Source organism: Nicotiana tabacum, chromosome 16 (assembly GCF_000715075.1).
Source record: "Nicotiana tabacum cultivar K326 chromosome 16, ASM71507v2, whole genome shotgun sequence".
Lineage (NCBI taxonomy): Eukaryota > Viridiplantae > Streptophyta > Magnoliopsida > Solanales > Solanaceae > Nicotiana > Nicotiana tabacum.
In genome coordinates this window covers 143,455,708-143,527,796 of record NC_134095.1, presented here as the reverse complement: position 1 = coordinate 143,527,796, position 72,089 = coordinate 143,455,708, and the positions used below count along the sequence as shown (strand labels likewise).

The 72,089-nt window shown below is 39.0% G+C and overlaps 2 protein-coding genes across 5 annotated transcripts; both read right to left on the bottom strand.

The window, feature by feature from the left end:
• Positions 1-24,763: 24,763 nt before the first annotated feature.
• Positions 24,764-41,136, bottom strand: LOC107822373 (D-galacturonate reductase-like). 2 transcript variants are annotated; one of them, XM_075233421.1, is made up of 5 exons: positions 40,787-40,921; positions 36,252-36,389; positions 36,045-36,176; positions 35,237-35,966; positions 34,148-35,150 (listed from the first exon to the last, which is right to left on the bottom strand). In XM_075233421.1, coding segments are annotated over exons 1-4 (561 nt in total). In that variant the 5' UTR covers positions 40,788-40,921; the 3' UTR covers positions 34,148-35,150; positions 35,237-35,676. The 2 variants fall into 2 exon arrangements, with proteins under 2 accessions (XP_016504393.2, XP_075089522.1); XM_016648907.2 differs by lacking the exons at positions 34,148-35,150; positions 35,237-35,966; positions 36,045-36,176; positions 36,252-36,389 and adding exons at positions 24,764-25,128; positions 26,676-26,855 and having other exon boundaries at positions 40,787-41,136.
• Positions 41,137-45,394: 4,258 nt separating this feature from the next.
• LOC142170779 (uncharacterized) lies at positions 45,395-50,297 on the bottom strand. Of its 3 annotated transcripts, none has more exons than XM_075233419.1 (3): positions 48,836-50,297; positions 48,371-48,515; positions 45,395-47,961 (listed from the first exon to the last, which is right to left on the bottom strand). In XM_075233419.1, exon 1 carries the CDS (start codon positions 49,779-49,781, stop codon positions 48,927-48,929), a length of 855 nt encoding a protein of 284 aa, XP_075089520.1. In that variant the 5' UTR covers positions 49,782-50,297; the 3' UTR covers positions 45,395-47,961; positions 48,371-48,515; positions 48,836-48,926. The 3 variants fall into 3 exon arrangements, with proteins under 3 accessions (XP_075089520.1, XP_075089521.1, XP_075089519.1); XM_075233420.1 differs by having other exon boundaries at positions 45,395-47,709; XM_075233418.1 differs by having other exon boundaries at positions 45,395-48,515.
• Between the last annotated feature and the right edge of the window lie 21,792 nt (positions 50,298-72,089).

Below are 72,089 nucleotides of genomic sequence, written 5' to 3'. Positions count from 1 at the left end.
TTTCACATTTAGAGTGTGTACGCACTCGTTACCTCGCGTACATGGCACTCACATATCACAATTTATTACAACAGTACCAAATCCCAAAGGGATTTCCCCCATACAGGGCTAGACAAGTCACTTGCCACATATCTTGCTCAATAAGTCGAGTAGTATGCCTTTCCCTCGATTTTCCAACTCCGGTTGGTTCGAATCTAGAAAAAACAATTTCATACTATAAATATAACTACAACAAAACTAATTTAAATAACGAAATTACCATTTTAGCAAACAATTGAAAATTTGGCCGAAAAAGTCGACACAGGCCATGTCTCGGAATCGGTTAAAAGTCACAAATTACGAACACCCATTCGACCACTAGGCAAACCATACCAATTTTATCAAAATCCGACACCAAATTGCCACTCAAAACTTCAAATTGAAATCTTCAAATCCTTAGCCTCAAACTCCCAATTTCCACCTTAAATACACACTAACTAGGTAGGAAATCAATGGGAAAATAAGATTATTGCTCAAAAATAAGCACAAGGGAATTACCTCAAGAAATCCCTCAAACATTCTCTAAAAAATCGCCAAACCTGAGCTCAAAATGTTTGAAATAAAGTAAAACCCACGAACTCTTTTATTTAACTTTTTGTCCAGCACTTCCGCTTTTGCGGTCACTAAACCGCACCTGCGGTGTCATGGAAGCGACCAAAATTCCGCTTATGTGGTGAACCTCTGGGGCTGGTCCTCCGCTTTTGTGGTCTTCACCCTTGCATCTGCGCAACCGCAAATGCGCAACTCCCCATCGTACTTGCGCATCCTTTGCATCTGCGCCCACCTTCTCACCTTCTTAGAGCTCGCTTATGCAGAGCCATGACCGCATCTGCAGGCTCAGCTACGGAGTACCAAGTTCGCTTTTACAAATCGAAGGCCACTTCTACGGTGTCGTATTTGTGTCCCAAAATGCGCAGGTGCAATTGCACCAGGCACAACAAAGCTTCAGCTATGCTTGTCACACCCCATTTTCTCTCAAACTCAGGTTTCGACACGTGACAGCTCTTTTAAGGAAGGTGTTAAAAGAGAGAGTCGCCACCTAACAGGTTTGAGGTGCGTTAGGGAACTTATTTTCAAATAACTCTAGTTTAATCAGTTTGCATCACTAAAGATCAAGTAAGGACTCAAATTACCTCGAAGAGAAGGTGTTAGGAACTCTTTCAAGTTCACATCTGTGGGTCCGGCTGAACTCGAATTGTATAAATTAGTTAGATAAATGCAAATAGAGAGAAATAAGAAGTTTGGGTAGTTTTATTATCAAGGACAAACACTTGGTTTGAAGACAGGATGGGGGGTCCTAAGTTTATTAGCCAAAATAATCACCCCGTGCAATATAAATAATACTTCGTAACTCCCTCGAGGTGGGCTGTTACTTGTATTATTCAGCGGGCACAGCCTATCATCTTCTGCTACCCAATAACTATCTTTAAGTTTGTTACCTAGAGCGCACTAATTGATTCTAAATTGTATCTTATGCGTGCATTACCCGTCTCATGCCTATGGCCCAGGAGGCGTTTGGACCTCTATTTTGGATAGTTCTAAACATAACTTAGGCTGCTCAAAAATTATAAAACTAGGCAATATACAAAACAAGTTGGACTTCATGTAAAACCAATTAAGGGCTCAAGTTAACCTCCACACTTTAGACAACACGCGAACAAATTCTCACAGTAGGTGTTAGACTGTTTCAGAATTGAGCCAAATTAAAGCCATTAAGCCCTATAGACATGGTTTCTAGGTGACCTCGTGCAGGCAGTTTCAGATGCAAGATGCAATCTTATAGACGTGATTGTGAGCACCTAATTTTTTTCCCTACATGAAAATAACTCCCAAAAATAAACCAAAAATGATTTTTAAGAGATTTTAGAAGTTTTCTTTATTTAGTTGCATTTCATGCATTTTTAATATTTTAAAATCATGAAAAAATCATAAAAATTATCACATTTTAATTTTATGTCATCTTAGGTTCAATTTGCATTTAGAAATTAATTACATTGAGTTAATTGCATTATTAAAGAAAAAATCACAAGAAATAGTCACTTTTACACGTTTAGTTTTTAGTCTTAGAAAGTAGTGTTTTTATTTAGTTTTAAGTTAATTAGTTGTTTTAATAAATAAACAATATTAACGTTTATAAATTAGATCGATTTAGGATTAATTTAGGATTTTATTAGATTATAAAGTCAAACAAAATGGAAAAAAAAGATTTTGATTTAGTCTTTTTACCCCAAAGTTAATTAACCCAAATTCATGACCCAAATTCCTTCAAGCCCAAAATATTGAGACCATATCCATACCTCATTTGACCTAACCTAATTCCTACCTCTATAAGATAATACCTAACTCTAAAAATCAAAAAAAGAAAAAGAAAAAAGAGCTAGACTACACAAAAAGAAACGGCGGTCATGCTGGAAGATTGGTTCAAACTGTAGAATCGAAGCAATCCACTACAGTGATTCAAACGATGGGGCAACAGCAGATTGTGACAACCAATCCTGCTATTTCATTAGAGGAGAGGAAGTTATTGGATGCAATGGTAAGTTCCAATCCAATTAACTCTTTAAATCTTACTGTGGGTAGCACTGGACGCATGAGTAGAAGCAGAAAAAATATGCAACTCACTGAATAAAATCAAAGCAAGGCAATAGTGGCCAAAAATCAGGATGGAAACACATTGGTGTCACTTGGGTTTGAACAAAATGATCCACAACCAGTACACTTGGGGAGAGACTTGTATGAAGAAGGAGAGGAAGATGCAATGATACAACAATGCAGAGCAGAGGACGCAAGAAAAGGAGATTTATCACCTATGCATAGCGGCAAAGGTAAGAAGACACATACAAGGAAAAATAGTTGGGACGACAAGGTCAGTGATTTTTTAAATGTTAGGCGACTTCCAATGAGAGTTGCCAAACAAAAGCAGGCTGCCCCAACTACATCCACGAGGTCCAACCGCTCAAAAAAGAAGTCATGAATTTTGAAAACATTTTGAAGAGTTGGGACAGTGATGACAAAGAATTACAAATTGAAGAATTTACAAGTTTGGGCAAGAAGGGACAACAATTTAATTCCATCTTCATTTTATTCTACCATTATGTTAGTATACTCATTTGTAATATCATCACAGAATATGTTATAAACTCTGTGATGATCATTAAATATTTGGTACTTTCCAGTTCTTTCTTTTTACATGCTTGTTAGTAAGCGAGGCTTTTTATTTGCCTTAATAGGATTAGTAAGTTAAGGTTTAGCCCGGTTTGTGTTGCCTTGGTCCTATGCCTTTGGAAAAATATCCACATGACTATGAGATTATATGCCCTCGTGAGACGTTGCCGACGGCTACACCATGAATCCTCTACATGAGGCTGTCATCATAAGGCAGTGTGAGGCGCAGATGAGTGATTATATAGTCAAGGCATATGGGTAACAATACCGGTGCTATTGTCCCCCTTATTTGTACTTTTCCTATTTGTTGTATTTTCTTTTCTTTTATTAATAAAAAACTACCCCTAGGCGCTTGCCTAGCGGATTGCCAAAAAAAAAAAAAAAAAAAAAAGAAATGGCGGTCATTTTTCCCCACCCTCAGATCTCTCTTTCTGAATTGGAAAAGACCAGTGACGGTGGCCTTCTTTTGAAACTCTTAGAAATTCAAGCTCTCATTCTCATAGAGAGGCTGATTCTCTCATTTTTGGAGATATACACACCTACGCCGCTCCTTTCTTCTTTCCTCAAAAATAAGAAAAAATCCTCCTATCTCTATGGAGTTTAGTTGAGTTCTTCGAGCCAGATTTGAGCTTTGATGTATCACATAGTTGATGTTTCGAGCGAAGCTCTGTTTCTATTTATTCCGAGCTGGTTGTTGATATGTCGTTTGAGTTTCGAATGATCGAGTTGTCGTTCGAGGCTTCCGTTTGAGGTTTTTTCTGTCCAGTCGAAGCCCTGGAGGTACAGCGTCCAACATGGTCGTAGATGTCCAGTCGTTTCATATATGTAACGTTTCAGTAATGATGTGAATCCAGTATGTTTGCTATTCTTTATGGTTTTCTTTATTGAGTTTTATGTCATTTACGGTCTTCATTTCCAGATTTCAAAATCCTTTCATTGCCCTTCTTTTAATAAATTTTGATTGACTTGTTCTGTTGAGAACTATTTCCTTTATTAATAATTAAGGGAACTCACCTCCTAATCCATGGCATTTGTATGAATCTACAATTAAGAATTGATATTGAGAATTAGAGCTAAAAGTAGACTTCACTTCAAATTGTTATGTGTTGTTTAGTACTGTATCACAGGAAATCCAATAAGGTTACTCATTTGTCTTGTTATAAATTATTTTAAAACTATTTTATTTTTGTTCTTATATCATGTTTTGTTGTCTATTTTAGTGTTTTAGTATTCTTAGTTTTATTTATAGTTGCTTTTGGATGATTGAATGAGTATCATGATAAATTGGGGCTTTAATTTAATAGGCCAAAACACCCATTATATAAAGCTTCAAGCACGCGAGACCAGGCCTATAAGACGACCAATTTGTGGTTGATTAAAAGAATCCGTCTTTAGCAGATGTTAAAAGGTCGACTTAAACTTATAGCTTTAGTGTAATTCCTAATTATGAACTCTTGAATTGAAACGAATGCAAGCAATGGATTGATTCAATCACGCTTAAAATCTAAGACTGACTATGATGATCAAGTCTTTATTTACATCGATTATTTTCCCATAAGTCATGATTTTACAGTGAATCTCAAATCTAAAAATATTTGTAGAATGCTTTTAGGCGCATTTTAAGCTCTAATTGTGATTGTGTACACGCTCGCGTGACATAATTATGATTCTAAAATAAATCGAGGGATGCGTTCGTGCAATTTCAACCAAACTTTCTTAATAAGTAACAACGTGTTATTAATGGTGGACATGTTCGAGTGACATGATTTTTGACGCGCCATGAGTATATGTACACGTAACTCAATTCCTTCGTTACGAATAATCAAGCAACTAAAAGCGGTTAAAGGAATAAAAGCATAAGTCTTAAAAATGAGTAGTTAAACAATTTAAGCCAAGTATAAATCACTAAGAGACCGTGCTAGAATTACGAAATCCGGGAATGCCTAACACCTTCTTCCGGGTTAACGAAATTCCTCATCTAGAATTCTAGTTCGTAGACTTTTGAATAAAGTCGAAATTTTCTCGATTTGGGATTTAAAATAAACCGGTGACTTGGGACACAAAATAAACTATTCCAAGTGGCGACTCTGATAAATTAAATAATCCAATTTCGAATAATGTCACTTTAATTGGAAAAACTCCCTTATATACCCCTCGAGGTGTAAAAAAAGAGTTGTGACAGCTCTAAACAAATATACAATTTAGGGAAATCTGGTATTGCATGTTGATTATTGGCATTACAAATTATACGTGATTAAACCTATAGACATGATCTGTGGGTGATTTATGGAGTAACTGGAAGTGATAACCATTTGAAATACTTAGAATTACTTAGTTTGATCCTATGGGCATGCTTTCTAATGATGGCATAGCTAAGCAACGAAACAGTGTCTGAAAGTTCAATATTAACACTTTAAAGCGAGTGGTAATGTCCTATAGGCAGGATTTCTAATGATCAACGATTGAAACTGATTTTTTTATACTTAACTCCTATAGGCATGTCTTCTAGGTGAGCATTATAATAACAATAGCAAATTGATCAATTAAAGACATATAGGCATGATTTTTAGATGAAGAATTGTAGAACATAATCGTATAGTCATAGAATCTGATGAATATGTTGCAGTTATGCAAATTAAAAGAATGGTCGTTTTATTTCCTATACGCATGATATCTAACAAACATATAGAAGCAGAATATGTTGAACGAATTAAACACTCAGGTCCTATAGGTAGGTTATCTAACAAACACATAGGAGCAGAACATGCTGAATAAATTTAATACCTATAGGCAGGATTTCTACCCGTTTCATGCAAACATTAGAATAGACTCATTTTCCCAATTTTACTAAATCAAATTATTATTATTATTATTATTATTATTATTATTATTATTATTATTATTATTATTATTATTATTATTATTATTATTATTATTATTATTATTATTATTATTATAGAATTAATACATGCCCAATGAATGAAATAAACTACAAAGTTACAAAATAACTATAGTGGGCTTAAGACAAGCCCAAAGTATACCAAGCCCAGCCAGGCCTTCAATTTCGTATCCACATAGATTTCACCATAGCCCTGAAGTCACAATCAATCCCAACACAAAATAACCAAAATCCAATAGCCATAGTTGATCACAGGATCCAGAAAAACAACCATTTACACAAGCCAATTGGCTTATTCAGTAGGTAGAAAGGGGCAGAATAGAGTAGTTAGGACGAAGTGCCAAGGAACCTTAGACACTAGTGTGTCAGAGTTCACAAATGTCTCAATTGAACCCTGAGCAATGCTCACAGTAAGGAGGTCAATGATAGAGCCTAGGTAGCCTTGGCATTTAGCCGCCAAAGAATGAGAACTCAAAAGAACCCAGGTAACAAGTGAAAGAGAGTAAACTAAGGTTGAGGGACAATACTGAGTGATACAAACATAGTCAATTTGAGCACATAGAGAAGATAATCGAACAGGTTTTAGGTTTTAAGAACAAACTAAGCAAAGATTTAGAATAACAAGTTCAACACCTAGTGCATAAGTAGTCACACATTAACAGAACAAGTTTGTAGGATTGGTGTACACAGACTCATAGTAAGGAAAAGGTTCAAATTATGCTAAGTATAGGTCCTAGTGTTACAAGAGAGAATCATATTAATTGGCAACAGAATTTAGACAGGATGAGAACAGATCATTGCAACTACTGGGAAGTCAAGACATGATAGAAGCATACTAATAAGGAACATGATCAAACAAGCTATATAGGCAAAATATCATCACAGCAAATTCAGAATAGGATAGGAGACAGACTTGTGCCATATAGTGAATGTATACATTCATGCTTTTGAACACAATCAACTAGTCTATTAAAGAGGTACGAATTATGTAAGTAAAGCATGTTCCAATAATAGGATTGAGAGCAAAATTAAACAACAAAGAGATGCTAAAGTGCAAAGGTCCTAAATATCAGTAAGTTGCAACACATAGGTTATATAAGCTTGAAAGGAATCTAATTTACTCTAATCAGGTTTAGGCATGCTTTAAACTGTCAATATAAAGATAAGAGTTAAAGAAAGCTAAAATTGAAGTAGAACAAACAGAATAACACACAAAACAACCCAGAAGAATACATTAAGTAAAACTTCAGGAATGAAAGCATATGCAAATCACAAATACATAGGTATGAAACTACGAAGTCCAGTAACTCACCAGTTAAGTGAAAAACAAGAAAGAACAAGAGTCCACAGTATTCTAAATATTAACGGAGGACAAGAACCCGGAATTTCAGTAGCCTTGGCTTTTAGTCGGCCAAGAACCAGAGTATAGAACATGAGAATTAGAGAACAAGGAGCAATAACTTTAGTTTTTATTAAAGTTTTTTACGATTTCATTCTCTCTTAAAGGGGAATGGGGAAGGGTTTATATAGCAGTAAAATCGGATCCACAAACAAGGAAAATAATTGATTAAACACATGTAAGGAAAGAAATCAAGTAAACACGGACGAAGAAAAGGGAGAAATATCGCATGCAAGTCAGTAAAATAACAGAAAAGGAAAAGTATCAGTCTGAAAACCCTAGTTAGGGTTTCTAAACTCGAAATCGGACAACTGGTATGAAGGATCCAGTTCATCACGCGTATATGGACGGAATATCGCACAAATCCTTAAGATTGAGTCGATTCTCGTCCGATATAGAGGAGGTATTTGCCAAAATTAGGCAAATACAAAGTAATACCAAAATTGAGTAATCAGTACCAAAGGAACCCAGATATGATAAGCAAATAATGGTAAAATCCCATTATAAATGGGATTAGGAAAGGGGATTAAGGGGGAGGCGGCTAGCGCTATTCAGAGAGAGAGAGAGAGAGAGAGAGAGAGAGGGAGATGAGAGGATTTAGGGGCGGCGGTTTAGAGGGATTATAGGCTAGGGTTTCTGGGTAGGTAATTAAAAGGTAGGGAATAGATATGGGTCGTTGATCTCTGAGATCAACAACCACGATTAAAAGGGGTTGAGTCGGGTTCAGTTAGGTGGGTTGCGACCGGGTTGGGTAATGGGGTTATTGGTTTTGGGATGGGGTCATTGGGCTAGTGTATTAGGTGTTTTGGGTCATTGCTTGGTCTGAAAATGTTTAGGAATTTAGGCTAGTTTTTAAATACACAATATTTAGCAAAAATAATTTATAAAAGTAATTAATAAATAACAAAAATATTGTTTGTCGACTAAAAAGATTAAAAATAATAACTTAACGTTATAAAAATATAAAAAGTTATTTTTTTGCATACATAATGTAATTATACATGAATATAGGCTATTATTGCAAAAATATGCAATTAGCCTAAAAATGCAAATGTAATTATCAAAAAATGAAGTCAAAATATTTAAAAACATTCATGTTGGTGTAAATTATATGTTTGGATGATTATAACATCATAAAAATATTTTGAAGGATAATTATTGAATATTTATACAATAAAAATGCAGAAAGAAATTAACTTAAAGCCTTTCAAAATTACGGAAAATTAAAAAAAAATGCTTGTATAGGTTTATAAGCTAAATGATGATGCAAAATAAACTATTTTGAAAGTATATATATGTTTTAAAAATATGAGGGAAAATTGGATATCAACAATGCTCCAAGTCTAATTTTTGTCCGTTAAACACTCGGAATCCACCTGAAGTCCTCGGGACCTCAACCAGATATACCAACCAGTCCTAAAATATCATACGAACTTAGTTGAGCCTTTAAATCACATCGAACAATGCTAAAAACACAAACTGCGCATTGATTAAAGCCTAATGAACTTTAAAACTTCTAACTTCTACATTTGACGTTGAAACCTATCAAATTAAGTCCGATTGACCTCAAATTTGCATACAAGTCATAATTGACATTATAGACCTACTTCAACTTCAGGAATCAAAATCCGGCCCTGATATCAAAAAGTCTACTCTCGGTCAAACATTTCAAAATATAACCAATTTTCCAACTTTCGCCAATTGATGTTAAAATGACCTACAGACCTATCCGAACACGTTCCTAAGACCAAAATCACGTGATGGAGTTATTGGAACCGTGGGAACCCCCTTCCGGAGTCATCTTCACACACTTCAAACTACGGTCAATTCCTACAACTTAAACTTCCATATTAGGGACTATGCTTCCCATATGACTCCAAAACCAAAAACCAAACCTCCCAGCGAGCCACATAGCCATATAATGGGATACAGGAAGCACTAACTAGGGGTTTAGGACTAATACTCTCAAAATGACCGGTCGAGTCGCTACATCCCCCCCCCCCTTAAAACAAACATTCTTCCTTGAATGAGTACAAAGACATACCTGAAGTGGTGAAAAGATGAGGATAACAACGGTGAATATCATGTTCGGTCTCCCGGATCGCCTTCTCAACCGGGTGACCCCTCCACTGAACCTTCATTGAAGTGATGTTCTTTGATATCAACTTACGAACCTACCTGTCAAAAATGGCAAGTGGCTCCTCTACTTATAGATCCTTGTCCAACTGGACTAAGATGAAGTCTAACACATGAGACGGATCGCCGAGATACTTCCGGAGCATGGAAACATGGAACACTAGATGAATTGCAGAGAGACTAGGTGGTAGTGCAAGTCTGTAAGCCACTTCTTCAATCCTCTCAAGAATCTCAAAAGGCCCAATATACCTAAGGATCAGCTTACCCTTCTTTCTGAACCTCATAACACCCTCTGTGGTCAAAACCTGGAGCAAGACCCGCTCCCCAACCATGAATGCAATGTCGCGATCCTTCCGATCTGCATAACTCTTCTGCCTAGACTAGGATGTACGAAGTCGGTCCTGAATCAATTTAACCTTTTTCCAAGGCATCCTAAACCATGTCTGTATCCAATAGCCCAGCCTCGTCCGGTTCGAACCAACCCATTGGAGACTGGCACTATACAAAGCCTCATACCGGGCCATTTGAGTGCTCACCTAATAACTCTTGTTGTAGGCAAACTCCTAGAGTGGCAAGAACTGATTCCAAGCGCCCCCAAAATCCATCTCACACGCATAAATCATATCCTCCAGTATATGAATAGTGAGGTCGGATTGCATGTCCGTTTGAGGGTGAAATGTTGTACTCAACTACACTCGAGTACCCAACTCATGATGTACAGCTCTTCACTACCACGATGTAAACTGCGTACCCCGATCAGAGATGATAGATACTGGAACTCCATGACGTGTTATAATCTCACGAATGTAAACCTAAGCTAGTTGCTCCGAAGAGAAAGTAGTAACTACAGGAATGAAATGAGCTGAAATGGTCAATCTATGCAAAATTACCCAAACTGCATCGAACTTCCTCTGAGTCCTTGGGAGTCCAACAACAAAATCCATGGTGATCCGCTCCCATTTCCAATCTAGAATCTCTAACTTCTGAAGAAATCCACCAGGTCAATGATGCTCATACTTCACATGCTGATAATTTAAGTATTGAGCCACATATTCCACTACGTTCTTCTTCATCCACCTCCACCAATAGTGCTGCCTCAAATCCTGATACATTTGCAGCACCTGGATGGACGGAGTACCATAAACTATGAGCCTCCTAATGAACCAACTTACACAAACCATCTGCATGGGGCACACATATCCTTCCATGCATCTGTAATACACCATCATCTCCAATAGTGACTTTCTTGGCATCACCGTGTTGAATCGTGTCCTTAAGGACAAGCAGATGGGGTTCATCACACTGATGCTCTCTAATACGATCATAGAGAGAAGATTGATAAACCACATACGCCAACACTCTATTCGGCTCAGAAATATCCAACCTGACAAACTGGTTGGCCAAGGCCTGAACATCAAAGGCTAAAGGCTTCTCTACTACTGGTAGATATGCTAAACTACCCAAACTCTCCGCCTTGCAACTTAAGGCCTTACCGGGATGATAGAGAATGGTGATGTCATAATCCTTAAGCAGCTCCAACCATCTCCGCTACTACAAGTTATGATCCTTTTTGTTTAAACAGATGCTGTAGAATATGGTGATCGGTGAAGACCTCACAAGGAACACTATACAAATAGTTTCACCTGATCTTCAAGGCATGAACAATAGATGCTAACTCGAGGTCATGGACATAATAGTTCTTCTCATGCACCTTCAGCTATCTAGACATGTAGGTAATCACACTAATGTCCTGCATCAACACACTACACCAATGCAAAGGCTCGACGCATCACAATACCCTATATAGGATCTCGAACTTGTAGGCAATACTAAAACTGAGGTCGTAGTCAAAGTTGTCTTGAGCTTTTGAAATCTCTCGTCACTGTCATCGATCCACGTGAACAGAGCACCCTTCTAGGTCAATATGGTCATAAGTGTTGCAATAGACAAGAAACCCTTAACGAATCGACTGTAAGAACCCGCCAAGCGAAGAAAGCTCTGAATCTCCATAACTGAGGATGGTCTAGGCCATCTCTACACTGCATCAATCTTCTTCGGATCTACCTTGATCCCCTCACTTGATACTACATGGCCAAGAATGCCACTAGTTCTAACTAGAACTCGCACTTTGAAAATTTTGCGTATAACTTCTACTCCCTCAAAGTCTAGAGCACATTCCTTAACTCTTGCTCATGATAATTCCAACTAGATCTGGGAGTACACCAGAATGTCGTCAATTAACACAATGTCGAAAGATTCAAGATAGGGTCTTAATACACTGTGTGTCAAGTGCATAAATGTTGTTGGGGAGTTGGTCAGCCCAAATGACATCACAAGGAACTCGTAGTGGCCATACTGAGTCCTAAAAGCAGTCTTTGGAATATCTGGCTCCCAAATCTTCAACTGGTGATAGCTTGAACACAAGTTAATCTTGTAAAACACTCTAGCACCCTATAACTGATCAAATAGGTCATCAATACAAGGCAACAAATACTTGTGCTTCACTGTAACTCTATTCAACTTGCGGTAATCAATACACATCTGCATGGAACCATATGTATTTTTCACAAACAAGATTGGAGCACCCCAAGGCAACACGCTGGGCTGAATGAAACCCTTATAAAGTAACTCATGTAACTGCTCCTTCAACTCTTTCAACTCAGGAGGAGCCATACGATATGGAGGAATAGATATAGGCTGAGTGCCCGGTAACAAGTCAATGCCAAAGTCGATATCCCTATCAGGCAGCATGCTTGGGAGATTAGTTGGAAATATATCTAGAAATTCCTTCACTACCAAAACTGACTCAACGGTAGGAGTATCAATACTGACATCTCCCACATAATCCAGATACGCATCACAAACCTTCTCAACCATCTGTTGAGCCTTTAGAAATGAGATAACTCTGTTACAAACATAATCTAAGTTACCTTTCCACTCTAATCATGGTAGACCTAGCAAAGCCAGCATCACCATCTTAGAATGACAATCAGGGTAGCGTGATAGGGCGACAACCAGTCCATGCCCAAATTAACATCAAAATCCACTATACTAAGCAATAATAAATCAACTATAGTCTCAAAACAACTAAGAACAATTAAACACGACCGATAAACACGATCAACAACAATAGAATCACCCACAGACACATAGATAGGTGTACTCCGAGAATCACTGGATATACCCAAATACGAAGTGAAATAAGATGACACATCGGAAAAAGTGGAGCTTGGATCAAATAAGACTGATGCATCTCTATGACAAACCGGAACACGTGTGATAACAAAATCATATGCAACTACCCCTGTCATAGCAGGAAGGGCATAATATTTGGCCTGGCCTCCCCCTCTAGGGAAACCTCCACCTCTAGCTGGGTGTGCAGGTGGGGTGGTAGGTGGTGTTGTAACCATAGCCTAAGGACTCGGTGGAGCACGCTATACTTGAGATATCTATGGAGGTGCACCCCTCCTAAGTCTGGGGCAATACCTTAACACATGACGAGTGTCACAACACTCAAAACAAGCTCTCGGGGACATGGATACTGCGACTGGCTCAGGCCTGATCGACTGGATTGACCACTGAAAGCTCCCCGTGTAGGAGGCACACTAGTCACTAGCGGTGCATAATAATGATCCTAGGGCGTAGGAGTTGCCGAAACACCATGGCGGCTGGAAGTGCTAAATGAACGGGGCGACCCACATAGCCCATACCAAAATGATCTACAGTTGGGGAACGAGTACCATTATATGTGTAAGACACTCTAGACCTCTTGTCCTTTCTCTCCTCTCTCTCACGAATCAGCATACCTTCTAATCTCCTAGCAATCCACACTACCTGCTGGTATGTAATGTCAATCTCTAACTCTCAGGCCATGCTAAATTTGATACTAGGGTTGAGCCCCTCAATAAATCGATGAACCCGCTCTAAAAATAGTAGCAACCAAGGCTGGTGCATGCCTAGCAAAATCACTGAATCAGATTGCATAACCTGACACGGTCATAGGATCCTATTACAACTGCTCAAACTCTGTTCTCTATGCATCTCGAGGACTCTAGGAAACATAATCCCCCAAGAACATATTCGAGAACTAAGTCCAAGTGAGTGAAGCTGCCTCGTCCAGACTATCTAACTCATATGCACGCCACCACTGATAGGCCACTCCTCTATGGTGGAACATAGTGAAGGAAACCCTACTAGTCTCCGCAACACCCATATGGAGGATATGGTGGCAATCCTCAAGAAACACCTAGGCATCCTCTGATGCCAAGACATTGAAAGTAGGAGGGTGGTACTTCTTGTACCTCTTACGCATGAGCTGCTTCGCCTAAAAAACTGTTGCCCTAACTCGAGATGAACTAGAGCTACCAGCTATATCGGTATGACCTCTAGAACCTGGTCAACCTGGACCCGCTACTCTAGGGTATGGGCGGTGGAAGTCTGTGCTCCTCCCCCACCTAAGATATGGTAGGATCAAGTGGGATCAATCATGCCTGAGGCAAAGTGCTGAACATTCTTAGAAACTGGGCTAGAGTCTCCTGGAGGGCTGGTGAAGTAACAGGCGTCTCAGGTGCTTGCCCTCCAACTGGAGCTACTAGTGGTTCCTCTATAGCAGCTCGTGCGGGTGCTCTAGCCGCACCTCGTGGACATCCTCAGCCTCCACCCCAGCCTCAGCCTCTCGTGGCTCTAGCAGGGGGTGCGAGTGTTTGGTCATCCGATCCAGTTGTACGTATCCTCACCATCTATGAGAGAAATGGGGAATGGACATCGTTGGACCTCTACCAACAGCCCCAGGTAAAGCTAAATTCATTTTATTTATGACTGATTACTTTTCTAAATGGCTGGAAGCACAGACCTTCGAGAAGGTCAGAGAAAAGGAAGTTATTGACTTTATATGAGATCACATCATGTGTCGATTCGGGATACCTGCCGAAATCATATATGACAACGGGAGGGAGTTCGTTGGCAACAAGGTAACGGGGTTCCTCAAAGCACACAAAATAAAAAGGATCTTATCAACACCGTACCACCCGAGTGGGAAGGGACAGGCCGAGTCAACAAACAAAACTATTATTCAAAACTTAAACAAGACGTTAGACGATGCAAAAGGAAAATGGAGAGAAGTTCTACCTAAGTTTAATTGGGAATATCGAACAACATCGAAGTCCAGCACGAGGGCAGGCCCGTTCTCCTTAATATACGGCTCTGAGGCCTTGATTCCAGTTGAGGTCGGGGAACCCAGTGCCAGATTTTGGAATGCATCGGAGGAGTCGAATCACGAGGCTATGAATACTAGCCTCGAGCTACTAGATGAAAAATGAGAAGCTGCACTTGTTCGGATGGCGGCGCAGAAACAAAGAATCGAGAGATACTATAATAGAAGGAATAATCTTCGACACTTCAGAATCGGGAACTAGTTCTACAAAAAGTCACTCTCAATACTCGAGACCCGAATGAAGGGAAACTAGGCCTGAATTGGGAAGGACCGCACCAAGTCATCGGAGTTATCGGTAAAAGAATCTTACAAACTTGGCATGATAGGAGGTGAACAATTGCCAAACAACTGGAATATATCACTACTCAAACGGTATTATTGCTAAGGTATGACTTTCTCCTTTTTTCCATTTGTATTTGAGACTAAATCATTACAGATGTTTGATCGAAGACGTCAAGGGCACCTTTATACACGAAGACCTTAGGTTTTAAAGCACGTGCTGCACTCTTTTTCCCTTAGATCGAGTTTTATCCCAAATGGATTTTTCCAGCGAAGTTTTTAACGAGGCAATAATTATGTGCTACCAAGGGAGAATTCAATAGTATCCAAGGCTTCTTTTTAATCAACCTCGAATACTGGGGGGGCATTGATCGCTTCCAACTCGATGCTACACTAAGGTAGGAAGAGCGGATCGCAATAGCTTTTACCCGATATGAGAGTCGGGATCGATTTCCTCAGGGAGCTACTAATGGAGTTGGATTGTCTGTCTAGCCTAGAGATGTGTTTGTACTCCTAATGTCACTTCAAACATTTTTGGGTTTTCGAATTATAACTATTTTTATAAAACTATTGATTAACACTAAATTATGCTATGAGAATATTGCTAAGTTGTATCTAATGGGAAGAAGGGCACTAGGGTCGTGACACTACCTAGGTGGCTAATTGATGGGTAGATGTTACTAAGGTTCGATTGACATAATTGGGGCTTATGCTATAACCGTTGCATAATTTTACCCACTCTCACACCTCACAGTAGATAGAGTGATTTTGTCCAATTGACTCTCTCGAGACCAAATGGGTAGGCAAATTAGACCAAGCAACTAGGGTTTCAAGTAGGGTAATTACTCTCTTGAGGTTTAACCCGTTAATTAGGACTATCATTTCTCATGAGTCCATCCTAATTCCTTGTTGGGCCAATTTAGGGGTCATAGACTCTCTTTCTCAAGAAGAGTTAAACCCACAAACCTGAATCAGTGTTTGCAACCACCAATTCTAGAGTAAAACATAAAATCAACCCAAATAGCAAACACCCATAGTCAATCTAACACTAGATGGCAACACTCATCAATTATCCACACTAGGGTTGAGCCACAACCCTAGATAATGGGTTTAGCTACTCATGTTAGACAAAGAAATTGAAGAAATAGATGAAGAACTAAATATATTAATTAATTGCAAAAATTAAACTACAAGAATCTATCGTAATATAAAGCAAAAGTGCCAAAAATATCGTTCTCAGGAGCGCAGCTCACGTCTGAATACAAAAGATGACAAAAAATGGTAAAATGTTCTATTTATACTAGGCTGGAAAAACTGGACAAAAATACCCCTGCGGGGTCAGTGCGGGCCGCACTAAATGGACCGCGGCCGCACTGGGCTCTTTGACTTTGACTTTTGCTTCTCTGAACTTGGACTCCGCGGACCGCGTAGAATGGACCGCAGCCGCAGAGGGAGCTGGCGCAGTCTGCGCAATCACGACCGCGGACCGCATAGCATTGGCTTTGCAAACTTCCATCTCTCTGGATCTCATGACCGCGGACCGCACAAAAGAATAGTGTGACTACAAAGCCTTCACCGCTGACCGTGAGATGTGTACCGCGGCCGCGTTGCCTCTAGCCTGGTTTACCAACTCTCTGAACCACCTAGTGCGGCCGCATTTAACTTTGTGCGGTCCGCACTAGGCCTTCTTTCCTTAGATTTCTTGGTCTTTGATACTTGAGCAGGTTTCACTCCTTTTTGAGCCGATCTTTGACATTTCGTCACTTTGTCGGTCAAACCTGCAATCAAGCACAACTTGTGAGCCTTTTAGGACTATTTTGTAACAATATATGATCAAAGCATAGGCAAGTAGGGACATAAAACATGTTAAAATCCTAACTTATCAACTCCCCCAAACTTAAACCTTTGCTTGTCCTCAAGCAAAAAAAATAAGACTCACCCCTTAAAGGAAAATCCAAGTAATTCTAGCTGTCCTAAAGTAACCTCAACAAGCATCAATTAGGACTAACAATTGCCCTCAATACGAATGGATCATTAGCAAAATTTAAACTTTGAAAAACTATGGATCAAGTGTGACACAAAAGCATCAAGAATTGACTCATTACATCAAAGAACTCTTTCAATTACTTTGGTCGCTGTGGAACCCAAACTCACACATCCTCAACTCTCCCTAAGCAAACATCACCTTTTGGAGTATAAGCACACAAACCAAGGTTAATGGGAATTCACTCGTCTCTCTCAAGGAAAGGTCACAAGTCCGGCTCTAAGTACCATATGCTTGACCCTCATATAATTATCCACTAATGCGAGTGTCATCCAACTCAAGATCATATAGGGCTTTTGTGGAGTCAATGTGAAGGCTTTTGGTTCAGGGTAGGAAATGTTGTTGGTCTATATGGGTTCCATCTTCCCTTAACCACTTCTTTTGATTCATTTTGGCACAATTCTCTTTGACTCTTCGAGTATTTCACTTCTTTTCAAGGGGTTAAAGAGACATATTATCATTCTTTCTTATGCAATTCAAAGCGTTTCTCCTTTTTCTATTTTTTCCACACCTTTTTCACTTTTGTTTTTCTTGAATCCTGTTTTATTCTTTGCACATTGGGCTTTCTTTTTGTCTTTTTCTTTTCTTTCTTTTTCATCGCCTTCCTTTCCTTTTTACTTTTGTACCTCTTACCACTTTGTTTCCTTTCTTGTCTCTCCCCCCTAAACTTAGACTTTTGTCATTACTCAAGGGACAATTTGGGTGCCAAGAGAGGGTATAATTTAGAATGGGTATAGGGTTGTAGCATTGGTTCTTAAAAGAAAAAGGTTTAAGGCTCAAAAGGGTTAACTAGGGATTATATCATTGGTAGGCTATGGAATTGTTCGACTATTATATGGATCAAGGAGAGCCTATAATCACTTCTCAAGTCGAATTTCACTCAAAATTTCTCCCATCTAATGGCACTAAACACAAAACTAAATAAACAGATAGTTAACACCGTAAGCTCCCCAGAAACGGCGCCAAAATGTGATCGCTGACAACATGACGCTACACTAAGGTAGGAAGAGCGGGTCGCAATAGCTTTTACCCGATATAAGGGTCGGGATCGATTTTCTCAGGGAGCTAGTAATGGAGTTGGATTGTCTGTCTAGCCTAGAGATGTGTTTGTACTCCTAATGTCACTTCAAACATTTTTGGATTTTCGAATTATAACTATTTTTATAAAACTACTGATTAACACTAAATTATGCTACGAGAATATTGCTAAGTTGTATCTAATGGGAAGAAGGGCACTAGGGTCATGACACTACCTAGGTGGCTAATTGACGGGTAGATGTTACTAAGATTCGATTGACATAATTGGGGCTTATGCTATAACCGTTGCACAATTTACTCACTCTCACACCTCTCAGTAGAGAGAGTGATTTCGCCCAATTGACTCTCTCGAGACCAAATGGGTAGGCAAATTAGACCAAGCAACTAGAGTTCAAGTAAGGTAATTACTCTCTCGAGGTTTAACCCATTAATTGGGACTATCATTTCTCATGAGTCCATCCCAATTCCTTGTTGGGTCAATTTTGGGGTCATAGACTCTCTTTCTCAAGAAGAGTTAAACCCACAAAGCTTGAATCAGTGTTTGCAACCACCAATTCTAGATTAAAACATAAAATCAACCCAAATAGCAAACACCCATAGTCAATCTAACACTAGATGGCAACACCCATCAATTACCCATACTAGGGTTGAGCCACAACCCTAGCTAATGGGTTTAGCTACTCATGCTAGACAAAGAAATTGAAGAAATAAATGAAGAACTAAACATATTAATTAATTTCTAAAATTAAACTACAAGAATCTATCGTAAATGTAAAGTAAAAGTGCCAAATATGGCTACGAATATCGTTCTGAGGAGGGCAGCTCACATCTGAATACAAAAGATGACCAAAAAATGGTAAAATGTTCTATTTATACTAGGCTGGAAAAACTGGACAAAATACCCCTGCGGGGTCAATGCGGGCCGCACTAAATGGACCGCGGCCGCGCTGGGCTCTTTGACTTTGACTTTTGCTTCTCTAAACTTGGACTCCGCGGACCACGTAGAATGGACCGCGGCCGCGGAGGGAGCTGGCGCGGTCCGCGCAATCACGACCGTGGACCGTATGGCATTGGCTTTGCAAACTTTCATCTCTTTGAATCTCATGACCGCGGACCGCACAAAAGAGCAGTGCGGCCGCGGAGCCTTCACTGCGGACCGTGAGATGTGTACCGCAGCCGTGTTACCTCTAGCCTGGTTTACCAACTCTTTGAACCACCTAGTGCGACCGCATTCAACTTTGCGCGGTCCGTACTAGGCCTTCTTTCCTTAGATTTCTTGGTTTTTGATACTTGAGCAGGTTTCACTCCTTTTTGAGCCGATCTTTGACATTTCGTCACTTTGTCGATCAAACCTGCAATCAAGCATAACTTGTGATCCTTTTAGGACTATTTTGTAACAATACATGATCAAAGAATAAAACATGTTAAAATCCTAACTTATCAGGCATCACCCTCGGAGGTTATCCGAGGAAACTACTTCACGCCAAATAGGGCATCGGTAGGAAAACTTTGTATTGGGCCAAACGGTCAGATAAACCGTGTCCATCAAACCCCGATGGCAAAACATGTACGAATGTATCAACTATTCAAAGAAGCATTCTTTCTATATAAAAACACTTTGTGTCTTAAAGAAATTTGCAACTATACGTACATCATACTGCGAGAAATGGCTCAAGAGTCAAAACACAAATACACCTCGAATACTCGGGGACTATCATCGAAAGTCAACATATTTGAATATCCAAACTTGAATTTATAAGACCTCAAAAAGGCATCCCTCGATGCAAAGGCAAAGGCCCTCAAACTCGGGGACTAACCTTTCGGACAAGTTCAAAAGGTTATTGGGAAACAAGTCCAAGAGACACACCCGAAGGCTACGACCATATTAAAGACTACGGTTATATAAAAAGGCTACGGACATAATAATGTAGCTCGGAGACGTCCGACTTCCGCCATAAGTTAAAGGCCCTCAAATACTTTGAAAAACTGGTTAAATAAGGCTACCCTCGGCAAAGTAAGTAAAAATGGCTTCGATAAAATCAGCCCTCGAATAATTTAAAGGCTTCGATAATATCAGCCTTGTGGAAAGCCTCAAGAGGTGTCAAACTATCCTAACACAAACGGATTTTGAAAAAATTGGGTTCTGATCGATTGAACCCGTGAAACACCTAACAGGTACAAAAAACACATGCTAAGGCATGATGAAATTTTCAGTAAGTCTTTTAACCGAAAAGAGGGAAATATTATAGCTGTTTTAAAAGCTGAATTGGCCCAATTTAAAGAGCCTAAGGGCCGACCTAAAAGATCCTAAGAAACAATATAAAAGAGCCTAAGGGCCAAAATAAAAGAGCCTAAAAGGTCGATACAAATAGGGTTTGAGACCTCGCTCTCACTCAATTCGAACCCAAGGGTTTGATTATCCAAGCCCAAACAAATAATGGCTCGGGGACTCACCATTATCTGGCACGAGCCTGTAAAGATTTATGCCCAAAAGCTTGAACTTACTCGAACTCGGTCATGGAAATATTGAAGAAAAAATCTCAAACACACAGTCAAAAAGGATGAAGTCATTGCAAGAATTTTACAAGGCAGGAAATATCGAGAAAACAATCAAGGAAATTCTTCTTTTATATATTGGCAAAAAGATATATATAAGGGGCCGATGAAAGGTCTTAGAAAAAAGTCCAATACAAGAAGAAAGGAAAAATCCTATCTATGCCCAGGGCTGGTCTCTCCCTTGGGAGCATCTTCCTCATCGGGCCCAGCTTCATTATCGGACCCATTTTGGTTGCTTTCATCGTCGTCATCGTCGGAGGAGGATATGAGTAACTTGGCATCGGCCTCGAGTGCTTTTTCTTGGTCTATCTCCTCGGTGAGGTCGAAGCCTCGAGCATGAATCTCTTCGAGGTTCTCCCTCCGGGATTGGCACTTGGCCAAATCAATTATTCATTTTTCCCGGTTGGAGGATTCCTTTGGTTCCATTTGAGCATCCTCGGCATCCTTTAGATACACATGAACGGTCTTATCAGTCGTGGCCTTCGTCTTCTCGACCTCGGCCCTGACTTCAGTAACCTCAGCCCCGGCTGCGACAAGTTTGGCCTCGAGCTCATCGATCTTGTTGGCCTGGGCCAAATTTTTTACTTTGATTCCCCTGAGCTGGGTCTCAGCTGAGGCCAGGTTGGCCAGAGCAACATCTTTTTTAGCAGCAAGCCGATCCATGTTCTCCTTTCACTAGTTGCAGTCAGCCTTAACTTGGTTGACCTCCCATTGAAGCTGCCTGATCATGTCTAATTTTTGCTAAAACTGAGACATTGAAATGTTAGCCTCCATAGTTCGGTCAAGTAGACCATACCCTTGCAAAATGACGGTTACCTGCTTATCTAATGGGGCCTCATTTTAACAAGCTTTAGCAAGTCCGCTCGAAGGTCTTTGAGCTCCTCCTCCTTTTGGCTGCAAAGGAGCCTCAGGGCCTTCCCTTCATCCGAGGATATCTTGAGCTTGGCCTCACATTGGCTCAGCTCGGCCTAAACTTGGTAATGGCCTAAATGGAAAAAAGAGATATCAGTTAGTGTAGAAGGAGAAGAAATAATTGCAACAAGTAAAAGCTAATGCTTACCGAGAGAAGAGACGATGAGCCTCTTCAAAGAGGGAGATGCATCATTGAGGTCGGTGGCATCATCGACCCTAGTAAAGCAATCCCGAAAAGGGTCTTCTTCACCAAGGACTCTGCTCGAATCGGGTGTTCATAGAGATTGAGCTTCCTTTATGGCCTTCTCAATATAAGATGGTAGAGAAGGGGAGTAACCTATTGTCATGGCCCCGAGCAAGTCACTCAGGGCGTTTTGTTAAGCCTCGGATGTCTCGGTACTTACCCCCTTTGATGTACTTGTTGAAGGCGGGGGAATAATTTTGATCTTAGGTGATTTGCGGGCCTTGCCTGCATTTTTCTTCGGAGCCTCCTCTTCACGAGGCAGGGTTTCCGGTTCCGAGAGCTTGATGGCCTCAGTTGATTTCCTGGTTAGGGTCACCAACTTTGGTTCTTCGCCTCGTCCCCTTCTTCGTCATTCAGTTGACGGATATATGTCTACTTGAATGAGTTTCCTCTTAGGCCTTCGAGCAGGGGCATTCATATATTAGGGGTCTTCGGGTTTCGAAGCCTTTTTCCTTTTATTATCTTTCCTCGATTTTAGAATCGGGGACTCAGTCTCTTCCTTGGGCGGGGCTGGCCTCATTTCGGAGACATCTCCAATGCCTGCATAAATGAAAAATAGGGATCAGTAAGACAACACCTTCAGTAAAAGGGAAAGCGTCAAAGACCTGGGAGAAGAACTAACCATGGTGTTTGGCTTCCCATTTGCCCCTCGACAAATCACGCCATTTGCGCTTGTCGTACAAGGAGGTGGCAGCCATTTTCCGGACTCAGTGCTCAAGGTCAAGGATCGAATGGGGCATCCAAGCAACACCTGCAAAAACATTAAAGGCATTACAAAACGTGGAAACGGAATATAAAAAGATACTGGGGAAAAACATTACTTACGATTGGGGTTCTATTTCTATGGGAACGACATTTTTCCCTTGGGGATGACATTCGAGGTCCTCACTCGGACGAACCGGCTCATCCAGCCTCAGTCCTTATCCTCGTCATTACTAGTGAAGAAGGCTTTGCTCGATCGACATTGGAGCTTGATCAACCCTTGGAAGAGCTGAGGTTGATATAATCAAATGAGGTGATTGAGGGTAAACTCTAATCCTTCGGCCTTGCTAGAGAAATAGCGGAGCATAATCACGATACGCCAGAAAGAGGGGTGGATTTTGCCGAGGGTGACTTGATATCTTTTGCAGAAGTCAATCACAACTGGATCAAGAGGACCCAATGTGAAGGGGTAAGTGTAAATACTTAAGAACCCCTCCACTTGAGTAGCAATGCTTTCCTCAGGGTCAGGATTTGTACCACGACTTCGTCCTCCTAGCCACAGTCTTTCTTCATGGCTTTGAGATGCTTCTTCGTTATCGAACTGATATATCGGGACACATGCTCGCATCGGCTAGGGATTGCGAGGGGATTTTCAATGTTGAAGTCTTTCTTTATAACGCAGGGGCCGGGGATAATCTCGTGGAGGGCCGACGCCACAAGTTTGACCGGTAGGGAAGAGGAGGATGAAGCTTTCTCCTTTTGAGGAACTGTCTTTGAAGTTTTTGTCAATGTTTCGAGTTAGAAGAAATGGAGATAGGCGGAGTCTGGTATTTTTTGACACTAAACGGAATGGGAGTAGCGGGCAATGAGATAAAAAATATGAAGAGAAGGAGATATAAAAGAAGTTTGGAGGAGGTTTGAAGATTAAAGTAAAGCTTTCTCCGAAATAAAACCGTGCATGTATAGGCGAGCGGCGACGGTTCAACGACGCAAGTGGCCAACCACCTCTGGATAAGCATTTAATATTTTGGGGAAGTGGACCGACGGGACGTTTGGTCACTTCGAGCGCCTACGTCACGGGAATGACGTCATCATCAAGGACTCTAGAAAATCGAGGTTCAAATCGTTTCTTATTATTTTACTCTAAGAAATGCGGGGACTATCTGTATACGCTAAAATTATGTGTCCTCGATTTTGTGGGCTCGAGGGCTTACATCGAGGAACATGCTCAATATGGGCCAAGTTCGAGCCCGATGGCAGAACATAAGGCTCGAAGATCGAAGTACACGATGAGCACCGAAGCCGACTATGGCTAAACCCGAGATGATGCCATTATGGGTTTGTAACAGAAAGAGCAAGATTCTCGCCACATCCCCAAGATCGTAGCGTAAACTCCGAAATAGATTTGTACGAGTTAGTACGAATCCGTACTAGGCGGTTAGACAGTTGTCCCAATAAGATTCTTTACTATAAATAGAAATGTACCTTATTTAGGTTTCCCCTACTATATAAAGGGGACCCCAATCATTTGTAATGATCATCAATAATTAGCAAAGAATATACTCTCTTACTTTATTGTTCATATTTCATCAGAATTGTCTCTTAGCTTCATTGTCTTTATTTTACTATTCTTGTTAACCAACGTCGAGGCCATCACAACTCGAGGTCGAGACTTACTTAAACACTGGTGTGATTCAACTTACTTCTTTTATTTATATGTTAAATTTTTTGGTTATTAGTTAGTATTGAACTAAATCACATATCTTTAAACCCACAAATAAGTTTAATTGTTATTTATGTTTTTGAGGTAAACAAAGATGTGACGTTTATATTTGCTACTATTTGGTTTATAAATATCTTTTTTAATGAGATACTTTATTCATGCATCATAGTAATTTGAAAACTTGCCCCACGAGGCATGATTTGATTACGTGTAGAAACTCTTTAGGTGTCCATCGTGGATCGTGAATATGGGTCGTGACGCATTCTTTCATTTAATTTTTAATGTATTAATTTACTTCTTTCCCACTTGTGGTGGATATCCTCCAATTACGAAGAATCTAAAAAAGCATTCCAAAAGATGTAATATAGACAATGTACTTGGACTCAAGGGTCTCAGGATGAGTAGAACTTGATCATTGAAAATTCATGAGCAGCGACTGATCACTTAATTTTTATAATAAAGAAATTTAAACCAATATTTTCATTGTCTCAACTCTCAAGAAATTAATAAATGAGTTTATTGTAACTTTATGAATCTTGAAATGTAATTAATTCGCCAAGACAACAATTAGATCTCTGCGTCTAATTGCAGGAAAATATCATGAGGTCCATAAAGAGAGGCCATGCTAAAACCTCTACGCTGTGGAAGCTCACTTATTTTCTTCAACTCTTCTCGAGAAAGTGACCAATCAAATATTTGAAGGTTCTCTTTCATTCTCTCCTTGTTGAAACTCTTTGTAACAAGACTCACCCCTTGCTCATAAACCCACCTCAATGCTACCTGCACAAATTCAGTTAATTTTTATATTATTAGATCATTTAAAAAATAAATACTGGTAGTTATCTATATTACGTGAAAATAAGATTATATTGTACCACTAGTGTAAAAATATTTTACACAACCAGTATGGTCAGAGGTGTATTCAGTGTAGAAGCTATGGGTTTAGCTAAACCCATTACTTTCGCTCATACCTTATATTTTTGCCCAAAAATAATTATTAAATCTGTACCAACAATAAATTTTGAACACATTAAATTTGTTGGAACGTGGTAAAATTGCGAGTTTGAAGATATAAAGCTCAAATCCTAATATGAGTATGATGTTGCGAGTTTGAAGATATAAAGCTCAAATCCTAATATGAGTATGATGTGGTTATACCTAGGAAAAAAACTCGATCTCGCCAGCAGCTGAACTAAGGCCATTTAGAATTAGGAATATGCATAATCAGTCCAAACATTTCTTGGTTGGATCATGAAAATCGGGAAATAGTTGAACATTAAGGGTATGTTTGATATAACGGATTTCTTGAAAAACAAGTAGTAGTAATCTTATTCATTTTTCGGTGTTTGGTACGCTAATTAAGGAAAATGACTTCTCAAGAGTATTCATAAATAATTTAGATATAATAAACATGAAGTCATAAACTTTCAAACCAACAACCTTCCGGACTCAGAAATTTCATAAACTTTCGAATCGCTAAACTTTCAAAACCACGGAATTTCGAACCCGTAACCTTTATAATTTCTAAACACGTAAACTTCCAAACACATAAACCTCCGAACTCATAATTTTGGAACTTGTAAAATTTTGAGCCTTTAACGATAAATAAAAAAAATTAAAACTGAAAAATATATTTAAAAAATATTTTTTTTCGGAGGGGGGAGGCAGTAAAACGAAAAAAAAAACAAAAATTTATATTACAAAAAAAAAGTAAAAAAAAGTAAAAAAAATTGTGCGGGTGGGGGAGGAGGGTTGGGGTGGGTGGTGAAGAAAAACGAAAAAACAGAAATTTGAAATTGCAAAAAAAAAAAAAAAATTAAGGTAAAAAAATTAATTTTTTTTGCCGGGGAGGGGGAGTAGTAGTAGGGTGGGTGGTAAAGGAAAAACTGAAATTTCATTAACAAAAAAAAAAAAATTAGAGAGGGGGTGGGGTGGGTTGGTGAGGGTGGGGAAGGTTGAGAAGAGTTTTGGAAAATATTTTCCCTTCACTTGATAAGGAAAACATTTTTTTCTAATTGGAGGAAAATGAGTTCATAAGGAAATATTTTCCAAAACATTTAAACCAACCAAACATGTGAAAATTGAAAAACATTTTCCGAAAAATATTTTCCTTCGTACCAAACGCACCCTAAAATCTCTTTTATAGTACAAGTTCTACGCGTAATGAACATGATTTAATGCCATTTTTTATTTATGAAAACTTGTTTTATGACCGAAAAAAATTAAGGCATAGAATTGGAGACAAAAGGAAGAGTATCGAGAGAGTGTTCGATAAGAAACCTAGACAAGAAAATGAAAACATAAGAAAACAAGAGAAATTAAGAAACCTGAGCAGTGGTTTTTCCTTTGGATTTGGCAATTTCAGTTAAAACATCACATTCCACAACTCTGTTATCACCCCATACTGTATTATTTGAACCCAAGGGAGAATAAGCAGTGATTTGTATTCCCTTTGCCTTGCAAAATTCCCTCAGTTGCTTTTGTTGCCACGTTGGGTTCATCTCCACCTTTCCAAAATACAAGAAAACAAAGGCATCTATATAATAAACATTGCTAATTTACTTCTAATTAAAATAAATTGCCAAAAAAACAGATTTAGTGACGTTTCCAAAGCAGCAATAATAACAATAATATACCTAGTGTGATGTCATAAGTAGGGTCTAGAAAGAGTGGGGTGTACAGAGACTTTACCCCTATTTTATGTGAGGTATGTATTGGGAAAAATTGTCTTTAAGTATAAAGGTGACGTGTCGAAACACGTAAACTGGTCAAATGATCAAAGAATTACAACTAGCCAAGAGGCACGAGTTGAAACAGATACGAGCAAATGGCAGAGGAAGAGGCACGGGCAGGTATACAAATAACCCAGCGCTCGTACCTATCTAAGTCATTTATGTCCGAGAATCAAAAAGAATGAATCTGACAATAGAAAAGAGTGCAGATACGACATTTAATAGGCATTAAATGTGGAAAATGTTAGAGAATTTGTATTGAATGTAATGATTATGTAACGTAGCATTCAATGTCTTTAATTACTCATAATAGCCTCATTATGATATGGGCAAATCGTATATCTCCAAGATATCTATAAAAGGGAGATATCTGATCAATTGTAAGGACACGAAAGACTATTGATATAAACTTTGGTTTACTTGTTTTTCTCTTGATTACTCTCTTGCTACCTAAATTACTTCCTTTTATACACTCTTTTGATTATCAATAACCCGTGTTCTTCTAAATTTTAGCTTTGACTAAAATTTCATTTTTTGGTTAAACAAATTGGTTCCGTTACCGGGAATCTGATAATCTATTTTCTTTTCGCTTAACGTTCCTTGTTGCATCAACTATGTCGAACAACAATGACAACATTCAAGGAAACCAAGAAAACCAAATAAACCAACAACTTCAGAGAGATCCTCAGGATAATAACGCACTGATTATTTCTCCACAAGGCTCTCCTCGGCGATCTCGTGAAGGCACTCCTGAGGGAACTCATACAGATGGACAGGCTCAATTCGAAAATGTTGAAGCTATGTATGAGGCTTTGCAAAAAACTTATTACCGCACAGGTCAATAAAGTTGTTCAGGCCTTGGTTAGTCAGTTACCTGTTGCACCACCCACACCTACTCCAAATAACAACACTCTAGAGAACCCTCATTCCGGGCTTATTAATTCAGGCAGCGGTGGAACCTCCAGTGAATCGCAAGATGGAGAACCAGGTAATTTAGTTAATTCAGATTTACAAAATTTAGTACTAACCTTGCAGAAACAGCTCAAGGAACAAAGTGAGCGCATGGAGTAGATACCCGTAGTGCCGCCCATAATCAAAGGGGTAGATATGGATAGATATTCGCAACAACTTTGGAAGCCAAGTGCTGCTCCACTCCCAATTCCAAAAAAGTTCAAAATGCTTGATATTCCAAAATATGATGGAACAACAGACCCATGAGATCATGTAACTGCATTCACAACGGGTGTAAAAGGCAACGATTTGACTAAGCAGGAGATTGAATCAGTATTAGTCAAAAAATTTGGTGAAATGCTCACCAAAGGAGAGCTAACATGGTATTCTCTTTTGACCTAAAATTCTATAAATTCTTTTGCTGAGCTTGCAGATTCTTTCATCAAAGCACACTCGAGAGCTCAAAAAGTAGAGAAAAGAATGGAGGATATTTTCAAAATCAAGCAAGGGGACTCAGAACTGCTTAGAGAATTCGTGCACAGATTTCATTGTGAAAGAATGACATTGCCACGTGTAACTGACAATTTGGAAGCTATATCTTTCACAAGTAATTTGAATGAAAAAAGCTCGGAAGCTACGAGGAAACTCAAGGAAAGCCTTCGAGAATTCCCGGCTACAACATGGAATGATGTTTATAACAGGTATAGCACGAAGCTGAGGATTGAGGAAGATATTGTTCCACGATTTCAAAAAGAAGAAAAGGTAAGTACGAGACGCGCGAAGACCGAAAAAAGATTCGATAAAAACAGGTACGAGCCTTACATGGGACCTGCGGGAAAGGACTCGCGGTCAAAGCAGGATAATCAAAGGTACGATCACAGATCAAGAAACAGAGAATCAGGTTCTTCATCAATATTTAGGAACGAGTGAAACAACTATGAGTCACGAGATGATGATAGAAATTTAAAAGCAAGATTCGGTGGGTACAACTTTAACGTCAGCACCTCCAAGCTCGTAGCTATTTTGAGAAGCATGGGAGATAAGGTTCGATGGCCAAAGGAAATGAGATCGAATCTAAACAGGCGCAACCCTGACCATTGGTGCGAGTTTCATAATGACCACGGACATAAAACAACAGATTGCAGATTTTTACAAAGTGAAGTTGATCATTTATTAAAACAAGGATTTCTTACTGAGTTGTTCAGTTAGAAAGACAAGCAAGCTTACATGAAGAACAGGCAGGAGCCTCCAAAACCACCTTCTCCCAAAAGAACTGTCAATGTTATAAGTGGGGGTGAAAACGTCAATGGTATATCATATATTGTAGCTAACAAAATTTCCAAAGTAACAATTACCCAAGGGAAACGGGTGCGGCATATTTTAGAGGAAGACAACATTACATTCAATGACGTAGATGCAGATGGCGTATTAACCCCTCATAATGATGCATTGGTAATATCTTTAATTATACATGATACTAATGTGAAACGAGTTTTGATTGATCCAGGTAGTTCCCTGAACATTATTTTACTAAGAGTATTACGTGAGATGCAAGCTGAAGATAAATTGATACCAAAGGCGCATACTCTATCTGGATTTGATAATTCTAGTGTCCTCACGGAAGGAGAGGTAACACTCACCACATTCACTGAAGGAGTCGTTAAAGATACAAAGTTCCAGGTGGTAGATATGGAGATGGCTTACAACATGATTCTTGGGAGACCATGAATCCATGAAATGGATGCTGTTCCTTCAACCTTGCATCAAGTTATTAAATTTCCATCGTCATGGGGAATCTGTCAAATTCGTGGAGATCAACATACAACCAGGGCTATCAACTCTATTGCAGATACAAGCACGAGAAATGAAGGTAAATAGCAATCACAGAAGGCAGTTGAGTTCACCACAACACAAACCTCAACTGAACAAGGGCAAACAGATGTAGATTCAAGGCCTGATACCATTCAAGAACCAGAAGAGAATGAAAATATCAAAACAACAATAGAGGAATTAGAGTCTGTCGTGTTATTTGCTCAGTGGCCTGATAAAAAAGTTTATGTTGGAGCCAATCTTAGCCAAGGTAAGAGAGGTAAATTAATTGAACTTTTGAAAACTAACGTGGACTGCTTTGCTTGGTCCCATTCTGACATGACAGGAATACCACCGTAGGTGATGACTCATAAACTAAATGAAGATCCATCATACCCTCATGTCAAGCAAAAGAAAAGAAAGCAAGGGACTTTCAAGAATCAGGTAATTCAAGAAGAAGTCCAAAAATTACTAAAAATTGGTTCCATTCGTGAGGTAAAATATCCTAACTGGTTAGCCAACACTGTTGTAGTTCCAAAGAAGAACGGTATGTGGCGGATTTGTATAGATTACACAGATCTTAATAAAGCATGCCCTAAAGATTCTTTTCCACTACCACACATAGATCAATTGATTGATGCAACTGCAGGTCACGAACTATTAAGTTTTTTAGATGCATATTTAGGTTATAATCAGATTAAAATGGATCCGGGAGATGAAGAAAAAACTTCATTCATAACAGACAGGGGGACTTACTGTTATAAAGTAATGCCTTTTGGTCTACAGAATGCAGGTGCAACGTAACAGAGGTTAGTTACCAAAATGTTTCAAGAGCATTTAGGAAAGACTATGGAGGTATATATAGATGATATGCTTGTTATAACTCAGTATTCAAAAGATCACATATCAAACTTATCTGACACATTTTCAATTTTGCGCAAATTTAATATGAAGTTAAATCCCAAAAAATGTGTGTTTGGCGTTGCATCAGGCAAGTTTTTGGGTTTTCTTGTTTCTAACCGTGGTATTGAAGTGAATCCTGCACAGATCAAGGCCATTGAAGAAATCCCTGATATACTTTCAAACAAGAAAGAAGTTCAAAGATTAACAGGGAGAATTGCAGCCTTGGAAAGATTCATTTCTAAATCATCAGAGAAGTGTTTTAAATTCTTCTCAACCTTTAAGAAGCAGGATCATTTCGAATGGAATGAGGAATGTCAACAGGCACTCAGGAATTTGAAAACGTACTTATCAAATCCACCTTTGTTGGCAAAACCAAAGGCTAGGGAAAGACTACTCATTTACCTTGCTGTTTCGGAAGTTGCGGTAAGCGTTGTTTTGGTCCGAGAATAACAAGGTAAACAATCCTCTATCTACTATGTTAGATAAATCTTTGTTAGATGCGCAGACGCGGTATCCTCAGTTAGAAAAACTTGCACTTGCATTAATCATGGCATTTAGAAAGTTAAAACCTTACTTTCAATGTCATCATATCGCCGTAGTAACTGCCTACCCTTTACGTAATATATTACATAAGCATGAGCTATCAGGTAGGTTAGCTAAGTGGGAAATAGGGTTAAGTAAATACGAAATCACATACCAACCCAGAACTGCTATAAAATCACAAGTGTTAGCTGATTTCGTGGCTGATTTTAGCCAAGGGATGCAATTAAAAGTAGAAAACAAATACAGATATTTAATGGAGCTAACCCGGGAACTTGGACTTTATTCATTGATGGCTCATCTAATGTAAAAGGTGCAGGTTTAGGGATTTTCTTGGTACCACCTACGGGTGAGACCATTCGACAAGCTATTAAATGTCACTCCATAACTAACAATGAAGTGGAGTATGAGGCTATGATTGCAGGTCTAGAATTGGCACGAGAACTTGGCATAAATCAGATTATAATTAAGAGCGATTCGCAACTCGTGGTTAATCAAATGTTGGGTACTTATACAGCTAGGGAAGCAAGGATGCAACAATACTTAGAAAAAGTACGGGAATTGATAAAGCAATTTCAAACCTGGAAAGTTATACAAATACCAAGGGATGAAAATGTTAAAGCGGATGCCCTAGCTAATCTCGCATCTGTAGCTAATGTGGCAAGCGATGAAAACTCCTCAGTTATACATTTGTTTCATTCAGTTCTCGATCTTGATAAGAATGAGGTAAATTTTAATAATTTAACTTGGGATTGGAGGAACGAGATTGTTGCTTTTTTTGCAGTATGGTACCGTCCCTTGATAAGAATAAAGCTCATGTGCTTCGAAAGAAGGCTGCTCGGTACTGCTTAAAGCAAGGCAATTTATATCGTAAAATGTTCGGTGGTCCCTTAGCAAGATGCCTCGGACCTTCGCAAACAGAGTATTTAATGAAAGAAATACACGAGAGACATTGCGGGAATCACGTAGGAGGAAGGTCATTGGTAAGAACCTTAATTAGGGTAGGTTATTACTGGCCTAAAATGGAAGAAGAAGCAGAATGTTTCTTGGCCAAATGTGATAAATGTCAAAGGTATGGTAACAATATGCATAGACCTGCGGAGTTATTACACCCGGTCATTGCGCCATGGCCATTTATAAAATGGGGAATGGATATTGTGGGTCCATTAAAACAAGCAAAAGGACAGGTAAAGTTTCTGCTCGTACTCACTGATTATTTTACTAAATGGGTGGAGGCAGGAGCATTTAAACAGGTGCGAGAAAAGGAAGTCAAAGATTTTATTTGGCGGAATATCATATGCCGATTCGGTGTACCAAAGGAGATCGTGTGTGATAATGGCCCTCAATTTATTGGAGCTCAAATCACAGAATTCTTTCAAAGTTGGCAAATTAAAATGATTACGTCAACACCTTATCATCCGGAGGGTAATAAGCAAGAAGAATCAACGAACAAGGTTATTATCAATAATTTAAAGAAATGATTAGAGGAATCAAAAGGTAACTGGCCTAAAGTGTTACCTGGAGTTTTATGGGCATATTGCACAACTGCAAAAACAAGTACAGGAGAAACACCATTTGCATTGGTTTATGAAGCTGAGGCTTTAATCCCAGTTGAGATAGGGAAACCAAGTATGCGGTTCACACAGGTGACACAAGAATCTAATGACGAGGAGATGCGGGTCAATCTAGATTTACTCGAGGGGAGGAGAGAAACTGCATTAATAAGAATGGCAGCACAAAAGCAAGTCATAGAACGATATTACAACCGAAAAGCACGCCTCAAATTCTTCAAAGTGGGGGACTTCGTGCTTAAAGTGGTTTTTCAATCTACAAAGACAGCTAACGCGGGTAAATTAAGTCCAACATGGGAAGGACCCTATAGAGTTCGTGATATTGCAGGAAAGGGAGCATATGAGTTGGAGACAATGGATGGCAAGATACTACCTTCATATTGGAATGTTGTTCATTGTGAAGAGATACTATTTCTAAGGAATACCCACGGTCAGGTATCACCATTTTAAATTTAATTTTTGAATTGTTAAAATTTTACTAATGATTTTAGATGATAGGCAAAAAGCTAACTCGTACTAAATGATAAGTCACGACCTGTAAGGCACACGGAATAACCTAAAATTCCTGGCCTAGTGTTACAATTATTCTTATAGAAATTCATAAGGGTTAACCGGTCTTCATCTAAAATCGCACCTCCGAGTCCCATATGTTTTTCCTTTTTAGGAAAAGGATCAAATGAGAGAAACTATCAAGTGCTCGAGGCTTCATACTTCAATACTCAAACACTTGGGGGACTACATAATATACACAGATATGTGTATAAAGAAGGCAAAGAAGATTAAGAAAAAAATCAAGCCTAAAAGAGTCAAGTGCAGAGTAAAAGTCACGAGATGGAGCCACGAGCTAAGGCCAAAGAAAAACCTCACTATAGTTAGGGTAAAGGCTATGTACTAAAACGGGTTATAAGGAAAAACCCCGTGTCTATTATTCTTCTTTTGAAAAAATCTGTTACAAGAAAAATAGTTATGAGAAAGTTATAGATGTAATTCAAATACATGTAAAGTATTATTCAAAACTTGTCAAAGTTATTTCAAAGAAACATGTGTGTTCCTATTTCTTTTATCGTATGACAATACCATTATGAAGTTGAGACGTCTTCTTCATTAAGTATCGCAATATAAAAGGGCCCTCTTTTATAAAACTCATGTTTAAATTAATTAGTCATGAGGTTAACAGAAGCATTTTAGAAAAACAAAAATGTAAATTATTCTGTAAGTCCTTAAAAATAAAGGCAAGAATAAAGCAAACAGAAGTTTAAGATAATAACATGAAAAACTTCTTAATATGTAAATAATCTAAGACTATGTTCGAACTTAGTCATAAAGCTATGAAATTGTTTATACAGATTGCCCCATAAAAGACTTGGGGACTTGCATTTCCAAAATCAACCCTCAAATGAAGCTAATGGTATGATTACAATTTTCCAAAATAAAAACAAAAACAAAATCATTCAAATGATTAAAACTGGTCACTGAAAAGTTTGTGGAACTGAAGCAGGAACATCAATAGCAGCGGGCTCAATTTGGGCAGGTGCATCAACAGATGCGGTTTCAACTTGGCTTGTAGCAATAGGCTCGATTGGGCTTGAAAGAGTTGGGATACCTGTATCAGCTTCAACATTCACGGGAGCTTCAACCATGGGAGAAGGGAAGTCCTGAGTTTGCCGAGTTTTTCAATGGTTTCATTTATCTTAGCTAACTCTGACTCCAGGTTGAAGTTTTCTCGGCCAACTTCAATTAGGGTATCTCGATGTGAATTCAAAAATGCCCAACTTACCTCAACAGCAGATTTTTCTTCAAGGGTCTCATAATCCTTTTCCCAATCAGCAATCTCATTCTTTAGCTCTTCATTTTCAGCTAAGGCGGAGTTGTAAGAAGCTTGAAGATAGGCATGTTAGCTCTCTAAAGCACGAACCTTATCAGCCGAGACTCGAAGGTCTTCTTGTGCTTGAGTTAAGCTTTGCACGAGCTCCCCAGCATAAACTTCTTTTTGACTCAAAAGAGCCTTCAACTCTCTGTTCTCTTCGCTGGCCTTAAATAGTTGCTCTGAGAAGGAAGATTCGAGATGTTCTTTGTCTTTTTCTACTTGGCTTGAGGAAGCTTTTGCAACCGCTAACTCTGAAGTTAAAGCCCGCACCTGCTGCTCTAAGGTACTCTTGCTTTCTTGTAAATCTTCCATATCAATTTGTGCACTCTCAAATTGTTCGTTCCAATTGATCGCCTCCAATTGAGAATCACGTGCTACCTTCTCCAAGAGAGGGATTCTGTTTATCATTTCTGTGCCGATAAGATTGGCCTAAAAAAAAGGAAGGGAAATAAGAATATAAGAATCCCAAAGATAAAAAAAAATTACAAAGTAAAGAAGGGAGAAAAGGAAAATACCTTCAAAGTGGCATGCTCGATATCATTCATTAGAGTCAGGGAACTATGGCTCTCCAACTTTGCTTTTTCTATTGGACCGATTAAAGGTTACAGCCATACATCTGCCTGACCTGACTTCCTCAAAAGGCTGCTATCAGTAGGAACTTCAATGGTTACCCTCCTCATAGCGGCACTTCTACTTGAAGAGCCCACTTCCGTATGGTGAACGACAGGAGGGGGAATTGTCGAAGGAGGAGTGGTAGAGGAAGATAAAACAATAGAAGAAGGAACAGAAACAGCTGGGGCTGGTAAGGAAGGAATCACGGGCATGGGAGTTGAAAAAGAAGATAAGGGTATTTCATCTAAAACAGGCCTTAAACTTCCACTACCAAAATCACTGAAGAAAAGTTGATCAACAGACTCATGAGTATCATGGGGAGTGACGTCATCTTCAGGAATTATTACTGGGTTTCAACAGGTTCGATAAGAGGAACAGAAAGACGAGGGGAAACTTCAGCTTCGTCATCAGAGACGATGTGTCTCCTAGCTCGTGGCCTCGTCACCAGGGAACCCCCATCTTCCTCTTCTTTAGAGTCTTCTTCTTCAATAGTTTTCCTTTTTGCAGAAGAAGAACTCAAGACTATTTCTCGGGCTCTTTCTAAAGATATATGGGTTCCCGAAGGAGTACGGGTTCCCGAAGAGACACGAGAGTCCGCAACTGCTTCAGCAGTAACTCCTCGAATAGCAAATCCTGGTAAAAAGAAGGATGGAAGTTAGAACAATAAAGAAAAATATATACATGCGTGAAAGATGAAATAAAAACTCTTACCATGAGTCTTTACTTTCCAACCGTAACGGTTAGAAAGTGTTTTCCAAGACCTACCATCTATTGGTGCGGTCTTCAGCAATTTATCTACCCAACCACAGAAATTGGAAATATCCTCCACCACTCCCATGGTTGCTAAAAAAAAGAGAGCAAAATTAGAGAAGTTGATAAACTTGAAGGAAAAAGGAACGAGATGGATAAAAGACTTACGTGCAAAATTCCACTTCTGAGGGAAGGGAACATTATTCTCACCCACTAAACCAACAGTGGGGGCAGCAACAACTCGGGCGTACCAGCCACAGTCCTTGTCATCTTCAGGGCTCACTAAAACTCTCTGACTCATGGCCACTAGGGTAAAAACACCATTATGGAAAAATCTAGGGGAGTAAAGATGAATCAGGTGAGAGAAAGTAAAGGAAACGTCAGTCATATTGGTTAAATGCCTCAAACAGGCAACAGCCCTCCATATGATTGGGCCAATTTGACCCAAACAGACATTAAAAAAAGGGCAAAATTCAAGAATGACTGGGTCAATAGCCGGTTTGAACCCTAATGTGAAAGGGTATGTATAAACAAAAGAGAACCCAGTCAAGTAAGAAGTAATTCTCTGATTTGGATTAGGGATAATAATGGGAAAATCATTACTCCAATGACAATCTTTACGAACTACAGGAGTCAAAACTTCTGTAATTTGAGTGGGGTAAGCGTCAGCACAATCTAAAGCGGAAACATGGTTTCTAAGAGATTCCCTATCATGGTAAAAAGATAGGTCTGTAGGGACTATCTCCTCTACTAAAGGCTCACGTAATGGTTCAGAAGGGTCTTTATCCCTAGAAGAAGATTTGTGAGAAAGGTAACCTCTGGTTCTAGAAGAAGGACCAGAACTAGGAGAAGGTATAGACGAACCACCACCGTGAGTAAACCCTAAGCTACGAAGCCTACCTCCCCTTCTATGTCTAATGCAAACATTAGGGAAGGTATCAACAATGGGAACTCTCCTAGGGTTAGGGTTTGGTGAAGACATGGCGAAGAAGAATAATGTGAGGAAGAAGTGAACTGAGATTTGAGGAATTAAGTGTTCAATAAGCTTTATGTGGTAAAAGACAAGAAAAGAAGTTAAATTTATATTAATACGCCACCGCCAAGGTAAAAGTGCAGTGATGGAAGGACCATAATAATGATAACTGGCACTTCATGAATAGTGGAGCCGTAAAAAGCCTTGAAAAGGGCTGCAAAACTGCAGAACCAATGGAAAAATGACACATGTACGGAGCATTAAATGGAAGCGACAATTGAAGCGTCAATTTTGTCATAGCATTAATGGTGACAAAAATTCTCTTTTAATGAAATCCACTTCCCAAATATTCAACTAATGAATAAATGGAAAGTGGGGGGACTATCTGTATTGGAAAAAATTGTATTTAAGTAAAAAGGTGACGTATTTCGACACGTAGACTGGTCAAATGATCAAAGAATTACAACTAGCCAAGAGGCAAGAGTTGGAACAGATACGAGCAAATGGCAGAGGAAGAGACACGGGCAGGAATACAAATAACCCAGCACCCGTACCTATCTAAGTCATTTATATCCGAGAATCAAAAGGAATGAATCTGACAATAGAAAAGAGTGCAGATACGACATTTAATAGGCATTAAATGTGGAATACGTTAGAGAATTTGTATTGAATATAATGATTATGTAACGTAGCATTCAATGTCTTTAATTACTCATAATAGCTTCATTATGATTTGGGCAAAACGTATATCTCCAAGATATCTATAAAAGGGAGATATCTGATCAATTGTAAGGACACGAAAGACTATTGATATAAACTTTGGTTTACTTGTTTTTCTCTTGATTACTCTCTTGCTACCTAAATTACTTCCTTTTATACACTCTTTTGATTATCAATCACCCGTATTCTTCTAAATTCTAGCTTTGACTAAAATTTTATTTTTTGATTAAACAAGATAGAAGTATTATTTCTGATAGTCCCTCGGCTCCAAAAAAGAATTTTCAAAATCAGGTTTGAAAAGTAATAGAGTAAAATCTGACATTTTCAAAAGCAAAGAATTAAAAAACGAACCGAGCATAGACGGATTCAAGAGTTTTTTGTCAATGGATATGAAGTAGCATTCCACCAAGTTTTCCTTTGTGGCATTAATGGTTGCATACTTAAAATAAATACACAAATATTTAAAATATTTACTTGTGTAAATATTTCGAGTTGAATACAATGAGTACGTCCAAATATAAAATGTGCACCTGTTGTTGGGTTTTGTTATTAATAATAGGCGAAATGACTTCCTGGCCACTTAAACTTGTATCGGTTTGTAAAGCCGATATATGAACTTATATTTTTTCCATTTGAACACTTCAACTTGACGGAATGAATACTAATAAACACTTTCTGTTGAACATGTTCACCAATCGCTCTGACATGAATGTCATGTCACATGTTTGGTTTTTATTATATGACATGTGGATTTGTGGGTCCTATATTATTAGAAAAAAATTAATCTTTAAAATTTTTAATTTCTTTTTCGTTCTCTTTTTTCTCCACCATACAGAGCCTATCCAACAACTCTAAACCTTAGCCATTTTCAACCACCATCATCTTCTTCCTCCTATAAGAAAGCTTCGTCCAAACTCCAAACCTCACCAATATATAATGGGACAGGGATAGTCCCTCCCGAGAACTACTCGACTTTGATTCCAAACCCTGCCCTCCTCATATTGACGGCTTCTTTGCTAAGCCCCACCTGCAAACCCTAGATTTCCCCAAAACAGCTCCAGTCCGATCTGAAAGAGCTCAGTGACGGCCAAGAAGAATCAGATGATAATGATGCTAATGAATCAAATATCCGGTCTTACATTTCTTTTTCTAGTAAATCATCGCATAACAATTTGGACTATTTTTAGATTTGTGCTTGCCATCCTTGTGCATGAGCCATTTAGTGAATAGGGAAGAGAAAGAGAAAAACAAACGGGGAAGGAGGGGGAGTAGGATAGAAAATAAACGTTTACAGGACGGGGGAGTTGCTTGGGAAGATGAGAGAGGTGGGAGGAGAGGGGAAAAGACAAGGGGAGAGAGTTAGATCTTTTTTTTTCCCTTTCTTATTTATATTTTATTCTATTTCTAATATTGTTTTAATAAAAATAAAATTATTCACGCGCTTTGACAGTGTGATTTGCATACAATTTAGCCATGTCAGCTGTGTCACTTTCACGTAGGCTTGGTCAATGGTCAAATGTGTTTATTAGTATTCATTTCGTCAAATTGAAGTGTTCAAATGAAAAAAATATAAGTTCATGTATCGGCTTTACAAACCGATACAAGTTTAAGTGGCCAGGAAGCCATTACGCTTTAATAATAAAAGAGGTGTGAATGGAAAATGGTGGGAAAAGAAATGGAGGAAAGTGAAATTTTGAATTAGTCCACTTTATTAATGCACTTTGTCCCTCATTGGTAGAAGGAAAGAAAATATTTGTGTATATATAGAGAAGCTCATCTTTTAGCTCTTAAAGAGTTAAGAAGAAGGCAAGCCTCGCGCCGTCGTCATTGCTCGGCTTCGGTCAAAGATTTATTGATTAATCTTTTTTGACAATTCTTTTCAATAATTTAATTAATTAATTAACGAAAATTCAATCCGGAATAACCCATGACCCGCAACCCGGTCCGTTTTCTTTCCTGGATTATTTTAAAATCCGTTTGTTTTTCCAGTAATATTTCCCCACCTGTTCCAACAGCTATAGCGATTCTAAAAGGCTTGTAAACCTTTTTAGAAACAGTGTCAAATGGGCTATAAATATTCCTTCAATCCCAGAATTTTTACTTACTAAATTTTCTGATTATCTTCTTCTTCTTCTTCTGCACAATATTTTCCAGTGTGTTTTACGACCATTGAGTGGTTCGCCGATCACTGGGGTTTTGGGTACCAATACATTGGTGAGTTAAATCGTTCTATCCTGGGAGGATATATTCCATAACCTCGAGTACTTGAGGAGAATAATTTATTTAACGACACACAATATTTTGACGTTCTAGTTCTATTAACTTTCTGTTTTTCAAAAAATTTATTGTTTTATTGATTTTACAGCAATACAGATTGCTTAACACCTGCCCCTTGGAGTTGGTTGGTTCAGTCAATTTACTCCATTTGATCCTTTTTATCCGTCATTTTAGTTAAAAAAACATTTGATTTTAACACATTAAAAAATCAAAAAGACATTAATTATTCTTCTACATTTCCTTATTTGACTACTCCAACAAGGTATTTAGAAGAGATAAGGTAATTTGGTCAAACATTTCTTACAAAATTACAACTATTATTAGGTGATTTGTTTCTCCGTCAATATAGAAAGAGAAAAAAATGATTTTACCACATTAAAAAATCAAAAAGACATTAATTATTTTTCAATATTTCCTACTCTGACTACTCCAAGAAGGTATTTCGAAGAGATAAGGTAATTTTAGTCAAATATTTCTTTATAAAATTACAACTATTATTAGGTGATTTTCTTAATGGACATTCCAAAACCTTAAACAACAACCACCACAAGAACAACAATAACATATCCAGTGTAATCTTACAAGTAGATTAATGTGCACGCAGCCTTACCCCTACCTTGTACAGATAGAGAAAATGTTTCCAATAGACAAACGATCAAAACCTTAAAAAATGAAATTTAAAAAATGGGTTATTTTTATTTTGGGGAGCTGAAAAGATTGGAAAAAGACTCACTTGATTGATAGCAGGAGGAATTTTAGCAATGGAAAGGAGTTCCTCAAGCTTTTTGCAAGAGAAATTACTAACACCAATTCCCTTTGTGAGGCCAAGACTCTTGCATTCTTCCATTCCTTCCCACACACCTTTGATATCCAATGGGTGAATGATTTCTTTAGGCACTGGGAGTGTTTGTATTGTTTCACTTATTCTCAGTGGCATGTGAATTAGATACATATCCACATATTCCAATTGCAAATTTCTGCACAAAAAAAGTAAAAAGTTTAGAATTACTTCGACAAGATTTTGGAACAGATTTAAATGTTTGCTTAAAAACTATAAATTCAATACTTGTCAACTCTTGGTACCACGAAGCTCTCTTATAATTGATATAATGGTAGGATGTCGCCAGATATTCTATGGGTTAGCTATCCCGCTTCCTATATAGGATAGTTTAGTTTCACCATTTTAGTGTAAAATTTATCATTAGAGTAGCTAATACCTATAACCAAATATGAAATAAATATCACCCAAAAAAAATTTCGGAATTATTATTCTTATCTCATGTACCAAATGACCTAGTAAAATTTAATTCAATTCATTCTTTTTGTAGAAACTGTTTAATTTTGTTGAATTGGTTTGTAACTCTAATGGTTTGACACCGACGACAGACATTGGTTGTTTTGTCTTTCGTCGCTCTTCCAAGACACTCCAGAAATGCGCCGCATAACAGCTGAACAAATAAATTCTTGAACCAATGCAAATTAAGCATGTCAAAAAAGTCACGTCTTGTTATCGGGTGCGTGTCGGCAGAGGCGGATCCACGATTTTCGGAGGATGGGTTCACCCTTACTTTTTAAAAAAAAATTAAACCAAAAAGGTTAGTAGGGGATTTGATCCTCTAACCTTAGTCTATTGAAAATTAGAGACCAAAACCAATGCACCACTTGATCTCTTTTGACCATGGATTCCATCAAGTATATATATCTATTTTTGTCAAATTATGTACATCGTATCTATACTTTAACCCGAGGACCACGGGTTCACTTGAACCATATTTTACATGGTAGATCCGCCCTGCGTGTCGGATCCTCCAAAAATAATATTGGAAGATCTGACATATGTATGGCAACATTTTAAACAGTCCACACAACATAAACTATACCTGATGTCACTGAGTTTACCGCCATGTATAACTCACAGTTACACTTTTTTGTTAATCATATTTTTTTATTCTGCCCTTCTAAAAAGAATATTGGCTCAAACAATTTTATCTCTGTCTATCCAAACGACAGGACATTAATGTTTCGGCAAAAGTAGACATATGACGTACGAAAAGTTCATTTGTGAATTGTGACATAAGTTTTTTAAGTTTTTGGAAATAAATTAAATTTATGAAAACTACATTAAAAAAATACTACAAGTCAGTAATAGCTAATAATCCAAAATATTTATAAAAAAACGGGGTCAAAGAACAACCTCTTTCTAACTTCCCAAATAGTATATCATCACATAAATTGGTAGTATAAAGGAAGTATCACTTACTGAAGACTGAGTTTACAAGCAGGAACAACTTGATCACGTTGAGCAAAAGTGGACCATAATTTAGTAGTGATGAAAAGCTCATCCCTCGACTTGATGATACCAAGATGAAGAGCCTCAACAATGGCTTCTCCTAGAGGCTTTTCCGATGGATAAATAAATGCCGTGTCGAAGTGGCGGTAGCCGGCTTTAATGGCTTCCAATAGGGTAGATTTCACTGTCTCCGCCGACTCCGCCGGCGGAAATGACGAAGCAGTTCCCATGCCAATTACTGGCATAGCCTTGTCACAATTGTTCAACCTCACTTCTTGCATTTTTGGCCTTCTTGTGTGAATGTCTTGATACTAAACTTAAAATGCTCAACTTTAGTACTTAATTGGTAAGAGTATTTGTTTATAGAAAAAACTTTCATTCTTTTTTGGTAAACTGAAAATTACTAAATGAAAATTTGCAAAATCTTTAATAATTTACCTTGCATAGATCTTGGGATTATTATAGACAAATGATTAATTTTTCACATATAATTAATGAGTGTGGGAAAGACTTAATTATGTGGAAAAAGAATCATTTGTCAATTTGGAATCCAAGTTATTTCATCTTGACATGTCAAGGGAAAAACAGATATGTACTAATGACACTTATCTTCTTGGATATTTGAATATGTTCCCGAATATTTTAATAAAATTATACAAGGTATTTCTTATTTCATTTCCAGTTATAATTTCTATTACTAGTGCACTACCCTTCTACATGTAAAGGAACGAAAATTTACGTTACCGGAATTTACTTTAGTTGTTTTCGCAGTATGAGGCTTGTATATAATTTGAATTTATTAAAGGAATTTTTACACCCTATAGAAAACCTTAGTACCCTATTTATTTTAAATAAATACCATTTTAAAATATTACATCCTATAAATACCTTTATCATTTATAGCAAAAAATCTAAATATAGTTACATCCTACAATTAAGGCACCATATATGCTAAATATTATTTTTCTCTCTCCTTTTTAGTATTTTCTCTCACATAATTACCGCGTATCTGCAAACCCCAATACAATCTCTCTCTGTTTGCATATAACCAGATTCTCTTCTCCCACAAACCCTAGTTTCTTAACTCTTCTCCCACCCAAATTCTTAATTTTCTGCTCCGCGTCACCAACGTGCAGATGGCTTGTCAAGTGAAGATGATGAAAAACTCAAGCAAATACTCCAGGAGCGAATTAAGGGGATTTCCGCTATGTCACCTGAAGATCTTGGTGCTGCTAAAGAAGAGCGGCAACTTGTGGATTCCCTCTGGAGTACCTGCTACAATGAGCCTTCTTCTCTTAGAGAACAAGGCCTAGTTGTTCTCCCCGGAGAGGATGATGCATTACCGCCTGATGTGGCTAGTAAGCATTTTGAACCACCTCTGAGAGCCTGGGCCTCAAATAGGAATGAGGATACGAAGCCGAGTAGCAGCGGCTGTGATTTCTTGCACCAGAACTTCCAAGGCTGGAGTTTTTGTAGATGTGTTAGGGGGCTGACAAGCCGGAATTAATGGCTGGCCACCGGCCGGCGAAGCCATAGGGCTGTTTCTCTCTCTAGATCGCCCAAATCGCCTATTTGTATTCAGTTGTATTCGAATGTATTCTTCAGCTGTATTCACTTGTATTCAGGTTTAATCAGTTGTATTTAACTATTTTATTCAGCAGTAGTTAATTGTATTCAAGTATTTTATACAACTGTATTCAGTTGTAGTTAGTTATATTCATCTATTTTATTCAACAGAAGTTAGTTGTATTTTGTTGCATTCAAGAGTTTATTTAGTTGTATTTTTGTTGTATTCAAGTGTTTTATTCAGATGAATTAAGGTGTATTTTGTTGTATTCAACTGTATTATTCATATGTATTTCTCTTTATTCAGCTATAATCTTTATTATGTATCTTTCAAATACAGATTAATGAGGGATCGTTTTAGTTCATTGAGTTAAATTAGGAGAATATCATGTGATTTTATTTCCTTCCGTTTTTAGCGTTAATACGTTACTGTATTTAATATTAATGTCGCTTGAATACAGCTAAATACATGTCAAACTTAGCTGGAATTCCAGATTTTACGCCTATATTTTTTGTTGTATTAATGAATACAACAGCTTAAATACATGAAATACATTGTATAAAAACATAAAAGGTATCTATAACACGTAATTAGCAAAAGGTATCTATAAATGACTAATTAGACCAAAAAGATGGTGCTTTATGAAAAATTCCCTTTATTAAAATACCGTTTTATATAATGATAAATGTTGCCTTATGTGTAAAGAAGTTTAGACGGCAATAAAAATTTGAAAGGATCCATTAACAATTTTGCCGTCCATTCTCATAAGCAATAGTTGAGCTATGTTTTTTTTTTTTTTTTTTTGGGGGGGGGGGGGGGGGGGGGTTTCGTCTCCTATTTGGTACTCACTTTGGGCTCGACTAATTAGATTCATGTCGGAAAATTCCACTTTAGGGGGTAAACCGCTCCCTGCCAATGGCAATACTAATTTCGTGACTCAAACTCGAGACCTTTGATTGAGAATGGAATTATATACCACCGACCGTAACGTTTGATGGTTGAAGCTTGCAAATAAGATAAGTCGGGATGAAATATATTATTCAAATTTCATCAAGTGTCATCCTTTCTTCATCAATTTCTTTTCTCTCTATTGAGGGTTGTTTCTCCTCCCTCCAATTTTCTTTTCTTAGGTAGTAGGACTAAGTATTCACTCATTATGTGCCAACTCCACAATGTATGCATATTTTGTTTAATTAGTGTGGAATTTAGAATTATTAGTTATTGTTAAATACTGCTTTTATAATGTTGTCGAATGTAACAAAGATAATGGCATTGTATGACTGAAAATGATTATGAGGATTTCTTGTCTTTATTTTTATGTTGTTAATGTTTGTGATATAATATTTGCACTAAGCTGTCATAATTTTATTATTTTTGATTGGAACTGGCTGGTTCTCCTCGAAATGTGATAAAAGTGATTAATATCTGAGAAATATCAAGCTCTCCAATGGAGGAAACTTCTGCAGCAGTTTAGAGAGAGAATATTTGGGAGAGAAATGATAATTGTCTATCTCTTATTACTGAAGAACTTGTATTTATACAAGAAGCATTAGCTAGCTAATTAACTGGCTGAATAACTACTCCTAACAGATTAACTTAATACAGCGGTCATCTAACTGTCATGCATCTTGTGCACGTGTACATTGTGACTCCACTACAGCTCCTCATAACACTTCCCCCAAGTTGGGTGCATAATGTTAAGTACACCCAACTTGCCTAACAGATGAGCATGTTGAACCTGTCCTAAGCCTTTGGTCAGCAAGTCTGCCGACTGATCCTTTGTATGAACATATGAAGTCTTCACCATGCCAGATTTAATCTTGTCTCTAATGAAGTGAGAATCGATTTCAATGTGTTTCGTACGCTCGTGAAATATGGGATTGGCAGTTATTTGCATCACAGCTTTACTATCACTCAAGATTGCCACGGGTCTCCTGATGTCCACACCCAGTTCTCTGAACAAACCAAGAAGCCATGTAACTTCTGCCACAACTGAGGCCATGCTCCGGTACTCAGCTTCAACGGAACTTCTTGATACAGTTTGTTGTTTTTTTTCCATGAAATCAGAGATTCTCCAAATTTGATCACATACCCTGTTACAGATCTCTTGGTATTTGGGCAAGCCGCCCAATCGGAGTCATACCAACAAGTTAACTCTTGAGTAGAATCAGCTCTCAGCCAATCGCCTTGACCCGGTGTATTCTTTAAGTATCGGATTACTCTAATTGCTGATTCCCAGTGAGACTTCTTAGGTTTCTGCATAAATTGGCTTAGCGTTTGTACTATATAACATAGATCAGGTCTGGTGACTGTGACATACATTAGCTTCCCAACATCCTGTAGTAATTCATCCCATGTAGCCCCAGTAGCATAATCATATTCCACTGTAGTTAACCTTAGATTTGGTTCCAAGGGAGTAATAGCAGTTCGAGACCTACTCAGCCCCATATTTGATATCAGTTCAAGAATGTACTTCTTTTGGTTCAGAATAATTCCAGCTTTGGACCGTAATACCTCAATCCCTAAGAAGTATTTGAGTTCACCCAAGTCTTTCAACTTGAACTTCCGATGTAACACACCTTTAGCTTCAGTAATCAGCTCTTCATTACTACCAGTGATGAGTAGATCATCAACATATACAAGTATAATCACTATCCATTCATGTCTTCTCAATGTAAATAGAGAATAGTCATGGTTACTATGAACAAAACCAGCTTCCAATAATGCATTAGTCAATTTAATATTACATTGCCTCGATGCTTGTTTGAGTCCATATAAAGAGTTGAGCAGCTTGCAAACTTTATGCTCCCCTGTCTTCTAAAACCTTCATGTAGCTCCATGTATACATCTTCGCAAAGATCACCTTGTAAAAAGGTATTGTAGACGTCCATTTGGTACAATGTACAGCCCTTTGATACTGCTAAAGCAATGGTGGATCTGACAGTCACCATCTTTGCCACATGCGAGAAAGTGTCATGATAGTCGAGTCCTTTTTGCTAACTGTATTCCTTAGCAACCAACCTTACCTTAAACCTTTCAACTTCATCATTCACCTGATATTTAATCTTGTATACTCATTTAGATCCCACAACATTCTTCCCTTTTGGCAGGTCTACAATCTTCCATGTGTGATTATCTTCAAGAGCATTAACCTCCTGTTTCATGGCTTCTATGCACCTCTCATCCTTTATTGCGTATTTGAAACTCTGAGGTTTCACTAATGTAGAGAACTTTGCAAGATAGCTATAATAACTTGGAGATGTCCTGTTATAAGACAAAGTGTTTGATAATGGGTACTGGCTAGTTGTTTTACTGGTTGTCACATAGTCCCTCATCCATATAGGTTGTTTAGACTCCCTTCCAGATTTTCTAATCTCAAGTTCGGGATATTTTGAGAGGCTCCATCAATATCTTCCAATTCTTCCCCTGGTTGAGCTTCTTGATTGGTCTCAGAACTTGGCTCAGATGCAGGTAACAACTATTCAATACCTTGATTTGCATTTGTGGATTACTATCCCTGTGTACTGGCTGAGGAGCACAAGTAAATGATAATGGAGAATCATTGGATTGCTGCTTCATATCATCAGCTAAAGTCTGAAGTGCACCTTGTGTCTTGGCAAAGGGAACTCTGTCTCCTTAAATACCACATCTCTGCTGACAAAGATTTGTTTAGAGGACAATTCCATTAAGATGTATCCCTTCTGTGTTTCAGAATATCCTATGAGGACAGCTGCCTTTACTCTTTCTGCAAACTTATCCCCTTTAGGAACCACAGGTGCATGCATAAGCAACCTATTACCTTCAGATGAGATAAGGATAGCAAGTGTTTATGTAACATCTCAAAGGGACTTTTACCCTTAATAGCTGAAGATGGTAGTCTATTGAATAAGTATACTGCTGTATTAACATAAAAACCCCAATATCTAATAGGCATATGAGACTGGAATCTCAACGCTCTTACTATATCTAAAATATGCATGTGCTTTCTCTCAACAATGCCATTCTGTTGTGGTGTGTAACTGCAACTATTCTGATGAATTATCCCTAGGTCCTGAAGAAGAGTGTTACACACTGTGAATTAAAAAATTCGATTCCATTATCTGACCTCAAAATCTTGACCATGACACCACAGTGGATCTTTACCATGGACGGAATGTTTTTGATAGCTACTATAGATTCAGATTTAAGTTGTAAGAGATAAATCCATGTATATCGACTATAATCATCTACAACAGTCAAAAAATAGAATTTGTTATCAAAAGTAGCAGTTCTATAAGGTCCCCAAAGATCCATATGAACAAGAAAGAAGGGTGACTTAGCTCTTGAAATACTAGTAGGAAAGAACAATCTAGTCTCCTTTGCTAAAGGACAAACAGGACAATTATTCAATGTAGAAGCATCAATATAATTTTTTTACTACATCAATGTGTTGCATAGCTAGAGAAGAAGGATGTCCAAACCTCATGTGCTATAGTTTGCAATCCTCTTTACAAACAGCAGCTGCTACTCTATGTTCCTTGTCTTTATTTCTGCCACGCTTTCCTTTAAAAATGTACAAGCCTCCTCTTTCTCTACAATCCCCTTCATCCTACCATTGTAGTGATCCTGAAACACGTAAAAGTCAGGAAAAAATGTGGCATAGCGGGATAGTTCTCTTGTCAGTTTTGAGACTGATAGGAGGTTAAACTTGAAGTCAGGGACAAGGAGCACATTTTTAACATCTTCATTTTCAAATACAGGAGCATGACCAGTGCAGGAAATATCAACCTTGTCACCATTTGGTAGGTATACTATATCTCTATGTGATGTCTCTACACTAGGACCATCATTAAGAAAGGATCTATTGGATTCTATGTGATGAGAAGCACCAGTGTCCACAATCCACTCAGTTTTAGGTAATTTTAACATGAAGCAAGTAACAATACCTGCCAAGTTTGCTTGACTTTCACTAGGATCCTTGTTCAGCAAATTCAGAATTTGCTTGTATTGATCATCTGTAAAGTAATGTCCTGCCCCTCAAGATGAAGACCTCCCTTCAGTACCAGTACTGGCTTGACCTTGAGGCTGAATGTCAACACTCCAAGACACATTATTAGAGGCAGTCAAAGGCTGTGAAGTGCCATAGCCAAATTGTCCTCCAGAAGCACCATGACCCTGCCTTTTCTTATTCTTAAAATCATCAGGATACCCAATTATTTTGTAGCAATTTTCCTTAAGATGTCCTTTCATCCCAAAGTGATCACATTTCATGAAGGGTTTCTTGCTTTTGTAACCTTGACCTCGATTGACCTGCATGGCTAGTGGATCATTCTTCTCACTCACACCAGATAGATTTGGTGAGTTATGAGTTTCATCCTCAATGATCATGGCATATGCTTGATTGATCGATGGAACATTAGTCTTCAAAAGAATTTGTCTTCTGGCTTGATAATAAGAATCATTTAAACCACTGAGAAATTGCAGTAACTTCTGTTGATGCAAGTGATCAACATAGTCTTTGGACTTAGCACATCCACAATTTGGAGATGGAACCATAGCATCATATTCAACCCAAAGTGTCTTCAGTCGCGTGAAGTCGACTGAAATAGAACTAGTACCTTGAGAAAGAGTCAAAATGGCCCTGTGCAACTGAAAATTCCTAATTCGATTGATTTTGTCAAATCGCTCCTTGAGATCCTCCCAAACGAGATGAGCGTTCGATGCATACTCAATACCATTGAGAAGCTCTGTTGAAATCGTATTCATGAGCCATGAGAGGACAATAGCATTGCAGGTCTCCCACTGCTCATGTAAATCATCCTCACATGACTCCTTTTTGCAATCACCGGTCACAAACCCTAACTTTCTCTTCCCCAAAAGAGTTATCTTCATCGACCTACTCCAAAGCCCGTAATTTTTAGATCCGGTAAGCTTCACCGGAATCAATACAGCGTGGGAGTATCTGATGGACCTAGATAGAGTGGATGACTGTATGGAATCGTCAAATCCGCCATTGTTGTTCAGGACAATTCACGCAAAATTAAAAGAAATTAAAAACCGGAGCAGTAGGAGAAAGAAGCAGTCAATTCGCGTCCGTCGCCTGTATCGGATGCTCTGATACCATGATAAAAGTGATTAATATCTGAGAAATTATCAAGCTCTCCAATGGAGGAAACTTCTGCAGCAGTTTAGAGAGAGAATATTTGGGAGAGAAATGATAATTGTCTATCTCTTACTATTACTTAAGAACTTGTATTTATACAAGAAGCATTAGCTAGCTAATTAACTGACTGAATAACTACTCCTAACAAATTAACTTAATAGAGTCGTCATCTAACTGCCATGCATTTTGTGCACGCGTACATTGTGACTCCGCTACAGCTCCTCATAACAAAATGTGTTGAACAGCAATTGAGGAAGATAGAGTTGAGGTGGGGATCTTATAAGACGTGATACGTGTCTGCTTGGACAGCAATTGTTTTAATCTTAGAATTAGAATGGAGGGAAAGACGATGTTCGTGCAATTGTGCCACACCCATGTAATATTAATATTCTTCCACTAAACATGCATATTTTCCTTCATTGGAAAATACTATTGTTTTAACACATAATACTGGTAAGTAACTTCCTCGCTATGTTTTGAAGACCAATTTGCTTCATTCCATCCATTATTGTTTGGCTGTTAAGTACCCTTTATAGTGTCTTGGTGTTGGCAGACTATCCTAGTGTTTAGGGGCATTTTTATTGAAAATATGAGAAGTTCTCATCTCTTGTTTCTTTGATGGTGAATGGTTTGATGTTTCCATTAATTTTTGAATAGTTTGAGGAGCTGCTAATTTTGGTGCAAATATTCTACTCTTCTATTCCAATTTATGTGATACTTTTTGCTTTTCGATATTCAATTTCACTAATCTTTGAAGCTATATAGAAATAGATTAACTCAAGAATTAAACTTAATGTTTGCATGTTCAAAATCTATGCAAAAGTACTATAAAGTGCAATTCTTCGCATGCCAATTTGATAACAAAATATATTTTACAATGTTAGTTAAAGTTCTTATAATTTGAATCTTAAGACAGAAAAATTGTCAAATAAATTGAGATGGGGAGCAGGGGGTGCCATTAAACTTTTATAGTGTTATTTGGTGGGGGAATTGTTAAAGACTCTGCAGTTATCCATGTTTGGATATTTCTAATCAAAGGAAATTATTATGATAAAATTACATGCTACTCTTACTATCATATTGTAATCTTCATAACAGTTCTTTTATCGTTTGATCTGAAAAATCTCATGGCCGTACCATTTTGTTTTGAGCTCCAAATCTCTTTGAAGAAATAAATGTATATAATTAGCGTTACTTTATGTTTGTGTTGTTTTTCTAAATCTCACCCAGGCACTTTGGGGTGAGATGGACCTGGTAGAGAATGATGATTATCTCTTTTCAGCCCCCATTGTTGTTTCCGGTCCAAGGAGTTCAGACCCTAGGCCTCTTCTGCCTTCGACCACTGAGCAAATAATAATTAGTGCACCCCCTTTTTCTCCCTCCCCTTTTACGGGGAGGAAAAGGTCCGGGTTTTTGACATTTATGAGGGGTAATAACTCATTTCTTTTTGGAAATTGGGTATTTTGAAGAATCGTCACCTAATGAATTATGGTGCGTTAGAGCATCTAGAGCGATTAACTCTTGGATTGGTTTACATTACCAGAGATTTAAGGTAAGGGCTCGAAATAACCTTGAGGGGAAGGTGTTAGGCACCCCTCTTGGTCCACAACTGTGGATCCCGGCCAAACTTATATTTATGAGTTAGTCCTTTAACAGATAAGTAGTTGAAACAAATAAATAAAGCATATTGGGCATTATATGACTCAAATAATAAGACACAGAATTTGAACAAGTTGTGTGCATAAAAAGGTAAAGTCTTTAAGCAAAGTGGATTTGGGAAGAGGGGTCCTAGGTTGGTTAGCCTACATGATCACCCCACGCAATGCCCGGTAAACACTCCCCAATGAGGGGCTACACGTGATATTAGCGCGTAGTCATCATATCCCATTCTACCTAAGTCCCCCCCCTTGGTCATAGCCTAAAGCATTCTAATAACCTTGACAATGTCCTACGCGTGCACTTCCCGTCCCGTCCTTGTGGTCTAGGAGGTATTTTAGGACCTCTAAAGCTGAGCAGTTCTAGACAATCCCTAAGGTGCTTAAAAGGAGAAAATTCTAGGCGACAGGTAAGAACAATTTAGGACTGCATATAAAGCAAGTTAGAGGCTCATAGTTACCTCCTCAAGCATATCACATAAGTGCATGTCTTCAAACAACATTCAAACACTTAAGAAAACAAATCCTAGAACATGACATCTAAGTGAGCAGAGGTTATAAAGTACTGAATTAGGCCAATATGTGAAGGATCCTATTTAACTTGCCTACTGATTAGACCTGCTAAATCTGAACAACTTCAAGTAGTAGAAATATAGTTTCGGAGTTGCGGAATTTAAACTCGCCCTATAGGCTTTCCTAAACGCTGAATAATGGTATCCCAATAGCATGATAATTACGTTTGATAGTAAAACAGTAGGAAGATTTTAAAAACATGCTCTTAAATTCCTATAGGCATGCTTTCTAATAGTAAATTAGGGCAGTACTCGAAAGAAATCATTTAAGGAAAACAAACCACTTATTAGACCAGTTTCGAAGTAAACTAACATGAATTGAACTGACTTATTTAAGCTAAACTGATTTTAGATTTATAGGAAGAATTTTTTATGTTGTTCCCTATAAGCATGATATGTAGTTGTTAAGAGTTGATGTTAGAAACTTGTAGGCATGATATTTAATGAAAACAAATATAATTACTCGTAATAATAGAAGTTGAACTGGATCACATTCTATAGACATGGTATCTACTTGTGAAGTTGATTTTAAAACCTATAGACATGATTTCTATTATCGGAACCACTTGAAACTTATAGGCATGATTTCTAACATGGTAAGGCAAACATAGCAAATATCAAATCCTATAGGCATGGTTTCTGCCCATATTACCCCACAAATATGTAACTACCCAGACTTTTTCACTAATCACCCTAATATTCGTTTACAAATTATTACAAACCAGATGAATGAATTACATAAATAGATAAAATAAAAAGAAGAAGTTACATTATTGTGACGACCCAAAGAGTCATCACCTATTTTCTTACCCATTATGTGCTTCCGAGGCCTTGAAAACCTCATTTAGAGTCGCTTCGATTTGCATGCGTATTCCGGAAGCGTAGCCGAAAAGCTTAAATATGAAATTTTGTGAAAAATGCTAAGTTTTGATGTTAAAATGAATAAATTTGACTTCGGTCAATATTTTGGGTAAACGTACCCGGACCCGTGATTTGTCGATCCCGGAGGGTCCGTAGGAAAATATGGGACTTGGGCGTATGCCCGGAATCGAATTTCGAGGTCCCAAGCCCGAGAAATGAATGTTCGAGTAAAATTGTTTTTCTGAAATTGTCACAAAAAATTGAAATGAAAATTGATTAGAACGTGTTGGTATCTGGCCCGTATTTTGGTTCCGGCGCTCGGTACAGGTCTTATATGTGATTTAAGAGGTTTTTGTAAAGTCTGGTTAAAAATCGGACGTCGATTGATGTGTTTCGGATTTGAAATCTTAAATTTGAACTTGATGAAGTTTTTGGAAAAACTCTTGATTTTGAGGTTTGATTCATTGTTTTTGAGGTTAGTTTGGCGATTTGATCGCACGGATAAGTTCGTATGATGTTGTTGAGTTAGTGCATGTGTTTGGTTAGGAGCCCCGAGGGCTCGGGAGTGTTTCAGAATGGTTTTTGCCTTGTAAAAGTTGCAGGTTCAGGAAGTTGCAGGTCTCTGAACCCTTTAGTGCAGTCCGCGAGAAATCGCGTGCGACCGCGGAGGGGCCAGCGCAGCCGCAGTCGCCTTTGTGCGGGGCGTTCTCGGTGGAGGCTGTGCGGCCGCAGTCGCCTTTGTGCGGTCCGTATAGGGTGCTGAACTGCAGGTCTTCAGGGAGGCATGTGCGGCCACAGTCCATTTAATGCAGTCTGCGGTGGAGCTCCGCAGTCGCGATCCTTTTTATGCGGTCTACGGTGAGGGTCTGAGAGGGGTACAAATAAACGGTATTTTCAGTTATTTTTCACTTTTCAAAACCCCAAAACATAAGAGGCGATTTTTCAAACAACCTTTCTTCTCCAAATAAATTGTACGTCATTTTTAACTAGTTTTCTTCAATCATTAACATCTTTTAACATGGTTTCAACTTAAAATCAAAGATTTTCATGGGGGAAATTGGGTGTTTTGGGTAGAACCTAGGTTTTCCAAAATTGGAGATTTGGACCTCAATTTGAGGTCCGATTTCAAAACAAATTATACATTTGGATTCGTGGGGAAATGGGTAATTGGGTTTTGGTCCGAACCCGGGTTTCGACAACGTGGGCCCGGGGGTGATTTTTGACTTTTTGAGTAAAACTTTGGGAAAACTCATTTGCATGCATTGGGGTTGATTCATTTAGCACTTATTGATGTAATTAAGTAACTTGTGACTAGATTCGAGTGGATTGGTGGTGGAATCAAGGGGGTAAAGCTATAATTGAGGCTTGAGTGGTGTTCAAAACTTCGAGGTAAGTGTTTGGTCTAACCTTAGCTTGAGGGATTAGGAGTTGAGTCTTATTTGCTACGTGCTAACTGTCGAGTACAACGTATAGGCATGATGACGAGTATCTATACGTTGGTGTCTAGCATGACCGTGAGTCTTTATGTTGCGGACATTCTAATCTTGTTGTATCTTTCGTGCCTAAATGATGATTTCTATATGTTGTAAAAAACATGTGAAAGAAATTGTGATCTTTGAACTTCGAGAAGCATTGGCTCGAGTGGTAATACGAATTGTGAAAGTATATGAGATAAATGAAACCCTTTGGAGCATTGGCTCAAGTGGTAAAGTGAGTTATAAAGTAAGAAGTGAAAGAAAGAGAAAGAGTTATTGAATTGTTCCCTTGCCGGGATGCTTGTTGCTTTTGTTGAATATCTCCCTTGCCGAGACTTAGCTGTTTAATTGTATTCCCTTGCCGGGATTTCTATTATTATTATTTGTTTAATCCCTTGCCCCTTGGTTGTGATTGTTGTTTGGGCGAGGAAGAGAGATAAAGCACGAAGGGTGATGTCGTGCATTGTTTGCTATTGTGAGAAAAGAGTGTAAAGCACGAAGGGTGATGTCGTGTCGTACGAAGTACCATTCCGTACCAATATTTATTGATGACATTGTGAGGAAAGAGTTTAAAGTACGAAGGGTGATGTTGTGCCGCACGATGTACCATTCCGTGCCGATTTTATTGATTATATGGTAAGGAAAGAGAGTAAAAGCACGAAGGGTGATGCCGTGCATTTTCTGATTTCTGATTTCCTTGTTGATATCCGAGTTATGTTGTTTCTTTTATTACTTGCTGTTATTTGATTATTTCGAGGTATTAGATTTCCTTACCCTATTTGCCTTGTGATTGTTGTTTGGGTGAGGAAGAGCGTAAAGCACGAAGGGTGATGCCGTGTATTGTTTTGGTGAGAACGAGAGTAAAAGCACGAAGGGTGATGCCATGCAAATTGTTGATTTCTGCTTCCTTTTTGATATTCTAGTTATGTTGTTTCCTTCCTTACTTGATGTCTTTCTATTCGGAACTATATTCACCCCCGCAGCATGTTTCCCCTACCCGTATTGACTGGTTATTCCTGTATATTTTTCCCACTGTATATATATATGAACTGCACAGGTTTATTTGGAGTCTGGTCTTAGCCTCGTCACTGCTTCGCCGAGGTTAGGCTGGACACTTACCAGCACATGGGGTCAGTTGTGTTGATACTACACTCTGTGCTCTTTTGCACAGATCTAAGTCTTGGACAGCAGCAGTAGCGCGGGAGCCAGCCTTCAGTCCAGTGAGACACCGAGGTAGCCTTGCAGGCGTCCGCAAGCCCGACGTCTCCTCTATCTCTTATTTCAGTCTGTTATCTCATGTTTCCGAGACAAACAGTTTATATTTTTCTTTCAAACGGTTGTATTTAATACTCTTAGAAGTTCGAGAGTAATGTGACACTAGTTCTTGGGTAGAGGCATATGTTGATTTCCGCATTATTGTTCAGTTTCTTTAATTTACGTCTTCCGCATATTTATTTAATTCCGTTGTTTTCATGATATTACTGATAATTGTCAAAAGAAGTAATTTGTTAATGAAGTAGCAGTTAAGAATTGGCTTGCCTAGCTTACATTAGTAGGCGCCATCACGACTCCCGAGGATGGGAAATCCGGGTCGTGACAACTATAGGGAGCCTAAGCAGGCCCAAGTGATTTCCCAAACCTCCAATAGCCTCAAATGCCAATTTCATAGACAATATCATTGTCTAGGTACATCAGAGTTCCCTAAGGATCTCAAAGATCCCGGGCAGTGCTCACACCTAGACTTTGTAACCAAATTGAGTAAGTGCAGTGTGGAAGGGCCAGCCTTAATGTGCCAGAGTTTAGAGGGATCTCAAAAGGATCCCAAGGCAGTACACACATTAGAGGGGGCAGAACCTAGGGACTTAGGAGTAGTGTAATATTGCTTGACATAGTTTGAAAGGGTTTCAGTAGGAAAACAATGTTAAAAGAGATTTGCTTGAAATAGTTTTGTAAAAAAACAATATAGGGAGTTATTAAATAAGATAATTTTGAAAAGGGTAAGGTGATCAACAATCAACAAACCAAATATAGAATCAGAAGAGGTTCATCAGTACTTCAATACATGGAATCAAACAGGTACACACATTCACTCAGGGGTAATGGGGGGTTTTGGGGTAAGTATAGGGCACATAGTAAGCACAGATGGACATGGGTATAGAATCAGAAAAGCCTTGAAAGGGGTTCAAGAGATTTTAAGGTGCAGCATGAACTTCAGAGTTATTACAGAATCAAACAGACTTAGGATAGCCAACTACTTTACACAGGAAGGTGCATGCCAGAAATCAGAGAAACATAGTCACATTGGGGTATACTAGAAAAGGATTCATGAGGAGGCTAATCCTAAGGGGGTATATTCAGAAGCATACAGTAAAAGCATATTAAAAGCATGCAGTGAAGTAGACATGTTAGTTGCAGGTTGAACAACAAAACCATAGATAGAAGCATATTAGAAACATGACAAATTGAAGTAGTAAGAGAAGCATATTGTTTTGGGACTTGAATTAAAATTAGAACATACTAGTAAAGAGATAGTAAACACAAAGTGAAAGAGAACCCAATAGTTCTCCTTGGCTTGCAGCCGGCTAACTTAGAACAGTAGTAAGTAACACAAAAGAGAATAGAAAGCTTTGAGTATGAGAGAGAGAGTTTTGAACCAATGTGTTCGTGTGTTGTGTTAATGAAAGAGCAGGGTAATTGTAGTTTGAAAACATGTAGAAAATAAGGCTAGAATGAGAGAATCAGCAAATAACACGGTTAACCAAATAAGGTAAGAAAACTAAATGAGGTTGCAAAATATGGAAATAATCGAGAATCAGCATATATCAAATCAGTGAATCAAGGACTCAAAATAATACTGATTTAAGAAGAATAACATAGGTTCCCATGAATAAGCAAATAAGCCAGATTTAAACAGGAACAATCGAAGGTCTAAAGGAAAGTTTTCAAATCAAGCAAAGAAACAGGAAACTCAGAATCAATCAAATAGAGAGTCATGAGTCAGTGTTTAGCATATAAATAAAGTAAGACAAGGATAACCAAAGTTCGACACATAACTCTAGCAAGCACAAAAGTAAAATAATATTGATTCGATGAGAGAGAGGCAAGTATTGAACGGTCAAGATGAACTCAAATCGTCCTAGATCTATACAAATCTAGGAGGTATAAAAAAGAAACTAGGGTTTCGAAAGAACCCATATAGATACGAAGAAACCTATCCAGAAACCCAAGGATCGTAGCAAATACAACATGATTTTGCTTGAAATCACACTGGAGTAGCCAAGAACAGGTGGGTGACGAACCCTAGATGCAAGTCGGCATGGCCTGGGCCCTTGAAGACCTTAGAGAAGGCAAGCATGGCATGAGAGGAGCCATTGGAGGCTTAAGAGACGATGAGAGGTCACCGAAGATGGCCGGAGATGGGAGGTCGGCGGTTGAAGATTAGGGTTAGGTTGAGAGTGTTTTGAGAGCAGAGAGGATCTTAGGGCGGCGGTGTGTAGAGAAATGGTTAGGGTTAGGAGTCGTTTAGAATTAAAAAAAAAGGAAAGAATGAACGAGGGTCGTTGATCTTTTAGATCAATGGCCAGGATCTGATGGGTTTTGGGTCGGGTAAGTGTAATTAGGGCCTAGGCCGGGTATTGTAATCCAAAATTGGGCTGGGGTATTGGGTTTAATTGAAGCTAAAATTGAAATAAAATTTGGCTAAGTTTTAAATAACCAATTTGACCCTATATAATTTATAATAAATAATACGTGATTTATAAAAAATAAATTCGTGTACTAAAATGATTTAAAATAGATATTTAACATTTTAAAAATATAGAAGATTATTTTATGCATATAAAATGTAATTGTACATTAATAATATTGCAATTATATGCAAATTGGCTTTAAAAATATAAATGCAATTATAAAAAAAATGTACAAATATATTTAGGCAATATTTTGGCATAAATATATGATTTAGATGGCTAAATTACCACAACAATAATTTGAAGGATAATTATTGGAAATTTTATAAGTAAAAGGGGAAGAAATAAATCAATTTAAAGCCTTTAAAATTATTAAATTTTTTTTATAAAAACCATGTGCATGCTTATATTTGCATATATATGCTATTTTGAAAGTATATATGTCTATAAAAATATGTAGAAAAAATTAGGTTGCAGCTGCCCCTCTTTACCCGAAAAGGATGAAAGAATTTTCGGGTAAAGAAATGATGGTCAATTTTGATCGGGCGAGATGTTTTGAAAGACAGAGGCCGGACTCTAGTCTTTGGGTTGCCTACATATCCCTGGTTTTACAAGAATCAGGCCGTGTGTGGTTCTGGATTCATCTGCAGAATATGTAGATGAAATTGTTGCAAAAACAGACATGCGATGCAGAAGCGGCTATGGTGAGCGGTTAAGGCTTAGGACAGTTTGAAGGAACTGGAGCAAGATCACTCCTGCTAGGATAGCGGTTGCTTACTAGTTACCTATAGATAAAAGATTCTACAAACATGTATTTGCGAAAATTTAAACGTGATGCAGATTTCCTTTGGACCATGAAGGTTGTCTTTGGAGAGTTAAGGATGATGTCCTTGGACCATGTCTTCCTGGGCCATGAATTTCTTAGTGAGGGATTCTTAGGCCATGAAATGATGTTCTTGGGCCATGAAGATGGTGCCTCCAAACCATGACGCCTTTGAATAATGATATGCAAGTTCGAGAGATCCTCAGGCCATGGCATAGTGTTTTCTGTCTATGAGGATGATGCTTTTAGACTATGACGCCTTTGAATAGATTGGCAATATTTCAGTCCATGATATGCAATAATATGGTGTTAACAAGACAAGGCTCAGTCTTACAAAATGGAGGGCTAAGTTTAGCCCGACATAAGAGCAAATAGATAGTGCTAGAAATAAAGCAAAATTTGTGCAAAAAGGGACAGTTCTTAGTCCTGATGCAAATAGAAAGGTAGGAATTAGCCTCATGCAAATAGGGAGGCAGAGATTAGCCTCATGTAGGTAGGGGGACAGGAATTAGCCTCACGCAGGATGAAGGCAGGGATTAACCTCATGTAGGATGGAGGTAGGGATTAGACTCATGCAAATATGGAGGCAGGTATTAGCCTCATGCAGGATGGAGGAAGGGATTAGCCTCATCTAGGTAGCGAGGTAGGGATTAGCCTCATACAGGTATGGAGTCAAGGATTAGACTCATGAAAATAGGGAGGATGAGATTAGCCTCATACAGCTATGAAGGCAAGGATTAGACTCAAGCAAATAGGGAGGCAGGGATTAGCCTCATGCAGTTAGGGGTGGGCAAAAAAACCGAAAAACCGAATTTCGAACCGAACCAAATTAATTTGGTATTTTGGTTTCGGTTTTTTCGGTATTTCGGTCTAATTCGGTACGTAAATTTCGGTATTTCGGTTCGGTTTTCGGTTTTATAAGTGAATTATTTCGGTATACCGAAATACCGAAATTTGCTAATATATTATACAGGCCAAACCCCAAAGCTCCAAACCCAATTATGAATTACCTATTTTATTTGATTTTGGGCCACAGCCCACACCCAGGCCCAGCTGCGCGCCTGCGCCCCAAACCCAATTACCCAACTCCCAACACTCAGACTCTCAGACTCATCGAGAATTCGAGTTTGACATAGGGTATTAGCATTAGGGTTTGCTTACTGCTTCAGTTCAGCCTTCGCGGTAGGGGTGGGCCGTGGGCGTTCGCGGTGCTTAGGACTTAGGAGATATCATCGAGAACAAGAAGAAGAAGACGAGAATCTACTGCAACTCTAGGATATCAGTGTGCGAGTCGAGTTACGACCAGTCGACATTCGAGCTCAAGTCTCATCTCATCTTCACCGGTTAACTTCACTACTTTTGTAAGTTTTGTAAGTCTCATCTCATTCTCATGATCTCATATATAGTTATTTGCATCTTCGATTCAGACTAGTTTGGAATTGAGGTCTAGTTGATGATTGCCTGATTGTTGGGTTGAGATTTTTAAATTGGCTTAGTTTGTGAATTAGTGACCTGAAAAGGTTGATGTTTATTCTTATTTTTGAAAAAAAAGAAAAAGAAAAAGGGCCAGATAACTAGTTTGGAATTGATGCATACTTGACATGATTGATTGATTTTTAGGCTGATACTTTTGAATGGCTTAGTTGTGGATTAGTGATGTGAATGGACTATGGAGTGGAATGGATACAAAGGATTCATATAGCAGAGCTCAACTAGTTTGGTTTGAGATGCAGTTAATTGATTCTTACTGAAAAATGTTACCTTTCTTATCTTGTATCGGAAGAAAAATCGGAATCGAACAGAGTGAAAATATATAAGGATTTGTGTTTTCTGTCCTAACTAGTTTGGAATTGTGAATAGTTGATGATTGATTGATTGATTGATGGGGTGAGACTTCTGAATTAGCTTAGCTTATGAATTAGATATCTGAATAGAGTGGAACAGATATAGGGAATTCATAGTTGATTGGTTTGGTTCAATTGTTTGAATTAGCTTGCTTTGGAAAAAATTTCACAAATGGGATAGCTTTAGTAAACCCAATTTGGATCTGGTTCATTTTCTTGTTATCAGAATTTATTTTTTAATTCTGTGAATTTGTTGATAACACCAATTGCTAAGTGAACAATGGAAGTGGTGGATAAGAGTTTTATGTGATATGCAGTAGAATTGGTAATTGAACTCAGGCGATTTCTCAAATATGTGATCTGGAGTTGTGTGTTGAATCATCAGTGACAATGCCCCTATTTTTATGATTTGAGATAGATATATGGCAGTACACTTTTGTATGAGTTATGCTTTTTCTTGATTATGTTTATTATAGTGTTTGTTATACACTTTTTCTTCTTAACTGCATATCTGCAGATGATGGAGTTAAGCAAGTCAATCCGAGAATTAAAGATTATTCTTTACGGGAATGGCGAATCCGAGCCTCTCGCTGAGGCCTGTGCTTAGTTGACTCAAGAATTCTTCAGAGAAAACACACTCCGGTTGATAATTACTTGTCTTCCCAATTTGAATTTAGAGGTAATTTGACGTCTTCTAAGAGTTCTATTACATGTTATTTGATCAATTGGAATTGGGTTTTAACTTCTTTTAAGCCTGTTACTCTTTTGAAATCTTGTTTTTGTCTGCTCCTTAATTTTTTATAACAAAATGATGTTTCTAATTCACAGACCCACAAAGATGCTACTCAAGTAGTAGCAAATCTGCAGAGGCAGTAGGTTCAGTCCCGGCTGATTGCTTGTGATTACTTGGAAGCAAACATTGATTTGATGGACATATTAATATTAGGGGAAGCTACAGTCGACAACATGTTCAAAATGTGGTGGCTTTGTCCTACATTGTCAAATGCTTCTACAAGTTTGCAAGTTTGTTGTCTGCAGACTGCAGTTGTGCAAGTTAGCATCTGCAGTTTAACTGTTTAATAGTTTTAAGTTCAGCTGCCATGTGTTTAAGTTTGGACTGTGTTTTTAACTTTTTACTGCACTGTCAGTGTTAAGTGTTAACTATTAAGTTGATTGCCAGATCTGGCGTGCAAGTTTGCATCTACAGTTGCCAGATTGTGAAATTGTTGTCTGCAGAATGATATGCTATTCTTGTTTCAGGCTTTCAGCCATGAAACTGTGTTTAAGTTTGGACAACAAATCTTGTTTCAGGCTTTCAGCAGAATGATATGCAGTTTGGACTGTGTTTAACTGTGTTTAAGTTGTTTAATATAGTTGTGTAATGTGCATTGTGCAGTTGGCAGTTGTGCAATTGCAGATGTTATTCTGCAACTGCAGATGTTATTCTTGTGCAGTAATATAGTTGTGCAACTGCAGATGTTATTCTTGTTTCAGGCTTTCAGCCATGTGCAGTTGTGCACGTTCACGTTGTGGACCTGTGGTTGTGCAGTTGTTTTACAGTTTTAGAGTGAAAATTATAGTGTCAAATTAGAGTGAAAATTACAGTGTTGGTGTTTCAGGCTTTCAGCCATGTGCACGTAAGCACGTTCTTGTTAACTTATTATAGTGTTATATATCGAAAAACATTCTTTTAGAGTGAATTTCAAATTTTCTATTGTGATGTGCATGTCCACTATTAGCACTTAGCACTTAGCAGTTAGCAGTATCACTTAGCAAGTTAGCATTGATTGTTCATTGATTGTTAAAAACCGAAACCGTACCGAACCAAAATAAGAAATACCGAACCGTACCGAAATAATTTGGTACGGTATTTGGTATACGCAATCGATAAACCGAATACCGAAATACCGAACCGAAATTCTAAAAACCGAACCTAAATACCGAACGCCCACCCCTACATGCAGTTATGAAGTCAAGGATTAGACTCATGCAAATAGGGAGGCGGGGAATAGCCTCATGCAGATAGGGAGGCAGGGATTAGCCTCATGCAAATATGGAGGCAAAGATTAGCCTCACGCAAATTAGGAGGCATGAATTAGCCTTCTACAAGTAGGGAGGCAAGGATTAGCCTCATGCAAATAGAGAGTCAAGGATTAGCCTCATGCAGATATTGAGGTAAGGATTAGCCTCATGCAAATATGGAGGGAGGGATTAGCCTCATGCAGGTATGGAGGCAGGGATTAACGTCATGCAAATTGGGAGGCAGGGATTAGCCTTATGCATGTATGGAGGCAAGGATTAGCCTCATGCAAGTATGGAGGCAAGGATTAACCTCATGCAAATAGGGAGGCAAGGATTAGTATCATACAGGATGGAGGTAGGGATTAGCCTTATCTAGGTAGGGAGGCAGGGATTAGCCTCATGCAGATATGGAGTCAAGGATTAGACTCATGCAAATAGGGAGGCGGGGATTAGCCTCATGCAATTAGGGAGGCAAGGATTAGCCTCATACAGATATGGAGGAAAGGATTAGCCTCATATAAATTAGGAGGCAGGAATTAGTCTCCTGTAGGTAGGGAGGCAAGGATTAGCCTCATACAAATAGGGAGGCAAGGATTAGCCTCATGCAAGTAGGGAGGCAAGGATTAGCCTCATGCAGATATGGAGGCAAAGATTAGCCTTATACAAATATGGAGGCAGAGATTAGCCTTATGCAAGTAGGGAGGCAAAGATTAGCCTCTTTCAAGTAGGGAGGCAAGGATTAGCCTCATGCAGATATGGAGTCAAGGATTTGCCTCATGCAAATATAGAGGCAGGGATTAGCCTCATGGAAGTAGGGAGGCAAGGATTAGCCTCATGTAGATATAGAGGAAAGGATTAGCCTCATGCATATAAGGAGGCAGGGATTAGCCACATTCAAGTAGGGAAGCAAGGATTAGCCTCACGTAGATATAGAGGCAGAGATTAGCCTCATGCAAATAGAAAGGCAATGAATAATCTCATGCAGATATGGAGGCAGGGATTAGCCTCATGCAAATAGGGAGGCAAGGATTAGCCTCATGCAAGTAGGGAAGTAAGGATTAGCCTCATGCAGATGGAGGAAGGGATTAGCCTCATGCAAATATGGAGGCAAGGATTAGCCTCATGGAAATATGGAGGCAAGTATTAGCCTCATGCAAGTAGCGAGGCAAGGATTAGCCTCATGCAAGTAGGGAGGCAAGGATTAGCCTCATGCAGATATGTAGGCAAGGATTAGCCTCATGCAAATATGTAGGCAGGGATTAGCCTCATGCAAGTAGGGAGGCAAGGATTAGCCTCATGCAGATATGGAGGCAGGGATTAGCCTCGTGCAAATAGGGAGGAAAGGATTAGCCCCATGCAGATATGGAGGCAAGGCTTAGCCTCATGCAAGTAGGGATGCAAGGATTAGCCTCATGCAGATATAGAGACAAGGATTAGCCTCATGCAAATATGGAGGCAGGGATTAGCCTCATGCAAGTAGGGAGGCAAGGATTAGCCTCATGCAAGTACGGAGGCAAGGAGTAGCCTCATGCAGATATGGAGGCAAGGATTAGCCTCATGCAAATATGGAGGCAGGGATTAGCCTCATGCATGTAGGGAGGCAAGAATTAACCTCACGCAAGTAGAGAGGTAAGGATTAGCCTCATACAGATATGGAGACAGGGATTAGCCTCATGCAAATAGGGAGGCAAGGATTATCCTCATGCAGATATGGAGGCAGGGATTAGCCTCAAGCAAATAGGGAGGCAAGAATTAGCCTCATGCAGATATGGAGGCAAGGATTAGCCTCATGCAAATGTGGAGGCAGGGATTAGCCTCATTCAGGTATGGAGGCAGGGATTAGCCTCATGCAAATTGGGAGGTAGGGATTAGCCTCATGCAAGTATGGAGGCAAGGATTAGCCTCATGCAGGTATGGAGGCAAGGATTAGCCTCATGCAGGATGGAGACAGGGATTAGCCTCATGCAGGTAGGGAGGAAAGGATTAGCCTCATGCAAATAGGGAGGCAGAGATTAGCCTGATGCAAATATGGAGGCAGGGATTAGCCTCATTCAAGTAGGGAGTCAAGGATTAGCCTCATGCAGATATGGAGGCAAGGATTAGCCTCATACAAATATGGAGGCAGGGATTAGCCTCATGCAGATGGGGGCAGCAAATAAAAGTGGTATATTTCTTAGTTGGAGATGTATATTCGGTGTCTGATAGCTTGATAGTGATCTTGCTGCGTGCATATATTTGTGGATGTGATCGTCATGTCAGATGTGTCTGCGTTCAAAGAAAAATTGTAAGATCTGTGAGGGTGAGGTTGGTTCGTGCTTCATCTGCCGGCCTTCGCTTTGCTCCGTCCTGAAAACCTTTTGAGTTCCCCTGGGTGGCACCTGACTGCTATGAAAATAGAGTTTTTGAATTATGCAATTTGATAAAAAATAGAGTTATTTCAGAAATATATTGATACATTTGATGAACTAGTGATCGTAACACATTTTAAAGGCATTGCAGCTCTCTTTTGTTAGAATTTTGAGGGTCCTCCTCAAAAATTCTGCCCCATTTTGGCGGGTGATCTTTTATTGTTTGCGAATAATAGGCCTTGCTGAATCTTCTTAGGAATTTTGAGAATCTTTCTCAAAATTCTGCCCCAGTTTCTTAACTGATTATTGACCGTCTGACAGTATATGTTGTCATTGGCTGGACTTGCTCCGGAATTTTGAGGGTCCTCCTCAAAATTCTGCCCCAGTTTCTAATTTTGGGGGAAATGGAAATTTTATTATGATATGACCGAACCCATAAGGCTACCTACGTATCCCCTCTTAAATGGGAATCAGGTCAAGCATAGTTCAATTACATCAGAAGAGAAATGTAAAATAATCTAGGCATAGTGTCTCTTGACTACGTCTGAGTTGATTGGTTTTGGCCAGATTTCTCCATCCATTTCTGCAAGTATAAGTGCTCCTCCTGTCAGCACCCTATGAACCATGTACGGACCTTGCCAGTTGGGAGAGAATTTCCCTTTGGCTTCATCTTGATGCGGGAAGATTTTCCTCAATACCAGCTGCCCTGGTGTGAACTGTCTTGGTTTGACTCTTTTGTTGAAAGCTCTAGACATTCTGTTATGGAAATATTGCTGTGACATACTGCATTCATCCTCTTTCCATCGATAAGGGCCAATTGTTCATAGCGACTCTTTATCCACTCTGCATCGCTGAGTTCAGCTTCCTGTATGATTCTTAAAGAAGGAATCTCTACCTCGGCTGGGATGGCAGCCTCGGTACCATAAACCAGCATGTAGGAAGTTGCCCCGGTTGATGTGTGAAACGTGGTGCGGTACCCAATAGATCAAAGGGTAACTTCTCATGCCATTGTTTGGGGTTCTCTACCATTTTCCTTAGTATCCTCTTAATGTTTTTGTTGGCGGTTTTTATGGCTCCATTCATCTTAGGTCTGTAGGCTGTGGAATTCTTATGCTTGATTTTGAAAGTTTCATACATGGCCTTCATCAAATCACTGTTGATATTGGCGGCTTTATCAGTAATAATGTACTTGGGAACCCCGAATCGGCAAACGATACAATCCTTAACAAAATCTACAACGACTTTCTAAGTTACAACTTTGCAAGATGCAGCGTCTACCCCATTTTGTGAAGTAATCAATGGCTAGCAGAATAAACCTGTATCCATTTGAAGTAGTAGGCTCAATTGGACCAATAACATTTAATCCCCAGGCGGTGAATGGCCAAGGTGAGCTCGTTGCATTGAGCTCATTTGGCGGCACTTTTATCATGTCGGCATGCACTTGACATTGAAGGCATTTGTGCATACTGAATGCAATTCATCTCCATGGTCATCCAAAAGTAACCGACCCTGAGTATTTTCCTAGCCAAGATGAAACCATTCATGTGTGGGCCACAGGTCCCGGTATGCACATCCTCACGTAGATTAGAAGCTTCCTTTGCATCGACACATCTTAGTAAACCCAAATCAGGAGTTCTTCTGCACAGATTTCCTCCACTGTGGAAGAAGTGATTGGACAATCTCCGGAGTGTGCGTTTTTGAGTGTGATTTGCATGCTCCTGGTATTCATTTTTGATAAGTACTCTTTGATGTCATAGAACCAAGGCTTTCCATCTCCTTCTTCCTCGGCATGAGCACAATATGCCGGTTGATTATGGATCCTCACCGGAATGGGGTCAATGTAATTCTTATCTGGATGTTGTATCATAAATGACAAAGTGGACAATGCATCGGCAAACTCAGTCTGAATTCAGGGCACATGTCGGAATTCTATCTTCGTGAACCTCTTGCTCCATTCCCTCACATGATGCAGATATGGCAATATCTTGGAATTCTTGATGGCCCACTCTCCTTATACCTGGTACACAAGAAAATCTGAGTCACCGATCACTAGCAGCTCCTGAATGTTCATGTCGACTGCCATGTTGAGTCCTAGTATGCATGCTTCATATTCTGCCATGTTGTTGGTGTAGGGAAATCTGAGTTTAGCAGATACCGGATAATGTTGACCCATTTCTGATACCAAAACTGCACCAATGCCCACTTCTTTAGAACTAACGGCTCCATCAAAGAATATCCTCCAACCGTCATATGCTTCGGTAATATCTTTCCTTAAAAATGACACTTTTTCATCAGGAAAATATGTCTTCAAAGGTTCGTATGCTTCTCCCACCGGATTTTCAGCGAGGTGATCTGCCAATGCTTGTCCCTTGACCGCCTTTTGAGTTACATAGACGATATCGAACTCACTTAATAGTATCTACCATTTAGCCAACTTCCCAGTAGGCATGGGTTTCTGAAATATGTACTTCAGAGGGTACATCCTTGATATGAGGTATGTAGTATAGGCACAGAAGTAATGCCTCAATTTCTGAGATATCCAGGTCAAAGCACAGCAAGTGCATTCTAGCAGAGAGTAGCATGCTTTGTAAGGTGTGAACTTCTTGTATGTTGTCCCAAAACACATCCGAAGGTTCCATCTAATACAGGTAGATAGAGTAGCATAGATCGTCCTGGTTCTGGAGGGGCCGGAACTGGTGGTGTGGATATGTACTCCTTGATCTTGTCAAAAGCTTTCTGACAATCCTCTATCCAGCTTGTTTCAGCATCTTTCCTCAGTATCTTGAAGATGGGTTCACAATTAACTGTGGATTGTGCTATGAAGTGACTGATATAGTTGAGACGCCCTAGGAAGCTCATCACATCCTTGTTGCTCTTAAGTGGTGGTAACTCCTGAATAACCTTGACTTTAGATGGGTCCAGCTCAATTCCTTGACGACTGACGATGAATCCCAATAATTTTCCTATGGGAACCCCGAATGCACACTTTGCGAGATTCAGTTTTAAATCGTACCTCCTTAGCCTGTCAAAGAACTTTTTAAGGTCCACTATGTGATCTGCGGTCCTCTTGGATTTGATAATAACATCATCTACATATACCTCTATTTCTTTGTGTATCATATCATGAAAGATTTTCATGGCTCTCATGTAAGTGGCCCCAGCATTCTTTAGACCGAATGACATCATCTTGTAACATTATATACCCCACAGTGTGATGAATGATATCTTCTCTGCATCTTATTCATCCATCAAAATCTGGTAATAAGCTGCGAGGCAATCTACAAAGGATTGGAGTTCATGCTTGGCGCAGTTATCGATCAACAAAAGTATATTTGGCAGTGGGAAGTCATCCTTGGGACTTGCTCTGTTTAAATCCCGATAGTCAACACATACTCGGACCTTCCTATCCTTCTTCGAAACTGGCACAATATTAGCTAACCAAGTTGGGTACTCAACCACCCTGAGAACTTTGGCTTTGATCTGCTTGGTAACTTCCTCCTTGATTTTTAGGCTCATGTCTGGTTTGAACTTTCTGAGTTTCTTCTTGACTGGCGGGCACATGGCATTAGTAGGCAACTTGTGAGCCACTATATATGTGCTCAAGCCGGTCATGTCATCATACGACCATACAAAAATATCCTCATACTCTTTTAGGAGGCAAATGTACTCTTCATTCTCTGTTGGTGACAAGTGAATGCTGATGCGGGTCTTCTTGATGGTATCGGTGTCTCCCAAATTTATTGCTTCGATCTCGTCCAGATTGGACTTGGGCTTATTCTCAAAATTTTCAACCTCCCTGACAATTTCCTCAGGTATCTCATCTCCTTCATCTGAATCACTATTCTCATGTTTCACTGCCTCATTACATGTCACAGTCACTGGTTTATCAGGAAAAGTAATAATAACACTGTAGAAGGAAAAGTATAGAAATAGTAATAAATAATGATAAAGAACAAATGCATTTGATTAAAACTGAAAAAATCGTTCAGACAAAATTTGCTCAATGAATCGAGCATTTATTTTAAAACAAGTAAATTTTAAAACAAAATTACTGGAAATCTTAGATGCCTAGAACGGCTACAGAAGTAAAAATGCCAGGCTACCCAGGGACTCGGCGGGCTCGAGATGGTGTGGCGGTCCAGTTTCTAAGAATAGCTCCCTTCTTCACGGTCTGAATAGTGAGGCCTTCTTCCTCATCCTCCTCAATTATGGCATTGCAATCCATGTCTTCATCCTCCAAGCACAAATTTTTCAACCCAACTAGTGCTTCTTCTTCTGCGGTCCTCTATATCGTATCATCTTGGTGGAAAGCTTGTTCCAAGCGTGGCAGTGGTTGCTCGAGAGTGTAGTACGGTCCACTCTATGGAGGTGACCAATCCCTGTACTCCTACCATGTATACTGGTATCCGAGCCCAAAGGTGGTACCCTGGTTTTTCAACTATATTAGTTTAGTGATACCTTGGAGGTTCATTCCTAACCCTTTGCCGGGTTCATATCCCGACCATGCTAGTATGCTTTCTATTTTGTTATTTCACCACTTATCCTTTTCGATGGCATTTACCCGTTCAATGTGATGATAGGTTTCCCTTCTTAGCCTTCTTCTATGTCCAATGGTTGGGATGGTTTGACTGGTGTAGATGGGGTTACTTCTATCTCCGCGAATGATCACCTCTTGACGATTCTATTCAAACTTCACGACTTGATGTAGTGTGGAGGTCACGTATCCAGCGGCATGGATCCATGGCCGGCCCAACAGAAGATTATATGAGGCTGGTATGTCAAGCACCTAAAACTCGACGTCGAACCAAGTTGGCCCCATCTGCAAGCAAAGGTTGATTTCCCCGATTGTGGCCCTTTGGGACCCATCTAAAGTTTTCACGTTCATGCTTCCTACCCGTATTTCATGAAAACCTTTGTCCAACCTTTTCAGAGTGTCCAACAGACAAATATTGAGGCTTGAACCTCCGTCAACCAAGACCCTAGCAATGAATTTGTCTTCAAATTGTACTGTAATATGCAATGCTCAATTGTGATTCAATCCCTCAGGCGGTAGCTCATCTTCATGGAAGATGATCTTACGACTCTCCAGTACTTGTCCTACCATATTGGCCATTTCTCTACCAGTGATGTTATTGGGCACATAAGTCTCGCTCTACTTTCATTAAAGCGTTCTTGTGTGCCTCTGAATTCTGCAATAGTGACAGGATAGATATCTGAGCAGGGACTTTGTTTAGATGGTCAACAACAGAGTACTCCTTTGCATGTACTTTCCTCCACAAGTCATCTGGCCCGGTCTCAATGATAGGCTGCCTGGTAGTGGCATCCTTGCTTGATCCTCCCAAATGTTCTGGTGTATAGACTCTTCTAGTTCTAGTCATTCCTTGTGCTGCTTCAGATTCCTCTACATTGGCCTTCCCTTTCCACCGAGCCTCGGCAACATAATCCCAGGATTGCTTTTGAGTTTAATGGGGGTGTGGTTGATACCATCACAGTGAATGGTCTGACCATTTCTACTTCAAAGGGAGTGGGGCCGTCCGTGGGCAGAGCCATCTCTATCTCGAATGGAACCAATGTAGTTACCTCAACCTCGATTGGTAACTGAGTCTGTACCATGATAGTGGTAAGTGTGACTGCAACTTTAAAGTCATCGCCTTCTCGAATAAGCCAGATCGACCCCTTAAGGTCCAATTTTTAATTCGTCTCTATACCATCACCTCTATGATCAGGGAGGGGATTGTTGCAGGCGGCTTCCTTCACCTGTATGACCTTGCTGTCAATTAACGTTTGGACCTTATCTTTCAAGGTTTGGCACTCAACAGTGGTGTGCCCTTTCATATCGGAATGGTGCGCACAAGTTTTTTTCGGATTAACCCATTAGGATGGATTTTCTAATGCCACAGTGGGAATAGGAGTGACGTAACCCGCGGCTTTCAATCTTTCATACAACTGGTCGATGGGCTCAGCAATGGCGGTGTATTATCTGGGCGGTTTACGGTCGAAGTTGGGTCTTGGTCTTGGATAATTTTGGCGAGCTGGTGGTGATTGGAAGTGGGATGGTTGGGAGTTATAGGTGTGATAAACATTAGCTGGTTGGAAACATCTGGGAGATGAAGGTTGATATGTAGGTTGTGATGCTTGGTATGTGGGCGGAGGTATTTGATAGTGGGTGGAGGTATTTGATATATGGGTGTAGGTATTTGATATGTAGGTGGAGGGCTTTGATAGACAAGTGGAGATTTTGGACCCTAGGCCACCATTACTGCCCCAACATCTATCTTTTTCGATATGCCACCTGATTGTAGTGCCTTATTCGTGGCTTACAGTGCCTGGAAGTTCGTTACAATCCCGCTCTTGATTCCTTCTTCGATTCTTTCTCCAAGTTTGATGATGTCCGAGAATTTGTGATTTTCGATAACCATCAACCTCTTATAATATTGCGGATCATGTGCTCTGACGAAGAATTTATTCATCTATTCTTCATCCAAAGATTGCCTGACCGTGGTTGCTTCCGTCCTTCAATGAGTAGCATACTCACAGAAAGTCTCAATAGGTTTCTTCTTAAGATTCTGGATGTAAAAACATCTGGTGCGTTCTCTGTGTTGAACCTGAACCGGTCCATGAAATCTGACGCCATACTTACCCAATTGGACCATTTCTTGGGATTTTGGTTGATATACCAGGACAAAGCATCCCCAGTAAGACTCCTCATAAAGAGCTTCATCTGGATCTTTTCATCTTTCCCGACCCC

What these genes read in the sequence shown, in the direction of transcription:
- LOC107822373 (XM_016648907.2), bottom strand. Translation starts at nt 41,005, where the DNA reads ATGTATCTAATTCACATGCCACTGAGAATAAGTGAAACAATACAAACA. An exon ending in TTCCTCCTGCTATCAATCAA is followed by an intron (nt 26,856 to 40,786) that starts GTGAGTCTTTTT and finishes TATTTTGGAAAG; the next exon opens with GTGGAGATGAACCCAACGTG. An exon ending in AAGGAAAAACCACTGCTCAG is followed by an intron (nt 25,129 to 26,675) that starts GTTTCTTAATTT and finishes GAATTTGTGCAG; the next exon opens with GTAGCATTGAGGTGGGTTTA.
- LOC142170779 (XM_075233418.1), bottom strand. Translation starts at nt 49,781, where the DNA reads ATGAAGATAACTCTTTTGGGGAAGAGAAAGTTAGGGTTTGTGACCGGT.